Consider the following 66484-nt stretch of genomic DNA (forward strand, 5'->3'; position numbering starts at 1 on the left):
CCCAGCAACAATTCTTGCCAGTTGACAGCGGTGATCCTTAAACTATTGCTCTAAAGCAAGGGCATTAATTTCCATTACTTATAAGCGGTGGAGACTGGCAGTTAAAATTGCAGAAGTGGATTTGTACAAGTTAAAAATACCTTTACGATAATCTTTCCGAATTATTGTGGCAGTTACATAGGTGTTTACATCTGTGCAAAAGTCGACTTCTGAAATTTATCCTGAGAGCAAAGCGCAAATATGGCAAAACCCCTCCAGTGATTGAGGGGGCTATATCCTGATATGGACTATTACGGTTTGTGGGTTTGCGTATATAGTATATTTTCTCGTCTGTCTTAATTAATTCATAATTATCTTAAGTAGACCGTTAATTTTTAAGTAAATACAATTATCATTTATTTCGTAAATATTTCAGGTAGGTAGGTACCTGAAATATTTACGAAATAAAGATAAGATAAAAAATTATCTTAGAAAATTTTGCGAAATCGCCATTGGCTGTGAGATTATAATTTTGTGGTTGTAACGATGAATCTTCACAATCAAAGGTACGTAGCGCTATTTGAAAAGTATTCATGTACAAATTGTTCAAAATGTAAGTATCATCAAAAATGTTCTTCTACCAATTGCTGTCATGTTCAAACTCTGCGAACGAAAACATTGGTATAGGGAGTCGCCTTCCCATAGAAGGCGGTGGTCACAAATATCGTAATGCATTTAATGTTCTTCCTACCGTTTTCAGGAATAACGATGGACGAATTGTGTAGTAGTTAGTGATACTGACTGCTATACCGAAGGTCCCGGGTTAAAACCCCAGCCGGGACAGATATTTGTTTAATGATAGATATTTGTTAATGTGTGTATCTACCTATCTGTGTAGATAATAATATCAGCTGTCCGATACCCATATTACAGGCTCTGCCTAGCTTGGGGTCGGATGGTCGTATGTGAGATGTTCCCACATAATTAGTACCTATAATGATTATTGTAACTTTAATGGCTTCTGAATACGAAGCCAAATGGCACCGCTATGTTAAGTCTATTGCTGTCTTGTCGTGCGGGCTATTATGTCGATAAGTTAGTTTATGTCGGTAGGTATATCTACATAGTGTTTTGTAATTAAGCTATTGTTACTTATTTTAGTGCCAACATACCTTTTTCTATTTTAGAAACTAGTTCGGTAAAATTTCGGTACTAAAGTACTTCTCCAAAAACGATATTTGCCAAAGAAACAGTAAAATGATGTAACTACATATTCTACATCATTAACTTTAATCATATGGAGATGTTTAAAAAATCTGATATTTAATCTGTTTTTATTGCTTTTTTACAATTGATGAACTTCATGTGAAAGTTTTTAATTATTGGTCTATTCTAAAATATTGTACTACCTACATACATTTAATAATGTTATTAATTAGCACTTTGAGCGAAAAGGGCACATTTCACGAAATGTAGTTAAGTATAATGATAGATAAACTTAAACATACTTAAAAATACTTAAGTACTTGCTTACCTATGGTTTTTATACGATCACGAAAGCGAGAAAATAAACATAAACTAGCTCTGCACTCATGCGATAGCTTCTTTCTTTGATTAACTGAACTCCGTGAAAAATTTGAGATATGCCCCTTTCATTCTGAAGGTGTTTGTAGTAAGCAAATTATGGCTGTGTTAGATTAATATCTCCCATGTTTGAAATTTGTATGAGTATTTGATAAATTAATGATAAAATGTAGCTTTGAATGTAATTATGAATTTGTCTTACATTCATGACAGTGTTTGAAATAAATTAACTGAAATATTGTATGAAAATTTTATTCATATCATTAACAAAGAAGCCCTACACAATAATAATATAAAAATATACATACAGGCTGTTGAAAAAGTGGTATAGTATCTGGAACTACAGTGATTCAGGAATCAGGATCTTAAATAAACATCTCAGCGCCCCATACTAAAAGATCATGTCCCCAACAATGTTCATACTATGGAGATGTAAAAAAATGGAACGTAAAAGTAAAATAATCGAAATTAACAAAGTCATAAAACTTTTTTTTTTTGAAAAAGCTGGTAAGTAAGTCAACTTTTTTTGGATTACTCTTTTGGAACACATTGTAAAATTGGATTGAAAAAAAGAGTCAAAAATCAATAGTTTTGTCTTATTAAAACTCAAGTGGGGTGCATGTGTATCTTACTGAAAAAAGGTCGGAAGTAAAAGGGGTTCCGCACTTTACAGTACTTTCAGCGTATTTAAGACAGGAGCCAATTGAATTGCTAACGGTCTACAACGGCTGCTCTGGGGTACTCAAATGGTGGTATATTTTTTTGTGAGTACGTCCTTAAAGTACGGATTTGAATACATAAATAATGAATTTGATTAAAATATTAACTAAACGAAGTCCTTAAAATGAAGGTAATTTTATTTTTATATTATCTTCTGCGCCGCATTAATGAGAAAGACACCTACTCTACCAAAATTTTATGGATGCAGAATGCTAGGTGTTGATTTTTTATTGATTTGGTCTCAATTATTTGGTGAAAAATTAAAGTGGCAGAGTATGGGTATGTATGACTGTATTTATATAACTTGTTATATTTTATTTCAACGACAAGGTTTCTTCTGTAAGAAAAAACAAAATATTAAATAAAGGTTATTTTATTGTCAGAAGGTTGGGAACCGCTGGCCGTGCCGGCGCGGGGAGCGGACAGTTTACAGAGATGGCCGAATGATGAATTATTCAATCTAAATATACATCAGTTTACTGTCCGGCTAAGAGCTCTAAGCGAATACGAATGCGGACTATATTGCGATAAACTACATTAAATACCTAAGTAAATACACTCACCGGCAATGAAAAAGTTTCATTGAAAAATCACCAAATTACTCCTAAACTGCACAAACTAACTTAATGATGACGCCTTCTGCAACATTTAAGTGCATTTATCGGCGCATCAGAATATTACCAACTAAAAACATACATATTTTGTTAAAATTTATTCATTATATATTTTTCGTATTAAACATTTAAAAAAATTGTGGCCATTTGGTGTCTGCATTTCGTAAGTATTCTTCTTCTATCGTGTAAAAGCACTAAGGTAACTTCCTCCAGTGTTTTGCTACTCTTATTGCGAGATCATTGGCCTTCATCAGGTCTCCTTGACTGCACTTTGGGGCATTTCGTAAGTGGAACTGTTTCTTTGCCCGTGAGTGTATTATTATAATATGTTGTAAGAGGAGACCAAATAATATCAGTATGTTGAATGCAGCAAATGGCCTATGTTCAGCAGTGGACGTTCAATGCAGCGAAACAACGCAACTTCGTTTTTTGTAAGCCAAAATATATTTTTTAACTAGGCACTGCCATCCAAAGGTTTTCTGTTAAAATTGATATAAGAAATAATGCCACCTTTTTATACTGCTTTATCTGATACAGCACCTATGTATATTTTCAGAAACAAAAATTGTAAAACAATACTTATAAATAATGGGTGTCTAGTAGATTCGACTAGACACCTATCTAGACTTGTAACTATAAAAAGTACTGTTTAAATTGAATAGTTTTAAATGCTCCATCTCTAACTCTCAAAAGGCTATTTCAATTAAACGACTTTTCAATCACTCTCTCTTATTGAAGTCCCAATGACAGATGTGTTTCAATCTGGAGAATTGGATGGAAGTAATAAAATACTGAGATCCCAGACGATTTTATAAGAATAAATCACTTTCGCACAACGTTTACTTGATTGATTGACTTAAACCTAACATTAAAACATTTTACGGGATGATTTTTATGAATAATAGGCTTTTAATCAATGCGAAACAGACTACTTACCTACCTCTACAGTCTAATACTTAGATCACGCCTCATTTTTACTGTAGACTAAAAGGTATTTTTTACCAAACCTACAATGGCCAATTCTGTAGAACTTTTCCAAACACCATTTATCGTAACGCGAAACTATGGAGCACTCGGCCTTTCAGCCCAGGCCATAAATTACGTGGCTCCGTCACCAACATAGATACAAAAAGCCATTCGCTTTGTTCCCGCCACTGCCCCATACTCTAATGTGTTTCCTTGGTGGCTGTCACCTACATTGGTCACGCACATCTCTGTTGCGCTATGCACTCCTGGTACCTTATCATCATCATCAGTTCGTAATTGTCAACTACTGGAGATAGGTCTCTCCAACGAAACGTCACAACACTTTGTGTTCCAGTTACCTACCTGTGTACCGTTGGTCAAGCTGGCATGAGGGCTTCCCACTTCTAGTGATATCTTTGTAGATAATTTAACTACAAGTTATGTATGCAAATGTTGTAACTATAAAATATGTTTTATTGGTAAAGAAAACATGTGTACAAAATGTTGTTAAATAAATAAAAAAAACTTTACCTTTATCAGGTGTAGCAATTGAATGTAAGCAACCAATATTAAAAGTTTATTTACTACTCCGCACCGCAACAACAGTGCGACGCCATCAACAATAGACTTACAAAATCTGGAGTGCAAAATATTTATCTCAGAACACCATTATTCATTCAATACAAGGTAGAATGTGGAGCCACGCACAGTATTGTGATCCGAGCCCTATTGTATCACACTTGGTCGCAGTCGAACGGTCGTGCAGCCATTTTTTGTCAGCATCGAGTGAGGGCCCTACATCATTGTGTCGACGGCAGAGGGGGTGATTAAAAGACCTCTGACAGAGGTTCTTCTCGTTGCTGACGGTAGCTTGAAGCTTGATAGACAATTTAAATTATATTAACGTGTGGTGTCTACTTCAGCTAAGGCATAGTTAGTCTATAGCTAAGGCAACAATATCAATTAATTGTAATAATAAATATATAATTTGAAAGGATGCTCGAGGTGTTGCTTTTGACATTAACTTATTCATCTTATTTGAAATGATGGTAGACTGATATTTAGACAAACAAGAAATAACTGTAAAATTTTAAATCCTATTATTTAATTATAATTAAATCTAGTTATCAGTTATTAATATAATATTATATTATCAACACTAGGGTATATTTATTTATTTATGCTTTTATTGCACAATTTACAAAAGTAGATGTACAAATTATGTATGAATGGTATAGTGTATTTCTTATGCAAAAGCTTTCACTTTAAAAATTCTATATTCTTCACATTTCAAAAGATCCAGGTAGTTCAAACTGATAAAGTTAGCCTTTGGCTATAAATATGAAATCGGAAAACATGCTTGCTAAGTGAGACTTGCAAACTAAGTACTGAAGCTTTGTAAAAGCTTATTCTTATTAAAAGGAATATAGTATTCAAGTTTAAAGCTTATGGTGCTAACAACACTGACCCCCAAATTCGCGAGAACTGCCTACATGCAACTGGCCGGAGTCCAAATCGTTTCGGCCGGCGACCGGCAACTGTTTTTACTGAAAGATTTTACGAATCGTTTTCAACTTCAAAACAGTGTGGGTTCAAACGATTTGCGTTTAGAAATTTTTTGGTCCTTCGCTTTTATTCGAATCAAGGCGTGGAAAAAGTTTTTTCTAGGCACTGTACGTGTTAAGAAAAATATTCCGCATATTCGGCGGATAACAAAAAGTACGTTTTTGTAGGAGTTGCTTTGATCTTTTCGCAATAAAACCTATGCGATAGCCGTCTGCTAGATACTTCTCTGTATTATTTGGGTCATGTCCAGGATCGTAGGGAACTTTATTTTAAACATGGTGTTACAACAATGATAGCTATTGTAAGCCAAACCTGTCACAAAACTCATTAATTTGTATACTATTGTAGTATCAACAGTTTCTCGTACCTAATATGGCTTTTCCCCCAACATGCAAAATTTTTGTAGAATTTAAAAACATTACATTTCGTTACAATAGATGAAATAATAAATATGATAGGTTTTGCTCACGTGAGTACGTCTAAGGTCCAAGGCTCGGCGTGTGGGGGCCCCCTCGATGCTTGAGAAATCTAAATAAATATTTAGGTATACACACACAAAATTCACTTGTCGGTTTATAAAAGAATAAACAAATATAATGCCTAATGGCAGCTAACGATATTAAACCGAAATTTCCCAAATTCACAATGATTCCGATAATCGCGACCGCGCCGAGTTACAAAAGCATAATGATTCAATCAGACGAAGGCTGATAACGACTGACCTCTTGTCAAAGAAAAATTAACCTACCCACATACAAATATTAAAAGGTCTGGATTAACATTGTTTGAATAATGTACTAACGCATATTGTGTATTGTGCATATATTGTGCATGTAACAAATATTATTATTGAACTTATGTCACTTCTTCTGTATAAATATTTGTTCACCTTTCAGGTAGATTAAGGTCTTGTGCTTATATCAAAGTTTAAAAACTTTAATGTACCCTTAATCATGCAAATTCATTTCATTCATTTCATTTCAAAAGTATTCGAACGGTATGAACCACATTTTATACAATGAACAAAAATTAAAACTCCAAGTGGCCCTAATCAAACACTCTCCAAGATGCACAAAATGGTGACCAAAAAAAAGACTCAGGCGGGTTACTCTATACTGATGAAAAACTAACGAACCAAAGCATAATAGAGAAGCGGCGTGGCCCTCAACGGCCTCAGTGGCAGTGGGCCGGACACATTGCTCGAAGGTCTGATGGTCGGTGGAGCAGAAGAGTCCTGGAGTGGAGACCACGTACCGGCAAGCGCAGCGTTGGGCGGCCCCCCGCGAGATGGACGGACGATATAGTCAAGTCCGCGGGGAAGCACTGGATGCGGGCCGCCTCCGATCGGACAAGGTGGAAATCATTGGGGGAGGCCTATGTTCAGCAGTGGACGTCCTATGGCTGAGATGATGATGATGATGATGTGGCCCTCAAAGCTGCTGTGTTCCGAAACGTAGTTTTTCGTCATATAGAGTGACTGCCCTAAACCTTTTAGAATTTGTAAGCACATTTCCACGGATGCTAATAAATGGGGGCCCGGGGGCTTGTCTTCATGGTTTTCATTACCAAACGTTTACTGACGCCGTCAAAATTCTAAATTAATTGCTCAAGCAATGATTATAACTATAATATGTCAATGCACTCAAGCTATAGATGCCGATGATTGACGAAACATTCAACGTATTTGCTATTAAAGTCGAAAAATCGATACAATCGATCGAATGAGCAGCTCGATACAGCTAAACAGTACCATACAAAAAATATATATTGGGATGGGTAACGATTAAATTTTCTTACAACCAGAAAGCAGTTTCAAGACACTGAACGCAATTTTTATACAGAATAGGGGCCCGGTTTTTTAGGTCCCGGACGAAGAAAACGGGGAATGGGAGCAAACAACCAGAGTGCTTACTCCATTAGTAATATTACTGTACGTGGATTGAATCACAAGTTGGGATCTATGAAAGGGATCTGTAAATCGGAACTGGATGCTCTCCGCACCTTGGATAATGTGATTGTTCGATTCGATTTGATCGTCTGTTTAGAAAAGGGAGTTTAAACTTGTAGTGGCATTTTGGGTGACGGCGATTTCCATTTAAAAGTTTTTTTCGTGGGTATTCTAAGATATAAAAGGACCACTTGAATGGAAAGCGTCTTATGAAGAAAATGGCTGATTTCATTATCCCACAATCACGTAGGTACTTTGTATACTTCACCAAATTATGCATTTATAATAATAGGCATATTAAAGACTATAGGTAATGTTTCCACTATTTTTTTTATTAAAAAATTTTAAATTGCTAAATGTTTTTATTTGATACAAAGTTAAATAAGCTTACGGTTTAAAGGCGTATATTCTATTCAAGAAAGCCGTAAGATTAGTTATTCTCGGTGGTCCCGTGCCTTTTATAACTTTCTCGACCCAATCCGCCCATAAAGATACTCTCGAGAACACAACTGGCGTGTTTGGCTCCCCGCAGCCAAATCCAAAGGAGTTTACTCCAAAAACGTAGTACATTTTTCCTGACATATCCTTTGGGAGGTCCAGCTCCACCTGGAAGGCACCACCGGAGTCACCCTGAGGGAAAAATAGAGGAATGTTGAAGGTAGGTAGCTCAGTCGGATATAAATAAGCGGCTGCTTCTCCTATTCGGCCAATGAGTTCTTTGGAATTTAAGTACAATGTACTATTGGTACCATCGCTCATACTTTGGAAAGAAAACGTTGTGAGGATACCCATCCTGTCTAGGATAGGCACCTCTGCGTGAAATAAATGTATTTACAATTTTACATTTGTCACCTCATTAACCCGCACTGGACCAGTATGGTGGGAAATGGTCCAAGGAAGGGTGTTTAGAACTTGGGGATATGCACAAGGATTCCATGCGAAAGAGACAGGTGCAGCTACTTCTACGCCCACAGATAATGGAATATTACATAATAAACACTTACTGGGCAAGTATTTATTCCGCCGGTGCGGTTTCCCCCGCATATCTGGGTTCCTTTAATTTCACAGAAGTCTGTGGTACAGCTGGATTTCACAAGTTCACCGCAATCATCAACCTCTATAACATCGAGCTCTGATACTTCTATTTTAGGTGTAGTAATTTTTTTCGCTGAAAATATAATTACAATTTCAATTGTAAGTTCATGAATTTAGAAACCAAGAAACTGATTTCATTGATCAATACAGCATCCCATCAAAAACTGTTTCTTTATAAAAATCTAGCCCTGACTCGCATGATATCTAATATAATTCCCCCTGAAGTGAAGTAGAAATTATAATGCTATCAAGAGGTCATCAATAAAGTCAATAATGGTAGGTAATGACTATTTAAGCCGAACCAGGGCCAGGCGTTGGTCTGCTAAATGTATACCTACTTTGTGGATATAATTACGGAATAACAATCATATTATTACCAGATTCCACAGCACCCCACCCTGTCACAGTTTTCGGGTTCGATGGAAGCTCGTTTGTTTCAGAACTAGTCCACAAGCAAGCTGGTCGAATCCGCATCGAAAATTCCACTGGTTGCTCCAGCTCCATAATGGCTACATCATTATACTTCTTTGGCGCTTGGTAGTCATCGGCAACAACGGTACGCATGATTTTAAAGTCACTTTTACCATCACTGTTCTAGAAATCACATTAGGTTTAGTATTCATCAATTACCTTACGGATGCTCCAGATTTATATGTATATTACTCTTGGTATTTTAATAACTTACTTTGTCAATTATATTCTGACTTCCTAGTCTCACAATCTTAGGGTCAGGTTCAGCGATAGTGGAGTCTACAGGGACGTGTGTGCAGTGCGCCGCCGTCAGAACAATTTTGTTACTGATTAATGTGCAGCCGCATTTGAAAACCCACAAACCATCGGTATCAAATTCAAATTCAAATTCAAATTCAAATCATTTATTTGTGACACATAGGTTATAGACAGGCTTTTACAAGGTCAAAACTAGTATCATCTATGGTCTACCATAAAGGTGTACAAATTTAAAATATTATAAAAGTGACTTCAAAAATCATGCAATAATTATAAATAAAATTAATTAAACAATTAGCACAAATTACAATTCATATGTACCTATTCACATTCAACAGTAAACAATAAACAAACAATGTCAGCAATTATAATTAATTATATGGAAGTAAATGCATTAAATTAAATAACATGTGTGAAAATAGAAAAATATAATTAAGTGATTCGTTCGGATGTGCTTTTAATATTTCTGGCTCTGGTCAGTAAAGAACTCATGTAGAGTATAATATGCCTTTCCGACTAGGATCTTCTTCAATTCCGATCTAAACTGGGTAACGCTTTCTAAGTCTCGTATATAGCGAGGTAAACTATTAAATATTTTCGGAGCCATTCCTAATACGCTTTTATTATACAAAGCCGACTTCCGAGATTTTGCCGCTACCTTGTTTTGGCACCTAAGACTTCTGAAGCTATCAAAAAGATGTCTGTTGGATTTTAAAAACGATGCTATCTCATAGATATATAAACATGGTACAGTGAGGATCTTTAAATTTATAAAATGTTGTTTGCAGCTGTCTGTTGATTTTAAATTTTTCATCGCACGGATGCACTTTTTTTGGGATTTAAATACATGGCTTATATCTGTAGAATTGCCCCAAAATATTATGCCGTACCTCAGTGTGGAATATACATATCCAAAGTAGGCAGTAACCAAAGTTTCTTCATTCGCTACCTTTGATAGCACATGTAGCGCATAAGAAAATTTATTTATTTTTTTACAAATGTTGTCAATTTGTGCTTTCCAGTTCAATTTATTGTCTACATAAATTCCAAGAAACTTTGTCACTTGTGTTTCATCTACAATAGTGTCGCGATAATATATGTTAAATTTATCCGGATAAGCCCTTTGTCTAAAATTCATAATATACGTTTTTGTCAAGTTAATAATTAAATTGTTCGATGTCATCCAGTCTATTATCTTTTCTAGAGAGTCATTTATTTGCGTCTCTTGAGAATTTTTATTTTTTTCCATAAATCGCTTTCCAACCTATGGCACCCTGGTAAATTAAAGGCAAAAGGTTAACGCGGCGCATGTGGTGGTAGGGATTTTAAATGTGGAAAATGAAATCGATTTGTTTAAAAAACACCAACTCGATCAAACTCTATTTTTCTAAATTAATTCATTTAAGTTTGGTTTGAAATTATCTAAAATAATTGTTATATCAAACATAAAATAACAAGCCGAGTATACCTTTATATTATTACCTATGTGTATTAGGCATACGGATTCAGCAATTTTATGAAATAATAAAAAAAAAATACCAACCATATGCGGAAAATCGCTTATTTTAGCATCATCTCTTTCAATACCGGAACTGCTAACAATTCCGCCTTTCTTTTTTTTACCTGAAACAATGATCACATCTATAAAAAAATGGCGTTTATAGGCAAGAGTCCACCTATCGATATTGTACAGTATCGCACAAAAAGGATTGTCATTTAAATGTATGCCGATTAAGTTTACAAATAATTCTGAATACCTACGATGTGTACGATGTGTACGATGCCGGAAGGTGGACACTTATCTTAACATGTTGCACAAGTGGATCAAATTACATTGGGTTAATTTTATTGATTAGCATTTTAAGCAGCCACAGCAGATCATCATTATGTAAAGGAGTGAAACTTACAGGCTGCTGCCCTAGATACTTGTAATTCATTTCTTCGAGCCATCCAAATGTGGTTCCTGCAAGCTGAAATCATAAAGCAAAGATTCATAAGTAAACACCGACAACAAGAAGGCATAACATAACGGTATTTTGTTTCACGTGAGTATTATTTCGTTATAAAAACAGATACAAACAATTTAAGTTCCATGGCCAAAAATCAATATAGGAAGGTTGCACTGTGACTTTTTTTTTTTAACAATTAGGTGCCAATTTCGCCATAGTGGGTTAGAGCTAGAAGAGCATAACCAGGGATTATTGCTTGACTGTTGACACATCTGTCAATAATTTAATATGGAGATGACGTATAGTTGATCACCTTTCCCTGGTTACGATTTAACTGACCATGGAGAAATTGGAGCTAAATGGCCAACGTCGACTCTATTACACTTTAGGGAATACATAAAACATAAAACTAAACTACAAATAATACAAGGTTGACTTACTTCTCTCAAAAAAGGCTATTCCTGGAGCATAGAAGTCTGGCCACTTGGGGTCGAACTCTTCACACGGGTCTTCAGATGGAAGCTCTGTGTTCAAATATACATCTTCCAATCTTATAAATTTGTCCCTAATATTTTCTTCAGGTTCTTTCACAATAACTTTTTCAGTAATAGAAGAATTTCCCATGTCTGTTATTAGAGTTGTAGTTTGGTTTATGTTGTCATCATCGGGATTTTTTGTTGTCTGTAACAGAAAAATAAGAAATGTTAAAAAAATTATAATAATACATCTCTCGTTTTATCATTCATATAATATTTTATGCATTCGTAAATTGAATAATCACTTGCCATCATAGTTACACTTGCCTCAGTTTGTTCAGTAACGTTTGGCAAAATATGACTCATATAATTTTCAGTCGTTGTTTCCAGTTTTTTGTTTCCTTCCAACTGAAATATAATCAGAATCATTTGAATATAATATTATATGTTAAAAGAAGCTCTATTAGTGAGCTTTATTAAAATTTAAATCGTAGCCGAATGTAAATTTGCAACTCACTCGAATTTGGTTCAGTAGATTCTTCCGGATGTTGGCGGCTATGTTGTCTAAGGCATCCTTAATACTAATTTCTCGCGGCTCAATAACTTCTACGATCCAATCCGCCCATAAAAACACTCTTGAGAACACAACTGGCGTGTTTGGCTCCCCACAGCGAAATCCAAAGGAGTTTACTCCAAAAACGTGGTACATTTTTCCTGACATATGCTTCGGGAGGTCCAGCTCCACCTGGAAGGCTCCACCGGAGTCACCCTGATGGAAACAATGGAGGATTAAGGTTACGTTGAAAGTAGCTAGGTCAGCCAGGTGAGCAACTGAGCACCCGCTTCTCACGACAGAGATTCGGGCTCAAATCCTAGTCATGACGTGGGGATCTGGGGATACGAGGGTACAATGTTCCTTGCAACTATTTCGAAATTCAGATTAAATTTATTTTTAGCTTTATAGGCAAAGAATATATGCTTATATTTGTTTTATGTGTTATTTTCGAGAAATTATGCAAATTTTAAAAATGACCCGATAACGTCACTCACCCCATGATTTTTTTAAATAATTCTATTGTGAGCTTATTTTCATCGTTAGCATGAGATAAGAGTCAAATATTACGTCTGAATTAATTTTATTATAATATACACTTACTGGACAAGTATTTATACCGCCGCTGGTTAGGTTTCTCCCGCATATCTGGGTTCCTCGAAGTTTGCAAAAGTCTCTGGTACAGCTGGATTTTACAAGTTTATCGCAATCATCAAGGTCTATGACATCGAGCTCTGTCACTTTTATTTTAGGTGTAGTAATTTTCTTTGCTGAAATTGTAATTATAATTTCAATTATAACATAAAGACACTGTAGATAACTGCTTCAACAACAATTTATAAAACAAACTTATTCAATAAAAAGCAGATACTAAACTATTAAATTTTCATTGATCAAAACAGCATCCCATAAAAAACAGGATACGTAATTATATGGAATAAATCATTAATAAACAACCATATTATTACCAGATTCGACAGCTCCCCATCCAGTCACAGTTTTCGGCTTATGTGGCAGCTCGTTCGCTAAAAATGTAGTAGTCCACAAACAGGCTGGTCGAATACGAGTCGAAAATTCCACCTCTTTCTCCAGTTCCATAACAGCTACATCATCATACTTCTTTGGAGCTCGGTAGTGATTGGCAACGACGATATTGATGATTTTAAAGTCACTTTTACCATCACTATTCTAGAAATTAGAATTAGGTATAATCAAATCAATTACTTTAAAGATACTCTTTGTTAAATTTTTATGACTCTTCCTACTTTGATAACTTACTTTTTCTATTATATTCTGACTTCCTAGTCTTACAATCTTGGGGTCAGGTTCAGCGATGGTGGAGTCTACAGGAATGTGCGTGCAGTGAGCGGTCGTCAGGACAAACTTGTAACTGATTAAAGTGCAGCCACACTTGAACACCCACAATCCGTCGGTATCGTCAATCGCCTTCCAACCTATGGCACCCTGGTAAATTAACGATAAATCTTGGTTTAGGGTCTCTAGTGAACGAATTACGATTAGATTTTTTAAGGGAGTTCGTGATGATTCATAAATGAAATCAAAAGTTATACCAAAATGTAGGGTATGTTATATCAAAACCAAAAAATTACAAAACACCAACCATATGCGGGAACTCGCTTATGTCATCATCATCTCCTCTAAACTCAGATGTGTAAAGTCCCTCTGCAATTTCTTTATTTTTTTTACCTTAAAAAGAAAAACATTGAAATAAAAAAAAATTGAAATGATATATCATTATTTTATCATCTGACGTTGTGAATGTTAAAAAAGTGGATCAACTTGCATAAATTAGTATTAGTAGCAGAAGGGATTGTTATAGCAGAAGGGATTGTTAAGAACTAAAACTTACACGCTGCCGCCCGATATTCTCTTAATTCATTTCTTCGAGCCTCCCAAATAAAGTCCTTGCAAACTAAAATCATAGAGCAAAGCTTTATTAATAAACACCAACGAAAAGAAACAACGAAGACAAACTAGCATTGACATATATTGCAAAATAGCAAATCAAATTGATGACACCATAAAATCGCGAAACACTATACTCCAAATATTACGAAATTCACTTACGTGTTTCAAAATAACCCTTTCCTGGAGCATTGAAGTCTGGCCACATGGGGTCATAATCTTCACAGGGGTCTTCAGATGGAAGCTTTGTGTTCAAATATACGTCTTGCAGGCTTAAAACTTGGGTCTTATTATTTTTTTCAGATTCTTTCATAATAACTTTTTCAGTAGTAGAAGGTTTCTTTATGTTTGTTATTGGAGTTAGAGTTTTGTTTATCAAGATCCTATTTATATTATCAACAGGGTTTTTAGTGGTCTGTAACAGAAAAATAAGAAATGTTTAACCATATTACGAGTTTTATCATTATTCGCCCGAAGCTCGAAGTTTAGTACAATACCTCGATGATGTTATAGTGTCATCCGTACCTTAGGTTTAGTTTCTTCTTTTACTTCAGTTTTCTTATTATTTTCTATTTCTGGCGATGTCTTAGGTTTACCATTTAATTTGAGGGGCTCTAACAGAAGTATCAACATAATTCGATTAGATAAGTAACGAATATTCGCAATCCACGATCGCTAATCTTGCTTTATTATAGCTTTATACGTAGTAAGCTAGAATATTGCGCTGTGATCTGGACTCCGTTTTACCAGGTACATATTGACGCAATCGAGAGGGTACAGGCTAGATTTCTCAGGATGCTGACCTATCGCTATGGTCTAAAATATACACAACGATCGTACCTAAGCCGGCGGCTGCATTTTAAAGTTAGCACTTTGGAAAACCGTCGAACAGAAATTATGCTCACTACACTCCATAAGATACTGCACAGTACACTAAGTACAACATTAGCATCAACTTTGAATTTAAATATCCCTAATTCCAGACCTCGAGCTGTTAAAAACAGAAACACATTTCACCTACCCGCTTGTAAAAGCCTAAGAGCTCAGCACGATCCTTTCATTCACATGAGACGCCTGTACAATAATTTGAACAATAGACTTGACATTTTTGTGGGGCTCAACCGTTTTAGATCACAAATAAGAAATATGTTTGAAAACTTACAAAAGGAAAGCTAAATCAGTTAAATATATATTAATACCACTGAATAATAACAGTACCCTACTACTCTATTCTTTTAGTTGTAATTTAGATTTTTTTTTATAATAAGTATTAACTAAGTATCTAGGTATAAATATTTAAGAGAAGACGTTTAACACGCTTTAATTTTAAAAATGTTGTCAACACACAGTTAAGGATATTGTTACTAGAATGTAAGACCTTAAGCATGTTACTTATCATGTAATGTTTCATATCTGTAGTGTGATGCAAATAAATAAATAAATAAATAAATAAATAAATAACGTACCTACTTTATTTAATGATTACTGATTTCGAAACAATAGGTAGTAAAAAACTAATAGGTTTCAGTAACACTTACCTCATTTTTTTTACTATTTGGTAAAATATGACTCCAGTATTTTTCTGTCGTTGTCTTTAGTTTTTCATTGAGGTTCAACTGGAATATAATCGGAAACAGATTAATATGTAAGATCTCCTTAAGTGAATTTAATTAAAATAGTTAGATCTAACATAACCCTTTGCCTATTCGTTTAGTTATAAAACTCACAGGAATAGGGTTCATGTTTCCACCGCCGCCGGGTCGGTAGCCATCATCTCGCTCATTCATCACGAAAACTGGATTGTGATGATTATGTCCATCAATTGTTGCCTGTGGTAACATTTTAAGGTACGACTGTAAAAATATTAAAATGTATCATTACTTTCATAACAAATAATACATACCTATATACATACCAACGAATCAAATAATTTAATGTATGTAGAGGAGAACTGAGCATGAGAAGGTACTATGGTTTATCAATATTGGTATAATTGATGTGTGATATTGTTATTTGTATTATTTCGAATCACTCACTAATCCATGAGAAAATCCATGATGGAAGCCACGCTCATAATCTTCTTGATTATTATATTGTTGACTTGGTGGTTGGTAGAACTGGAATTAAAAAATATGGTATGTAGTAGTTCAGTTAGGACATTAGATAATGTGGTTCACGTGTGGCAATTCTCTCCTTTGCCTTTAAAATCTAAAATCCCTATTAGTAGCGTGTCACACACATCGCAGTAATATAACTGACCGTTACGCAATAGTCGAGTGGACGAGAATCGGCTACGATTGAAAAAGATAATGAAATATTATATAGCGATTTATTCCACCCAAAGGTTGTCTGTCTGTCGCTTTAAGCGATAAGACCGCCATTTGTACATTTTATGTGTTAGTGTTCGGTACCGACGAACACTTTAATAATTGTATGTGGGTAGGTTCTTATATTTGGACGTAGTTACGCAGAAAGGACTCAACCCACACAAACCTAGTTCTGAGATATAGACGTTTTAAGTTCTAATCGGTATTCTTCAGCAATGAAAAGCATCTTATATGTGGAAATTATCTTAAATTATGCATATTTATTGTTATTTTACTATTGCAAATCATGGTGTAGCTATAACGAATATTTATTGAGTTATTAATGAAAATATGCACTTGGATCCTTTCTCCTAAATTGCTTTTTCTATGCAAGCAGGGAAATTCAACGTTTCGCAGAAAGGATCCAACCAAATATTTATTTTTATAAAATATTTTTTTAATTAACAATATGGTTTTTAAAGTAAAATATTTATATTGTAGACACAAGACATTACTTTTTTACACAAAATAAAAATTATATATCAAAAGTAAACCTATTATTAAATAATTTATATTGAAATGTAATCGGAAACAACATTTCACATCTATATAAAAATCTAACCGGAACTGTATTCCCAAGCGAAAAACTCTGGATCAACTTAACCGATTTTGATATTTTTTTTACAAAATAGAAGCCTACCTTTTTCGTGAGTATCTACGACCCGTTTGTATCCCATAATTTTCAGCATAAAGCATTTTGACGGAAAGCAAACCTCATAGAAAAAAGTTGGGCATGAATAAAATTCTAACCGGAAATGTGTTCCCAAGCGCAAAACTCTGGATCAACTTAACCGATTTTGATATTTTTTTTACAAAATAGAAGCCTACCTTTTTCGTGAGTATCTACGACCCGTTTGTATCCCATAATTTTCAGCATAAAGCATTTTGACGGAAAGCAAACCTCATAGAAAAAAGTTGGGCATGAATAAAATTCTAACCGGAAATGTGTTCCCAAGCGCAAAACTCTGGATCAACTTAACCGATTTTGATATTTTTTTTACAAAATAGAAGCCTACGTTTTTAGTGAGTATCTACGACACGTTTGTATCCCATAATTTTCAGGATAAGGCATTTTGACGGAAAGCAAACCTCATAGAAAAAAGTTGGGCATGAATAAAATTCTAACCGGAAATGTGTTCCCAAGAGCAAAACTCTGGATCAACTTAACCGATTTTGATATATTTTTTTACGAAATAGAAGCCCACTTTTTTAGTAAGTGTCCCATCCCATATTATCCCATAATTTTCAGGATAAAGCAATATGAACATAAGCAAACCTCAAAGGATAAAGTTGGACATAAATAAAATTCTCTTTTACTCTAACTTCACTTCATCATCCTCGGTATATTGCAACTATCCTCCTTTTTATGCCTCCGTAGGATATCCGCCGTTCCCTGTGCTTACCATACGATCGCTGAAAAGTGGGATTTCAGCGATCGTATGGTCCGTATCACTTCGACTTTACTTTGCGGTTGGATATTAAAATTTATGTCAAGATGCAGAATAATTATAAATCTCATAATCATTAACCATCATCACGACCCGTCACATCTCCACTGCCGGGGCATGGGTCTCCTTCCAATGAAGGAAGGGATTAGGCCTAGTCCACTACTCTGTCCCAGTGTGGGTTAGTGGACCCCAACACAAGCAAGCTTGTGCTTACAGAGTTGACGGGTAATTGGGCAACCCGACTGTCAGATGTTTTCAAGCCGCCCGAAGGTCTCTGAGTAGGCTTAACGACTGCTATCGATTTTATTATAATCATAATGATTACGATTATGCTTCTTGACATATATCAAGATCTGGATATACAAGATGCTCCTGGTTTATTGAATCTGCATCCAACTCCTCAGATGCAGACTGGTTTAGATCTTTAAAAACTTCGGCAATGTGGTCATACCATCTTACAAGTCGGTCTTCCATAGTAACAAGGAGATATCCTGGGGTTTGTTGCAAAGTTTATTTGATTCTTTCTATAGATCCTTCATGGCAGCCGCTGTTTGTTTTCTCCAAGATATAGAATCAGACTAACAGCGTTGGTCCTTTTTTAAATTACGTTTGATATTTTGTTCACAAAGAAAATACTCGTACGCAACTCGTGCTTCTTTAGAATGGTAGTCTAGTTCGATGTTAAGTCTTCCTTGGAGAGTTGATCATATGCCATGTTCCTTTAGACATCCATTCTTTCTTTAAGTGTTCCTTGAGCCTTATTATTTCTTCGCTTTTTTAAAACATATCTTTAATGCCAGTGCAGTTATCTTTGATTGAGGCGCGTCGCCCACACTTAGTAGGTTGATGGTATTTGTTGTGGATCTGGATACTAAGTTATCTTCTGACTTCTGGGTCCTGCAGCTTATTTACAGCGACATCTTTGGCAGATCTGGTGGCCTGCTTCTGAGCTCCCGCTATCGTCAAGCAGATTTTTCCAACCACTAAGTGGTGATCACTCTTGACTTTAGCAACCCTTCTTAAGTATTTATAACATCTAGAAGTGAATGTCTTCATTTTCGAATAATCAATATGTGGTCGATTTGGTTCCCGGTACGACAGTCGTGTGAGAACCAAGTCACCTTGTGACATTCCTTGGAGTTACCACCACCGAAAATTAGCCATTAACAATCCTTAGGCATCGTCGCTCGCAAATCAAATCGGACGTAACTTGTATGAATCTGATAGATGTTTGAGAGTCGAGCGACGCTGCTTATGGATTGTTAATTGCTAATGTGACTTGCCCACACGGTGCCGATACATGGACGATGACCAACGAAACTGTGCACCGAATCAGAGTTCCACAAAGAGCTATAGAGCGAGCCATTTTAAGTATTTCGCTTAGACGTATTCCCAACGTGGTGATCCGTCAAAAGAGGAAAGTGTTCAACGTCGGTATACGGGTCGCCGAACTGAAATGGGAGTGGCAGGATACTTGGCTCGTGGGGGGACGGAAGGTGGAAAAATGCGGTGACAGAATAGTGGCCAAGAGACGGAACAAAAACAGTTTGAATCCTTTCTGCCAAATAAAATTTGAACTGTTTTATTAAAAACTTATACTATATGAAACAACTCAGACAGTTTGAGTCCTTTCTGCTAAATACAAATTGACTTATTTCAATCAATAAGTATTTCGCTAAAACGACTCAAGACGGTTTGAGTCCTTTCTGCTAAATACAAATTGTCTTTTTTCAATGAATAAGTATTCCTCTAAAACGACTCAGACGGGTTGAGTCCTTTCTGCTAAATACAAATTGTCTTTTTTTAATGAATACGTATTTCTCTAAAACGACTCAGAGCGCTTGAGTCTTTTATGTAAAACTAAATTTTTCATGGTTTCATAGGAAATGCGTTTCTGTAAAAGGACTCAAACAGTTTGAGTCCTTTATGTGAAACTAAAAAATGTGTGTTTCATACAATGTGGGTTGGTCCCCCACATCAAAAAAGTATGTTGTAGTTGGTTTTTTACTGTGTTTGTTTTCTTGACAGGTAGACCCTACATTAAATAGCATGTTCTAGTATATAACTCAATTTTGACAAAGTTGTGGATTGAGGCCTTTCTGCGTAACTACGTCCATTTGTATGTGGGTAGGTTCTTTTATTTTTGACAGTCTACTCAGTCGTTGGCAGCCTCTCGTCGGGTTATCTGCTCTTGTATTTCGGCGCGGTCTCGATATTCGCAATATTTGTATTTTCGGTTAAATATTACCAGCTACTATTAGGCATTATATTTGTGTATACGATTATAAGTGGACATGTGATTTTGTGTGTGAGAACCACAAGATTAAAACGGATTACTCAAGCATCCGGAGGGCCCTCCACGCCGAGCTTTGGACCTTGAACCTTCACGTGAGCAAAAACCTATATAATATTTATTTTATTAAATATATTTATCCAACATTTTGGTAGCAGAGCGTGGTTTTAATACGGCTATATTATTAGGTTTTCGTGTTACGTAAGTTTTTGAGGTTAGCTCAGGGCGGCGTTATCAATTCGGTTAGCTTCATTGCATATTGTTTACGTAATAATTTTACTTTCGGAATACAGTTTCTATTGTACTAAGTATAGGTATATTTATTTCGGTTCGGTCAATACTTATATTTGTGTTGGTTTTCGTACGGTAGGTACTACGATAGCTACGGTAGCTAACTACTTAACTTTACGGCTATAATTTGATTATTATTGTAACTCAGATATTCGGTAGGTACAATTACGTCTCACGTTAGTAATTACCATATTGTCTCAGCTCGCTATGGGCGTTGAATCATTTATCTTTTAAGTTAAACATACTTACCTATTTATTAACTAATCGTGCAGTATTGCTGTGGTGAGATTTGGTCGGTGATTTGGTGATTCGACCTGAGAAAGTACCTAGTTACTTTATGTTGAATAATTTACGGCTGTAATATTGAAGTGTAGTTAATATTATTGTGAATTTAAATGGCGGTTGGTTTAGTCACTTTGTAACTTCGATTTCTTAGTAACTATAGCTTTTTGATTAAAGATAACTGGTTAATTTCATAGTAAATATTATACTTATAATACGGGATAAAGTTTTATTTGAATAAATTTCAGGAGTTAGTAAATATTGACGTTATAAAGTGAGGTGATATTCATAACCGACCATCGAGTTCGGTATTGTTGCGTTGTTTATTGTTTAAGATTGTAATATGGCTTTGAGATCATCGTTTTCGGTATTTAAAGTAAAACTTCAATGGCTTATTGACAGTGCTGACTTGCTGGATCGACCTGAACATGTCAACCGTGTCTCTGTTCGACTGTTAACGGTTAATACGGAATTTACGAGTTTAGAAGCTTCATATCAACGAATAATTGAACTCGCGGACCCGGAAAATAATTCGGAAAATCAAATTTTAGACGCGGCACGTAAAGAGTATGTGAGGGCATTAGAAGCTTTTGACAAATAAATGTATGAAAAATTAAAACAACGCCGGAGCACGAGCGGTTCCACGGACGAGTCGGAGCCGCGGTCAGACGGACACAGGTTCGACTCAGAGGCTTTGGTGTCGAGATTACCTACCCTGCAGTTACCTATTTTTACGGGTGATTTGGATCAATGGGTCGGATTTAATAATTTATTTGACAGCTTGGTAGATAATCGTACGGATTTGTCACCTTCACAGAAACTAGCTTATTTGATGTCATGCATTTCTGGTGAGGCTCGCGGGCTAATTCAAATTATTAAAATATCGGATGCTGGTTATAAAACAGCTCGTGATCTTTTGATGCGGAGATACCAAAATTCCCGCCATCTAGCGGACGTTCATGTCGGTCAAATTATGAACTTGCCAACTATTTCGTCAAATTTAATCGGATTGCGATCGCAATTTTTAAATCCATTAATTATGGCAACAAACTCGCTGGAACGTTTGGGATTCCCTGTAGCTGAATGGTCCTTTTTGCTACTGTATATTGCTAGTACTAAATTGCCGCCATCAATTAAAACTCGGTTCGAACAAAAATACGGTACGGAAACAGATGTTATACCAACATTCTCGGAGTTGGTAGAATTTTTAGAAACAGAATGTCGGTTATTGGAGAGTACCAAGAGAGAATTTGTTTCTCATAATAATCGCGAGGACCAGCGCCCTCCACGGCGCCACCAAAATTATGCGGTTGCGGCAGCGCAAGTCCCGTGCTGCGCTTACTGTGGTGAGTCGTCGCACTCGGTGTTGAATAGATGTTCACGGTTCAGGGAACTTACACCCGTAGCTCGGAAGGAATTTGTTACTCGGAAGCGGCTATGTTATTTCTGTTTGGCTAGTCATCACTACCGTGACTGCCGCCAGGTGCCGCAATGCGATGGATGTGGTAGCCAGAAGCACCATCCATTGCTGTGCTTCAATCGGGTAGGCACTGCACAGCGTCGTGTGAATAATGGTACATCGGACAGACGCTCGCCGCCGCGTGCGGGCGGGTGCGCGGAGTTTAACGTCGCGGCGGCGGCGGGAATCGAACCCGTTCACCTCGGATGTCACCGGCTCGCGCCGCGTCCCCGGAGCGTCGGAGGAACGACCAGTGGAGCCCGCGTCGTGTGGCTCAAGTGGGCGGCAACGGTTATTCTCATCACCCTCAGCGTGACGGTGATGGTCGAAGGGATCAGCGGTACGAACGTGAGGCGCCGCAGCGATCTTGTAATGATCGACAATAGGATACGGCTCCTACCTACCCATTGCAATCACCTGTTCAACATAAAACTATTTTACTTCCTACGGCTATTGTAAGAGTGCATGGTGATAACTTGGATGATTTTGTTGAAATTCGGGCTTTATTAGATGCAGGATCCCAAGGCTCTCTTATAACCTTAAATTTAGCTAGGAAGTTGGGATTAATGTTAGAACCTACGGATGAGCTGGTGAGAGGGGTAGGAGGATTAGAACTCGGTAATATTTTCGGTCGGTCTTGTGTTTCATTTTCACCTTCGGGAAAGCGGTTTCCGGTTATTTCCACTCCGGTTACTTGTTTACGGAATCTTGTCGGTAATCAGCCAACGTTTAATTTAAATGAATCGGTATTAAATTTATGTGAAGGACTGTTCTTAGCTGATCCAGAGTTTCATAAGTCCAAACCAGTTGAGTTATTACTCGGTTCGGATGTTTACGGTTCACTAGTCGGTGGTGATAAAATTACTTTAGGTACAAACGGTTTAACGGCGTATAATTCGGTATTTGGTTACATTTTATTGGGACCTATTGATCATTCGTTTGACGTAACTTCGGAGCCAGCAGGTGATGTTTTTGCTTTATCACTTTCGGATGCTTTACAAAAGTTTTGGGAGGTTGAGGAGCCTCCATCGGTTTCACAGATCACCCCAGCTGATGAGGAGTGTGAACAGCTTTATAAGCAAAATACACATCGGCTATCAGACGGTCGGTTCTCTACTCGACTTTTATTTGTTTCCTCGCGTCCAGTGTTAGGTGAGTCTCGTTACATAGCCGAGAAACAATTTCATGCGGTAGAAAGACGGCTTATGAAAAATTCGGTCTTAAGAAAGGAGTACATCAGTTTTATGCGGGAGTATGAAGAACTGGGACATATGTCGGTTTCAAAATTTAATTATAAATCGGGCGAGGAACACTTTTTTATCCCACATCATGCGGTTTTTAAATATTCGGGTGACGTGCCCAAAATTCGGGTGGTTTTTAATGGCAGTTGCGTCACATCTACGGGCGTATCATTGAATCAGTGTCTTCACACTGGTCCCAAATTACAAAGGGACATAACGGACATTTTATTAAATTTTCGGAGACATAAAATTATTTTCATTTGTGACGTCAAACAAATGTTTCGGCAAACGGTAATAGACGAATCGGATCGGAAGTACCAACTTATATTATGGCGGGAGTCTCCTGATCAGCCTCTCCTCACATATGAGTTGTGTACTAACACTTACGGGTTGCGGTGTAGCCCGTACATTGCTAATCGAACAATCTTGGAGCTCGCCGAGCAAGAGCGTGAAAGCCTTCCTCGTGCGGCAGCGGTTTTAAGAACAGATGTGTACGTGGATGACATAATCACTGGTACGGATTCGGAATCTGATGCGTTGAGCCTTCAGCAAGAACTCATTACTTAAATGAAATCGGGTGGTTATGAGCTCCGTAAATGGATTTCAAATAGCTCAGCAATTCTACAAGGTTTACCTGATGATCATAAACAATTACCTCTCTTATTTGAAAATTCGGAAAATCCCCATACGGTTGCGGTTCTCGGCGTTTTGTATGATCCGGTTCGAGATGTCTTTTCTTATAAACTAAATCTTGGTGCATCGAGTTCGGACACTAAACGATCTATTTTATCTGTAGTTGCCCGGATATTTGACCCTAAGGGTTGGATTTGCCCAGTAGTGTATTGGGTTAAATGTTTACTGCAGCGTTTTTGGCTAAACAAGCTCGATTGGAATGATCCTTTACCTTCGGATTTGTTGCGTGAGTGGCAAGCGTTTCGGGAAGACTTGGTTAACCTTAAAAGGTTGGCTATTCCTCGATGTACTATGACTAAGCCTGCAAGCAGCTACTCATTACATGGGTTCTGTGATGCTTCGGAGTTAGGTTTTGCGGCAGTGGTTTATTTGCGATCAAGTAACCAAGACGGCTCGGTGTCGGTACACTTGCTCATGGCTAAGAGCAAGGTCGCCCATCTCAGGACACGTCCCACCATTCCTAAATTGGAGTTGTGTGGAGCCGTGCTACTGGTTAAGCTTCTCAATCATGTGAGTCTTTGTCTTCAAAGATCCGTTGAATTTGAGGAGATAGTTGGATGGACCGACAGTATGATTTCATTGGCATGGATTAATACATCACCTCATACTCTTCAAGTATACGAGGCTAACAGAGTTTCACAAATTCAAAATTCTGCGGTTACTATCGCAGACGTCGCTTCACGCGGGTCAACGGCTTCAACGTTACTTTCTCATCCATTGTGGTGGGAACCTGCCTGGCTTACTCAACATGAGTCCGCCTGGCCCTCTCGCGAGGTGGAGAGGCCTTCGGAACTGCCTGGTATTAGATGTTGTGCAGTTACTAAAACGGAATCGGATTCGGAATTTGAGTGGATTTTAGATAGATATAGTTCACTTGATAAATTAATATCGGCTACAGGTTGGATTCGGAGATTTATTCATAATTGTAAAAATAAAAATAATCGGATTTCAAAGCAATATTTAACGGTGACAGAAAGGAAAGAATCCTTACTTTGTTGGGTCAGTTTGATTGATTCAAAAGAAACATTTCGGTTCGGAAATTGAAGCTCTAGGTAACGGCGAGCAGATCAGAGGCAATTTAAGGAGTCTTACTCCATTCGTAGACTCTCGTGGACTGTTGCGCGTTGGCGGTCGGCTCCAAAATGCGGATATCGGATTAGAAGCAAGTTGCGTCACATCTACGGGCGTATCATTGAATCAGTGTCTTCACACTGGTCCCAAATTACAAAGGGACATAACGGACATTTTATTAAATTTTCGGAGACATAAAATTATTTTCATTTGTGACGTCAAACAAATGTTTCGGCAAACGGTAATAGACGAATCGGATCGGAAGTACCAACTTATATTATGGCGGGAGTCTCCTGATCAGCCTCTCCTCACATATGAGTTGTGTACTAACACTTACGGGTTGCGGTGTAGCCCGTACATTGCTAATCGAACAATCTTGGAGCTCGCCGAGCAAGAGCGTGAAAGCCTTCCTCGTGCGGCAGCGGTTTTAAGAACAGATGTGTACGTGGATGACATAATCACTGGTACGGATTCGGAATCTGATGCGTTGAGCCTTCAGCAAGAACTCATTACTTAAATGAAATCGGGTGGTTATGAGCTCCGTAAATGGATTTCAAATAGCTCAGCAATTCTACAAGGTTTACCTGATGATCATAAACAATTACCTCTCTTATTTGAAAATTCGGAAAATCCCCATACGGTTGCGGTTCTCGGCGTTTTGTATGATCCGGTTCGAGATGTCTTTTCTTATAAACTAAATCTTGGTGCATCGAGTTCGGACACTAAACGATCTATTTTATCTGTAGTTGCCCGGATATTTGACCCTAAGGGTTGGATTTGCCCAGTAGTGTATTGGGTTAAATGTTTACTGCAGCGTTTTTGGCTAAACAAGCTCGATTGGAATGATCCTTTACCTTCGGATTTGTTGCGTGAGTGGCAAGCGTTTCGGGAAGACTTGGTTAACCTTAAAAGGTTGGCTATTCCTCGATGTACTATGACTAAGCCTGCAAGCAGCTACTCATTACATGGGTTCTGTGATGCTTCGGAGTTAGGTTTTGCGGCAGTGGTTTATTTGCGATCAAGTAACCAAGACGGCTCGGTGTCGGTACACTTGCTCATGGCTAAGAGCAAGGTCGCCCATCTCAGGACACGTCCCACCATTCCTAAATTGGAGTTGTGTGGAGCCGTGCTACTGGTTAAGCTTCTCAATCATGTGAGTCTTTGTCTTCAAAGATCCGTTGAATTTGAGGAGATAGTTGGATGGACCGACAGTATGATTTCATTGGCATGGATTAATACATCACCTCATACTCTTCAAGTATACGAGGCTAACAGAGTTTCACAAATTCAAAATTCTGCGGTTACTATCGCAGACGTCGCTTCACGCGGGTCAACGGCTTCAACGTTACTTTCTCATCCATTGTGGTGGGAACCTGCCTGGCTTACTCAACATGAGTCCGCCTGGCCCTCTCGCGAGGTGGAGAGGCCTTCGGAACTGCCTGGTATTAGATGTTGTGCAGTTACTAAAACGGAATCGGATTCGGAATTTGAGTGGATTTTAGATAGATATAGTTCACTTGATAAATTAATATCGGCTACAGGTTGGATTCGGAGATTTATTCATAATTGTAAAAATAAAAATAATCGGATTTCAAAGCAATATTTAACGGTGACAGAAAGGAAAGAATCCTTACTTTGTTGGGTCAGTTTGATTGATTCAAAAGAAACATTTCGGTTCGGAAATTGAAGCTCTAGGTAACGGCGAGCAGATCAGAGGCAATTTAAGGAGTCTTACTCCATTCGTAGACTCTCGTGGACTGTTGCGCGTTGGCGGTCGGCTCCAAAATGCGGATATCGGATTAGAAGCAAAACATCCCTTGCTTCTGCCAAAATCGGGACATTTCGTAAAACTTTTAATTTTGGATTTGCATTTGAAAAATTGTCATGCGGGACCAAATGCTCTTACGGCTATATTACAACGGAATTTTTGGGTACTTTCAGCTAGGAGAGCTGTCAGGAATGTCACTTTTAAGTGCATTCAATGTTACAAATTGAAAGGCCTGACGACTCAGCCATTGATGGGTAATTTGCCTCGTGATCGCGTTACTTCGGCTAGACCTTTTCAAGGTATCGGTACGGATTTTGCTGGACCTTTCCAGGTCAAAACACATAAGTTACGGAATCCGAAAATCACCAAAGCATACTTATGCGTGTTCGTGTGTCTGGCCACAAAATCGGTTCACCTGGAGTTGGTTTCGGAACTATCTACTGAGGCTTTTATTGCCGCCTTGTCTCGGCTTGTGTCAAGGCGCGGCTTGCCCTCCCTTATTCGGTCGGACTGTGGCACTAATTATAAGGGTGCTGATAATTATTTAAGGGAAGTTTATCGTTTTTTGGAACAAAATCAAAATTATATCGGTCATAATATGTCCAAGCGCGGTATTACTTGGATTTTTGATCCTCCAGCTTGTCCATCATGGGGTGGTTTGTTTGAGGCTGCGGTTAAATCGGCGAAAACTCATTTAAAACGGTGCATTAAGTTTTTTGTAATTTTGTCCGTGTTTTTTGTGTACAAATAAAGAATATCTATTCTATCTATTGCAGGTATTCTATTCTATAAGAAAGATAAAGATACATTTGTTGGAATACTTTACCTCCTGATCTGGTGCATGGTGTATGTGCACATGAACATTGTAGTTTGGTCTCGGTGGGGGGTTTTGAGCCCCATTGTATCCCCAGTTGCTCGGTGGCGTACCACGATTCCAGTTTTCTATGTTCTGAAAAAAGAAAAGTAATTTCCAATATTTTACATATTGTAAGCGTTTGTGAAGCTTCTTCATGTAACCAAACCGAGGTATTTTTAACCTAACCGAATGGTGTGAAATTAGGCCTTAGAGTTTCAAAACAAAATTGTCTCCCATTGATTGACACAAAACCGTTAATTTCTTATAAATAATTATGGAACCTCTATAAATACACAAAGATTTAGAAGACGCTTTAATTGTTGTATTTACCTCTAAATGCGCAAATTGACACTCTAATAGTTATGTTTATCCTGTCTTATTTTGTATGTTTCTTGTCTATTTATGTTACTTTATTCGTACAGCAGTTTCGTGAATGTGCAAGAATAAAGTTTCGGCTTTCCTCATCTAAGCCATATCAGATACCTGTTTAAGGTCATCATTTCCGGACCATCCCGATCGATCGGTACCATAAAAACTTCAGGTAAAAAACAACTTAAATCTAAAGTCCAAGTTCAAATTTTAATACCTTTTTCTTCAATATCGGTTAGTACCTCAAGTTATTTAACAACAATAAAAAATCCAATACCGGTTTAATGATTGACGATAAACATGACGTCAAAAAAACTCTGGCTTTCCATTTTAAATTGTCTCATTTCCTTGAGGATAAAAAATTCAATGTAGAAAAGAAGTTTCAAAGTTATTCAAAATAAGACCCTAAGTTTACTACACCCCCATTACAATTTTGTAATGTGTATAGTATATGCAGCTTGTATAGGTTACTTAGTCCTGCCAGTATGGACTAACAAATTATATAGGTAAGTCGGGATTTAAATAAAACCTAAAATTCAAATTTAAACAATATTTTAAACTTCTTATTACTATGGTTTACATATAAAAAATGTTAACTATCGGTTTACTGACAAAAAGTTAAAATTTATATTTCAGTGGCAGTTAGGAATTTGATATATATTTTTTCGAAAGAAGTGGGCACATAGTAGAGTTACAATAATTTATTATTAGAGTCACACAATAATTAGAAGGGAAATTTAGGAAAAAATCCATAACTAACTTACCCATCTTTTTATCCGTTTTGAAGCCAGCTTTAATTTGTCAGCTGCACATAATTCTAAAACAGAACAACAAATTGACACAACTACAACCAATAATACAGTTCTTGCAGTGCAACTTCTAGCAAAAGTTCAAGTTTTTGATTAAATAAACATAACTTTTAAGTACAACAACTGATACAAAAATTTACTACCTATAAAAATAAGTACGAAAAATATCGAGAGTAAAAATACGCGTTGTGCCATTCCGAACCGAACCTTTTGTGTACTAATATTTATTTGATGTGACGAGATGATGCACAGAACAGTTTTGAATGGGAAAACAAGTTTTTAATATTATGAATAAAATTCTCAAGGATTTGCCAAATGACGTAAAGTTTATTGTCATATTACTTAAATTGGTTCGATAGAGTTAACAAATGGCTCTGAATCTATAACGTATTTGAAACACATTAACTTTTTAAATAAAAAATATACTTGACCAACACACCATAAATGAAGGTTATGCTATATGATCATTCTTCATTTATTATAAACATACGTAACATATTTATACTTTTTTAGGTTCTGTACCCAAATGGTTAAACTGACTCTATTGCCAAAACTCCGCTGTACATTCGGTTCGTCACAGGGCTGATCTCAATAACATTCTGTCATTAACCTCCTCACGTCCTCACGTTTTGGTATTAGATCATTAATTTTATAGAAGATATGCAGAATCATTTTGTTCGTTAGCTCTATTGATTGTTATTAATGAGCATATCATTTTACATACTTCTCCTACACTATCTTGGATGAACAATATAGACAATGATTTTGAAGTAGTTTTATCATACAGGTACCTAAGGCGTAGGGTATGTATTTACATTACACATTTCCATAACTCGCCTTAATTTCAATTACTTATCTATAATCGGGAAGGGCATACATAAAAACCTTTTTCTTAAAAAACTTTTTTATTGCTAAGCAAGTATTTTTTATATTACTAATTATTTGCGATTTTGTTTATTTCAAACCCGCCTAGAATCGGGTAAGTATTCCTCAAGGATGGGTACTTCTTTTGGCCAAACATTTTCGTCGATCCAATCTGTGAAGTATGACACTCTGGTATAGACCGCTGGAGTGTTTGCCCTCCCGCAGCCGATCCCAAACGAGGTGATGCCAAAAACGTAGTGCATGCTTCCTGACATGTCTTCAGGAAGGTCCAGCTGTACTTGGAATGGACCACCGGAGTCACCCTGAGGGATAGAATAAATAGAGCTAAGAGGATAAAGTTGAGAAGTTCTGTAAAATCTGGATGGTTTTGCGTTTACAATTTAAATCTTCTTTGCGTGAAGTCGTGGAAGGATTAGCTCCAATTTCTCCATAGTCGGTTTGATCGAACCAGGGAAAGGTTGATCAATTATACGTCATCTCCATATTAAATTTTTGCCAGATGTGGCAAAGTCAAGCAATTCCTGGTTATGCTTTAACCGACTGTGGATAAATTGGGACTTAACCAGTCAGAATAGCGTCAGTCATTGTCGGCTCACGCTAACCACAGCTCTATCATTGCGTGACAGTTCTTGTTCGTTCGTTGGTTGATTTTGAGAGTAGCTACCATTGATACTTCTTCATTGATCGTATAGACACTTACTTGACAAGTGTCGACACCACCGGTGAGGTTCCCTCCGCACAACTGGTGATCTTCAGTTCCGCAGAAGTTCCTGTTACAGGTCTTTTTCAGAAGTTTATCGCAAGCTTCCCGCTCTATAACGCTGAGTTTGGCCACTTGTAACGTCGGTGAAACGGTTTTTGTTGCTGGAATTAGTGTATTTATTATTAACATAAAAAAATATATTTTAGATACATAACAATTTTGGAAAAAGGTATTATAAGGCATGGTTATATGTGTATTTCAAACGTGCAATCGAAATAAATAGTACTTGTAACACTCATATTTATGAAATTGGTTAGTTTGATTCACTTGAAAGTGATTGATTTAAGGACTACATCTTTATTAATTATAATGCATACTAATACGAGTATTACCAGAGTCGACCACTCCCCACCCAGTCACTGTCGGCTGGTGCGGTAAATTGTTCGTGTCTTCATCATTCCATAAACACGCTGGCCGGATCACAGTTGAAAATTCCACTTCTTTCTCTAGCTCCATAAGAGCTATGTCAAAATACTTCTTCGGCGCTGCGTAATTTGGGTGAACGATGATTCTGATTATTTTTACATCAATCGCAGTTTCTTCATCATCACTTGTCTGAAAGATTAATAAACCTTTCTGATAAGTACATATAAAGACTCCCATAACTACCATAAATTTCAGGAAAAATTGCCACTTACTTTTTCATAGATATTATTATCTCCTAGTCTCACAATCTTGGGGTCAGACTCAGCGATGGTAGAGTCTACAGGTACGTGCGTGCAGTGCGCTGCCGTCAGCACAAAGTTGTGGCTGATTAATGTGCATCCACACTTGAACACCCACAAACCATTGGTATCATCAATCGCCTTCCAACCTATGGCACCCTGGTAAATAAGTAAGAGAGACATTAAGTTTACTTCCGTAATTATTAATTTGTGATATAGGTATGACGCTACAAAAAACTATTTTCATGTTTGTCGTATAATATGTGATGAAATAAATTTTAAAAAATACCAACCATATGAGGATAATCTGCTATTTCGGCTTCCTCTCCCCCAACAACCGATATGCCAAATACTCCTGCTTCCCAATCTTTCTTTTTTTGACCTGAAATAATGACGATACAGGCATAAAGTTTAACTACAAATATGGTCTGGCCATTATTATTATGCCATTATGCTTAAACTTACAAGCAGCTCCACGAGGTTGTCTTAATTCATTTCTTCGGGCTTCCCAAACAAACTCCCTGCATGCTGAAATCATAAACAATTTTAATACTATTTTAACAAAAAGATCATCTTTTTTTCCTGTGCTTTACGCAAATAATCTTTGCATGTTACTTTAAAATAAATTAGATTATTTATTTATAAACACTTTATTGTACATTATAAAGTTACAATAATAAGAGGTGAAGAACATTAAATTCTAAATTATTACTCACTAAATCTTGACTGTGTAAACTATTTAAATCTTGTTTAAATTTGTATTTTTTAATACTTTATTTGTATCAAAACATTACCATAGAATTATCACTTACCAATCGCATTAATTTTGCTTCCTTCAACATAAAAATTTGGCATCATAGGATCATAATCATCACAAGGGTTTTCAGATGGAGGATCTGTGTTCAAATAAACATCTTTCAAGTCCACGAGTTTGCGTTTCTTTTTCATTTCAGATTCTTTCGTAACTACTTTTTCAGAATTTTCAATTCCTGTTATTGGAGTTAGCGGATAGTTAAGCCAGTAGTTGACAATATCATCGTCAGCATCTTTGTTGGCCTGTAATAGAAAAAAAAATGTATTTTATATTTTATTACATAAGTAATACATGTCAATCTACAAAACCTTATAAAAATCATGATGGAATTACGAATTTTCAAATAATGCGCAATGTGTTAATGTTAGAACAGCATAAATTTCAGTTAGTACATAATATATAGTTTTTTATTTAATGAATTTAATGGCAACGACGTTTATACAATTCATAGCCGTACTCATTTATGAAAAATATACTCAATCTATATTTTCCGTACCTTTGTTTTATTTTTATTTTTGATATTAAGTTCCTTTTCTATTTCAGTCGATGTCTCAGGTTTATTAATAAATTTGAGGGGCTGTAATTAAAATTGAGATTAGATTAGGTAACTAATTAAAATATTATTTAATATCCATATAAAAATACCAATTTCGTGTACATAAAAAAATATAATAAAGTAAATCAGTAACCTACTTTCTCAGTAACATTCCGAGCATCAAGTTTTATATTTGATAAAAAACCTTTGATTTCATCTTCTACTGGCCTGCCGTAGAAGTCTTTTGTAGAAATTAGCTGGAATAAGATTATATAATAATGAATTCAAATTTAATAATGTAATCAAATACCATGGTAGAAAGATGATTTTTATGTGTGTATGTAATCTGTATTTTATTTAAATTATTATTATTATTTGACTCACAGGGATTGGATTCATATTCCCACTAGGCCGGTTAGCATGATCTCGCTCGGTCGTCTCGCGGACATTGTGATGATCTTGGCTACTTGGATGATGTGCTACTAGTCGCTGGTACGTCTGCAATAAAATTATCATAACCTTTAATATTTCAATAATTTACCGCCCACACGTTTGCCGATGGGAAATCCGGTTTTATTATGTAAAATTTATCATTATGGACATTAATAATATTAGTGTATTGTCTGTAGTAACTTAACCTAAGAGGTACAGACTACAATCTTAGACAAGTGTACGATTTATTACTTAACAATGTCATTGTTTAAATTTATACCTAGATCAATTGTTTTTTTAAAAATGACCCAAAAAATAAACAAAATTATACTTACAGGACTTTTGGATACTTCAGTCCCCGCTGCACGAATCCGTTATCGACATATCGTGATTTGCTATAAATACGGCGAGTTTATCGACACGTTCACGTCGGAACCGTGCCGCGGTTTCGGAAAATGTATTTACTTACCAGTCCCTGATAAAAGCCATGATGGAAGCCACGCTCATAATCTTCATTATTATATTGTTGACTTGGTGGTTGGTACAACTGGAATGTGACAATTCATATAGATAAGTCAAATATACCTAACAAATCGGTAAACTACATGCTCCCTAGAAATCAAACTAAATTATCTATCTTCCAAACTAAACAAAATTCCTGCAGCCGCTACACGGGTTAGTTATCGACGTCGATAAACTCGTTTAAAAAGCGTTCCACCAAACACAGCCCCGTATTTATGGTGAATCGCGATATGATGTCGTTTATCTACGTCGATAACGAACCCGTGCAGCGGCAGCAGAGATACGCTTTATCTACGCTTACCGTTTGCTCCGGTTCATGGTGAATGTGGACATGCACGTTGTAGTCTGGTCGTGTCGGGGGATTCGGAGCACTTCGGTATCCGAAGTTGCTCGGCGTATTTGGATATCCATTCCAATTTTCAATGTTCTGAAAAATTATCAAAAGTCGTTCACCCTGATGACCCTCAAGTAACCCCTTCGGCTTTGTATACCAATATTGCAACAACATATAAAAAATAAAACCAAAACTATAACATGAATAAAAAATCAAAAAACTCCGTCTTGACGTCATGCATGACACACCTTTTTTAGTATACCTTGGTTTAAGTTTTATTAATCTACCGGTAGAACTGGATTCTCCGGAGAAACCTAATGCCTCATTCAGACGCTAGCCGAGGCTAGGGGCTACTCTACCTTTACAAAATACGAAATTTCTCCTTCCTTCTCTCTTCCATCCAAAGGTTGTCTGGTAGAGATTGCTATGAGCAATAAGGCCGCCTTTTTGTACTGTTTTTATTTGTAAGCTTTATTTTGTAATTTTTTTTCTGTTTTTGGTGCAAATAAAGGGGATTGTATTGTATTGTATTGTAAATTTTGGAGAGCAGTCATGCAATCCGCACGTTTAATGCAATGAGAATAATCGTGGTACTATCATTGGAAATATTTTCGATTTTAGAGTTCTAGAGCTTCAGCCCAAGTTTATAATTTAAAGATTTCGCCAGAGTGTTATGTTAGTCCCAATGTAATAGGGGGCGGGCTATTGCCATTTTACGGGCACATCCAAGACCCGAGAACAAATATCTGTGTTTACATAAAATACCTATCCAGCATACTTGCGGCACAAGAGGGGCTGAGCAAGGAAGGTACCAAATACCATATACAAATAATTATTTTGGTGGAAGAATGCTTTGTAAACAAATACCGGTAAGTATTAAAAATAAGAAAAAATATCTTTATTTAAAACATTATTAAAAAAACATTTACTTAAAACGTATTATGATACTTAAAACTTATTATGATTGAGAGTGGTGCCTTCCTTGCACTGCTCACTTTACACTTTATATTGTTTATTTTTAAATAATAGCTTAATTAAAATGTCACCGTTTACCCACAGTCAAACCAAAAATATTGGTTTTGTGGGAATTCTTATGTACCCTATGTATCACTGCAATGATTATAAATAAATAAATAAAATAAATAAATAAACAAATATCTGCACCAGCCGGGAATCGAACCCGAGACCTTCGGCTCAGTAGTCAGGGTCACTATCATTAACCACTACGCCATTCGGTCGTGTTTACATAATATCTAGGTACTAATAGGTATTAAAATGAAACGTTTTACTTACCCATCTTTTGATCCGTTTAGATATCGCATCTAATTTTTCAGTGGGACACAAGTCTAAAACATAAGTAAAAGTGGTATAGATAATAATATCTATAACTCTAAAAAAATTGATGCACTTTTTAAACCTTATAGTCGTTATATAAAATACTGACCAATAAAAAAGAGTAAGGAAAAGATTGAGAGCCAAACTATATGTTGTGCCATTCTTACAAAAAACCTTTGTATACTAACATTTTTAATGTGATGATGCTCAGTTTTTCTTTACAAGAGAACAAGTTTTAGCAGGTTAATAATCTCAAGGATTTGCTAAATGACGTAGAGTTTATCGGCATATTTTATCGATATTGGGTTGATCACTTGTTCCAGTCTTGTTGTATTTGACTTTGATTGTTATATATATGATTAATGAATACTGCATTTTTTCACAAAAATTGTTTACCTTTTGTGCCAAGTATGAAAAAATGCAGTAAAAGCCCCCTTATAACAACAATAGTCACATAGTCTTCGATGGGTATAATCTTGACGAGGTAAAGGTCAAAGCGTCGCTTTTAAATATAAACGTTATAATGGTAACCTTTAAAATAAACCATTATCGACGTTACTAGCAACAACTAGCTCCGTCAATTGAAAAAAAACATGTAAATTTTTTTATAATTATATAAGTAATTTTTAATAGCATTTTTCCCAAAACTGATATGTAAATATATGAAAATACAAAAATGATGTAAATTTCTTTGTCATGCTCTTGACTTTTTTAGTACTTTGAAGTACAGTCTCGACTATCAAGCATGTTAAATTTCACGTCCTTATGGTGCAATGCTTGATCGTCAGACTCGAATACTTGTGAAAATGAAAATGATTTCTAGGTAAAAAAAAACTCCATTAAGTATATTATAAGTCATGTATTGTATATTGTAACGATCTGTCTCCATAAAATAATACAAAATGAACCTTTACTTCTACGGTTGCTGTTATAACGTGGTCGAGCAATTTTTTATTAAAATTACCATAATAAATACTTTCTGATTATTGGATGAATATAGACTTGCTACTTTTCACGCAAAACGACTCAGAAATTTTGATGAAAATTTGGTATCTAATTAACATATCCCGGTATTATAACGAGCAAACATTATAAGCTGACACTTTTTATCCCTCTATTCTAACGAGAACACATTATTGGACCAAACAAAATGAGTAGAAACAGCTGCTAGTGGCTTATATATATTCATCGGGCCAAACATTCTCTTCAATCCACCTTGTGAAGAATGACACAGCGGTGTAGACGGCTGGCGTATCGGGTCTTCCGCAGCCGACTCCAAACGAGGTGATGCCTAACACATAGTGCATGCGACCCGACATGTCTTCAGGAAGGTCCAGCTCTACTTGGAATGGACCACCGGAGTCACCCTGAGGGGGCAAACGAAATGGGGTTAAGAAGAAAGCAGGAGAGGAAAGTAAGAGGTTCACACGTTCTTGGACCAACAGAGCGCCTATGTGAGCTATTGCAACACCCAGGCTTGCTGGTCCTGTTCACTCAAGAGCTAGGCTGGCTGAGCTAAAATTAAGTAGATAAGTTGGAAAGGTTCCACTTGAACAAACCTCATACAGGAATTGCACCCCCTCTCAGAATAGAACAGCCGTGCTTCTACCTATAAGATTCTATAAAGCTAATTGTCAAAACTCGATTCTGAATCCGGAGTGAGTTTTCAAATTGGCATTCTGTAATTTCCGTAGACACATCGAATTTCGAGATTTTGACAAATAATGTATGAGATGACATATAATGTGATAACTGTTCGAACGTAAAGTGAAAGGTGAAGGGAGAATGAAGATCGAAGTGAGATGTCGATTTTACAGAATCGCAAGGCAGAATAGAAAAGCCCAGTTTAGCTCTACTGTGTGCTGAGAAGATTTGGAAAGGGGATTTTTCTTATATTCTGCATTGATCATAATAAGTATATGACTTACTTGACAAGTGTCTACACCCCCGGTGAGGTTGCCTCCGCAGACCTGGCTGTGGAAGACACTACAGAAGTTCCTATTACAGCTTGGGCGCAGAAGTTCCTCACAGGTATCCTTTGGTATAATATCCAGCTCTGCTACTTGTAGTTCAGGTGAAATTATCTTGCTTGCTGGAATTTAATATTGTTTGTCATTGACAGTGGGAACGAAAACATAATTATATAGGTAAGGTACTTAATGCCACTTCGGCACGTTATTAGGTAGCGTGGGTAGAGTGGGTAGGTAGGGAGTCGTCCGAAAACATTTAAAGGCGAAGCGAAGCTTGCGGGAAACAGCTAGTAAATAATAAATCTTTTTGAAACTTTCCCAAATTGACCTAGTAAAAATGAATACTTATGCAATATGGATACTAAGTTTGTATGATGCAATAATTACCAGATTCAACCGCTCCCCACCCCGTCACAGTCGGCCGGTGCGGTAAGTCTTTGTTGTCAAAAATGAGACCATTCCACAAACACGCAGGTCGAATCAGAGTAGAAAATTCTACCTTTTTTTCCAGCTCCATGAGAGCTATATCATAATACTTCCTTGGCGATGCGTATCGTGGGTGAACGATGGTGCGAATGATTTTGAAATCATTTTTTCCATCTCTTGCCTGAAAAATACCATAAGTTTTGTTAAGTCAATGATTTATATACGTTTCCTATACTCCTGTTACTTTCAATGAAATTACAACTCACATTTTTAATGATGTTCTTGTCTCCTAGTCTCACAATCTTGGGGTCAGGTTCAGCGATGGTGGAGTCTACAGGCACGTGAGTGCAGTGCGCTGCCGTCAGCACGAAGTTGTGACTAATTAACGTGCAGCCGCACTTGAACACCCACAAACCATCGGTGTCGTCAATCGCCTTCCAACCTATGGCACCCTGGTAAATTATGAAAAACTTTTACTGACAAAATGAATGATATAAAATGTAGTGAATAGGTTTGTCTGGGGTGTTACCATCTTCTTATCCTCCTGATGCCCACGGTCCTTCTGTGAGTACTTAACGAGTATAGTTGTTACTGCCCAAGCTATAACATATTTTTTCTGGACTAAATGCCCACGGTCCTTCTCCGAGGACGAATACTTTGTGTTTGAACCATATTTGAATTTACCGCCATTATTTTTTGGGATTGCATCAATGGATTTAACATTCCATCACTGACAGCTGTCTTAAGTGTCATCTGAGGATAATCAATCGTTCATTGTAAAAACGTCAAAAAACGGAACCATGGCGGGGCCACCGTCGTCTAAGTAAGTTGTAATCTCATTTTACTTATGTGATCTAATCATTTAATACAATGACTTTAATAAAACCTTATTGTTAAGTATATTAGCAAGGGACGAATAGCAATATTTTATCAATTAAGGTTCTAAATAATATTCTATGATCATCCATTTACATTAGTACTCGTCTGAGTACCGTGGTCCTCAATGACATAAACGTTTAGTCCTCACTTGAGGACTCTGGACCGCTATACTATAATTTTAGATATACTTATTTATGTATTTTTTTACAGAATATAATGCGAAATCAAAGAAATTGAAGCAGATTTAGCTATGTCGGACATAGATCTCTCGGAGGACGATGACATGACAACATAAATGACTCACCATGAACCCGTAGAATTTGAATTTTGTGATGATGATATCCAGGAGCTGCTAGCTTAGCCTTTCATTTTATCTTATTTTGTTCCTATATTGATCCCAATAATTATAATAGTTGATAATAAAGAGTTTATCTAGAATAAATATAAGTTCTAAACTTATGTGAGACTGATATAGTGTTAAATGTGTTCCTAAGTGGTTCTTATTTCATAAGTTTTGTTATTTCTAACAAATTACCTTATAAATATATTTCCTACCAATAAATTAAACTTTTTTTAACTGCCCACGGTCCTCACATGAGGACTAATGATTTTCGAATTTAAACCTATTGAAACTGGTTCCTTTTTTAATGCATTAACCGTACATACTACTAGGAACACTATATAATAATTTTTGCGACATTTATTCACGTTTAAGTTTCTGGGCAGTAAGCTAGGTAAACGCAATAGTCCTTGTGTGAGGACCGTGGGCAGATAGTCCTAAAAAATAAAATAACGGCTGGGCGTCAGGAGGACTTATTTGATTACAATAGTGGTAACAATATTATAAAACCTTATGAAAATTACATAAGATTTTGTACCTAAGCAGAATAAGTTAAGCGTATTTTGTTTTCTTAAAATTATACTTTGAAAAATACCAACCATGTGAGGAAAATCCCCCTGCTCTACATCATGTCCTCCAAATACCTGAATGCTGAAAATTCCCGCTTCTTTATCTTTCTTTTTTTTACCTGAAAAATTGTGAAAAGTGTGAATTACAAAAACATGAAAAATTTACCTAAAGGTGAAATATTCAGAAAAACTTGTTAATATTTTATTATTGCAGAGTAATGTGATTCTTATTTTTACATCTAAGTAAAGGGTGAACCGTTGGAATGCTGGAATATGTATAATGAAGATATTGTGATGAGCCAAAATGAATCAGTAGGTACAGGTACAGTAGGCTGCAGAGATCAGACTACCAAAAGTCAAAGACAAAAACTTGTGCCATTCTTGGAACATTTTATCTAAAACCAAGAAGATAAGGGATTTCATAAAAAAAACTTAATGTTATAAAACTTACAAGCAGCTTCACGTGGCTGTCTTAATTCATTTCTTCGAGCCTCCCAAATAAACTCTCTGCACACTGAAATTAATAAAATAATTATTATACGTAGGTGTTTTAACTTAGCATGATTTTCTAGCGAAGGGTTATGAGAAACATTGCATATTGGTTTTTAAACTATTCAGTGTATATATAATAGTAACACCTAACTTTATTCATGGGCATTTTAAATAGCTTATTATGTTTTGTTAAAGTTCCATGACACATTATTTTCACCAAAACCAAAAATTACAAAAACTGAAAAAAGGCAGCCTTATAAGCAATCTCTATCAAAGAAGCTATGGATGGAAGATACCTAGCTAAAAAAATATTTGAGGTAAAGTAAGTAAGTAATAAAAAATACATAAGTACTATTCGTCAGAAAAGTACCAATTACAGTACCAACTGCAGTTACTTACATATCTGATTAACGTTCAGTTCTGGAGAAAAAAAAACTGGCTTTTTGGGGTCATAATCGTCACAAGGGTTTTCAGACGGAAGCTCTGTCTTTAAATATACATCTTGAAATTTTATAGTTCTGCCTGCGTCGTTATCTTCAGATTCTATGGCAACTGGTTCATCAGAACCAAGCTTGTTTGTTGGAGTTGGAGATTTGTTAATCATGAGGCTGATATCGTCACTAGGATCTTTGGTGGCCTGGAACAAAATAAAGAATTCATTTTAAGCATAGCTAATTATTATAAGTTAATAAATATACATATTTTACAAAACCCCGTACCTTATTTTTTTCAGTAATTTCAGGCTTCTTTCCTATTTCTGACGACATCTTGGGTCTGTCGTAAAATTCTAGGGGCTGCAACAATGATTAACAGAACATTTTATTCTTCGGCCATGAAATTAGTATCCAGATATTCCACTTTTTATTCAGTTAATCAATCTAAATAAGATACAAAACAGTAAAAAACAATACCTGAATGTTTTCTAGTTTTATGTTAGTAAATTGTTTGTTGTCACTTTTTTCTGTCGTTGTCTCCAGCCTATCGAAGACTTTTATCTGGAAATAAATAATTAGCTGTATTTTATGAATTTATAAGCTATAAACAAAACAAAGTTAATACACTCATAAGCATTGAAAAAGTTCCATTGACTTACGCAACGGCAAACGACAATAACAGGTGGAACATTTTCATTGCTCATTGCTCATTTCATTTGAGTGTACTAAGCCGGCTATTATTTTTTGTATTGTATGCCAAAGTATTTGACCTACACTTAATGCGTCACCCTGTATAACTATGTTGTACTCACAGGAACAGGCTTCATATTTCCGGGCCGGCTGCCGTCGCCTCGCCCGCCGGTCCCGGCGACTGGGCTATTGTGGTGACCAGGACTCGGTGGGTGATGAGCTCTCTGGTGGTACAACTGGAAATAAATATGTATACTTATAGTGACTATTGAAACTGCATATCACAGTAATCAAAAGTACTGTGATTTTGTAATCATATTTTAATCGGTTTTTCTAAATTAGTAAATTCAAAATTAGAAACCGAAATACTGTTATCATTAATCCTGCCGTATTTAGTTCTTAATAAGCCGTGGGAAGGCATTTATAAGGTACAATGCCCAATTTCTATGAACATTATATTATTATAGTGACTTTTTAACCTTATAATTTTGCTAATATTGCTACTATTCCACCCACAACTTCACCCACGTCAAATCTTTTACGTTTTTTGCTTTCATTTACAATATACGAACAACATTGCGCATTGACGCATTTTTTAACTTTTTAGTTCAACCTACTGCCAGTTTTAATACTCTATCTATATCTATCGATAGCTGACAGTTACTATTATACGACTTTGACACAAAAAAGTTGCATTCTGTCAAAATCCTATGAAAGTAACCTGAGAAAGTAACTGTTAGCTACTGTTTTTCGTATATTGTTAATTTAAGTGCCACTTAAAAAAATTGTTGAGTCCGCTAATACCTGCTTCTAAAGTACTCTGTCTATAGGCATAGCATTGATACAATATAACAAAACTTACCAGTGCCTGGTAAAAGCCATGATTGTAGCCGCGCTCATAATCTTGATTATATTGGGGACTTGGCTGTTGGTAGTACTGGAATCAGTTATAAAAGAAATTATAGTTGGTAAATAAATATAAGATTGTAGTTCAAATATTTAAAAAAAATATGAACGTCAATATTTCATTATATTTACTCTCAGTTCGCAATGGAATATTGGATGAAATCCACATTATGAAGATAGTTTTAACTTACTGGTTGTTTGTAGTAAAATCTATTATAATGTGTAGGATCAAAATCATAGTGGGGGTTGGCCGGTAATGGTTTTGGTTGTTCTTGATGGACCTAGAAACATAAGACTATTATAATAATTAATGTAGGTACTATATTTAGTTTTAAATGCAAACTACCATTACTATTTTCCTTATCGTTTCGGTGACCAAAGATAGCTTGACTACGGTCTTTCACCGTGGTGAAAGGATTAGCCAGTCAGTTAATCGCAAGTCGTTAAATGTCCAGGATGTGTTGTATGTAGTAAGTAAGGGTGCGCTTACATAGAGAATCGGGTTCCCTGTATCTACCTGTACCGGTTACCTGATTATGCGAAAGCGCTCACTCATGGAGCATTTCCCGGATTTTTAAATGTCATGAGCGCTTTCGCGTAATCAAGTTACCGGTACAGGTAGATACAGGCACCCCTCTCTATATAAGCACCCTTAGCACATAACACAATAAACGACGTACAGTACACAACGTCGTCATTGTCGTCGTCCTCTCCAAGTCCGTTTATACAACACCGGTAATTCATTAAGATGCCAATTTACAGCAAACGACAGGAGGATGCAGTAGAAGACGCAACGTCAATTGTATTTCTATTCTTTGACGACACGCCGTCAGCTACAACCACAATGTCTTCGGCCGCCAATTGCCACCCTTATTTATAATTACCGCTTGATGTGGCTGGTGGTTGCAAGGTACGCGCACGTTGTAGTCTTTTCTTGCTATGGGACTTTGGCCACTATGGTATCCCCAGTGGCTTGGCGGGTTTGCATAGGCATACATATTTTCAGAATTCTGAAAAAATAAAGTAGTTTAGAATGAGTGTACAGGATCTTTTGATTAACTTGTTCATTAAAAACTTATTAGCTAATTTCCCATCAAATTCATTAGTTCTGAGTACAGATACATCTTAATACAAATTTATAGAGGCACCGTAATCAAAATCAAAAAGTAAAAAAGGTCACGTCCGTCTATTGACACACCCTTTCCTGAAACCTGTTCAATGTAAAAAAAACAAACCGGTTGAACATGTCCAAAGAAACATACAAAAGGGGCCGGTTCTCCATTGCAATAATTGGCTTCATATCCTTGAGATATTCCAATGTAATGAGAAATACTACTCTGCAGTTCTTATGTTAAGTATACCACTTTTTTTTAAATATACGGATTATAAAACTTAGGCTGCGACGGTAACTTAGTTATTTACATACAATTAAACCAAATATTAATTTCTTTGGTAGGTATTTACTATAATGCTTAACTTACCCATCTTTTTATCCTTTTCGAAAACAACCCTAATTCTTCAGTAGCACAAAAATCTAAAACAGAACATCAAATTCACAACCATGGGAAAAAAGATACATTAACATTTTATCTTGGTGTTAACATAAACATTACAATACCTATAAAAATTAATAATATAGTAAATATAGTGAGTGTAACGATTTGTAGTGCCATTCTGCCAAGACTTCTTTGTATACTAATATTACAATTTTGTTGTGATGATGTAGAGAACGAGGAAACACGTTTTGAGTAGAGTTCTCCGGTTTTCCCAAATGACATGCAATTTGTAGTCGTAAATTGATATTGGTTCCATTGACTTTAAGGAATGCCAAGGTAGCTGTCGTTAAATGCAAGTATGAAAATTTGTTTAAAAAACATATTTTTTCTTAGTAAGGTAACGGGTCCATATATCGCGGTATTCAAAATGGCGTCCTTATTTCGAGTTATATTTATTTTCATGATTATTACTCATTTTAATAGGTTTGGATACTCTAAAATTACATTTAATCGTTCATTATCTTTAACTGAAACTACTTGATGTAGTAAATATGTTTAAAATTGCCTAAAATTACTAAAAACTCATGTAATGTGCCGTGAGGGCGACGCCGCCATGTTTTTCATACAAACGCGACCCGGCTTACGTAAGGCCAGCCATATTTAATAATTGTGTTTTTTAATATTTATACGACGTTCAACTTTGTAAATAGTTTATATTTAGTTTATTATATTCTTATACTTACATTAAATTTAAATTTTAACTCTTTTTAAACTAATTTAACCCCTTTAAACTCAAAAACAAAATACCTCGGTATAAGGGCCTGATTTTTATACGTTGTTCCTAACTCCGAGTTACCCTCGGTATAAGGAAAAATACTATGTCATGATTATTAGCTTATAACTTTACAAATAATAACATTTGAAGTATATGCTTGATTACATAATAATAATGATGAACGTGACAAGCTTATAACCTAATTCGGCGGTACAAAATATCCTCTAGGAATCTTAATATGACACGATAATTGTTGACCCAAAAATCATGGTTACATAGAAAACCTTAACTTAGTATGTATATTTGAAATGATAAAAAACAGTGTTATTTCATCGCTATTAACGTAAGTGATACATAATTTTACCAATATTTTATGTATGATTTGAGTAACAAATCTATGTTGTTTCTAAATCGATAATTTGATAACTCGGAATATGGATTATTAAAATACTTGCTGAACCCCTAACATGGAGTATGACATTTTACATAGGTAGGTACCTCGGAAATCGGAATATGACTACATCACACCTTCGCAGTGTCATCCGATGCCGTCATCAAACCATAAAATCAAGATGAATTAGCGACTTTCTTCCTAAATATAAAAGGGGTGTGGATAGATATGCCTGACTTTACGAAACTACTACTAGATACTACCTACTTATTACTCTTTATAAAAGAAGAAAGAAAGAAATTTGTAGACGTAAAACTTTATTTGGGTGAATAAAATAACACACACGACCGTGGAGTTTTTATAACACTTATATACACAATTGCCTAATTTCATTTTTGTATTTTATTTCCATTATCCTTCTACTTCGAGGTCTGATGGCCGTTGTAATATTGTTATCCCAGAATTCCCAGATAAATGAATGTCCTGTATACTGCATTTCATGTTTGGTTTAGGGGTCTGGTTGATTTTTTCATTTTCTTGTTGTTGTCACTGAAAAATAAAGTAAGTAGGTAAATTGTATGGATAGTTGACAGAATTAAGCTTATCCTTATAAGTTGGTACCCATTTTCACAAAACTTAGTGAGTTTAGAAACGAAAACGCTAGAACAAAAACCTAGGTTAGTAACTAAACTGATGCCAAATTACTGATAAAAACATAAAAATATTTCCATTTTACGTAATTTCCTAAAATAATTCGCACACAAGCTTACCTTATCGATTTTCCAATTGCATATTGCAAATACAAACATAATAATTTAATAAAAGATGTTTGTTTTCTAATGTAAAGACTTAACAAAAATACTTTCAAAGAATAGCGGCAAACTTTTCGGCGGAAAATTGAACATGGCGCCGGCGCGCCTCCAGTCCAGCGCGCATGCGCCATAGAGATGTACAGTATTGTGCAAATTAATGTGAACACGAGTGAAAATTTGAAAAAAATACATTTATAAGTTCTAAAATAAAAAAACAGAGATATATTAATACAATTTAAGTTATTTTAATAGAAAATGTGTCCTCCCTGCATTTTATAACTTCTTCAACACGTTTTGGAATAGAATAGACATGACTTTAACAGTTTTCTGATATTTACTGGTCTAAAAAACTTGTATGGATTACAGCCTCAATCATTTTAGTTTTTCTTTTGCAATCCGTTTTACGAAGTCTAACTTTCACGATGGCCCACTTATTTTCAATGGGATGAAGTGCCTGTGAGTTCTCGGGCCATCCAAAGCCATGATATCTGGTTGTCCTTAAAATATTTAAGCATAATCTTGGACACGTGGCATGGAGCCGAATTTTGTTGAAAAACTTATTGACCGTTAGCATCAACTTTTCTTAGTTTGGGGCTGTTTTTCTTATATAGGTACCGGATGACTTGTGCCCATCGAAGGGATGATGGACTCGCTAAAATACAGTGACTTGCTAGAACGGAGATTAGAAGTTGAACTAAGAAAATTTGATGATAACGGTCTATAAGTTTTTCATAAAGTTTGGCTCCATGCCACGTGTCTAAGATACTTAAATATTTCAAGGACAACAAGATATCATGCCTTTGGATGGCCAGAGAACTCACCGGCACTTAATCCCATTGAAAATAAGTGGGCCATCGTGTAAGTTAGACTTCGTAAAACGGATTGCACAAGAAAAACTTAAATGATTGAGGCTGTAATCCATACAAGTTTTTTAGACCAGTAAATATCAGAAAACTGTTAAAGTCATGTCGATTCTATTCCAAAACGTGTTGAAGAAGTTATAAAATTCAGGGAGGACACATTTTCTATTAAAATAACTTAAATTGTATTAATATATCTCTGTTTTTTTTATTTTAGAACTATTAAATGTATTTTTTTCAAATTTTTACTCGTGTTCACATTAATTTGCACAATACTGTACCTAGTGCAATGTTCCTTGCTTCCGACCTATGCTTGAATGAAAAAATAATCGATGCTGGATCGATTCCTGGGTAGATACTTTTATTATAATCATATTCGTTTATAGTAAATACATTAGGTACTCATTGGAAATTAGTACTGATAAGGTATTTGGCTTTTGTAAGTATTCGATACTTTTCCTCATCCCTTACACATCTACTTTTATTACGTATCATCAACTTTTAAACATTTAAGTAAGAACATAAAATATCGTGGAAAAATTTTAGACCTTACTTAGATAAAAACTATAGTAAAAAATGTTTAAATCATTCGAGTTCAATAATCGATTATATTCGATTACTGTCACTATTTCATAAATTTACCCCATCTCTACTCTATTTTTTTTTAATCGCTTGGAAAAGTCCATAGAACATCATAGAAGCATTATGAATATTTTTTCTAGCCAATGTTACCAGTTGCAATAATGAATTATGAAAATGTTACATAAATAATAGAAATTATCACGAAAACCAATATAAATGGAGAGTATTTAATTCTTTTCATTATTTTCAACTACTATTTAGAATAATTAAATTTATTTGGAGTACTTTAGGGTTAAAAAAGTATATCGATATTTTAGATTGTAATTTCCTTATGTTCATGGCCACACTCATGGAGCCACTGACAGGACTAACTCGGAATATGGAACAGGCTACCTCGGTATATGGAAGAAACCATAATCCTACCTCGGTATAAGGGCAAATCGACATGTGTAATAAATTATATTTTTTTAAGTATAATTAATGTGTTATCAATGAATCTGTGTTAAGAAATATAAAATTTAACGTATATTCTTACAGAAGACAATATTTCACATCAATATTGATGGTTACAAATGCTTATTTTTCTTACTTACTTTCAAATGTTGTTATTTACCTCGGAATATGGACCCGTTACCTTATACTTCTCAATAAGTAAAAAAAAACTCAAGTCAAGTAGAAGTAAGAAAACAAATACAAAATTAAACCGATTATTGAAAACAAATTTAAGAAAAAATAAGTTCAACCAATCGATACCCTTTCCGAGATTAAAAAGTTATTGACATTTTATACGAACTTCGTCAAATTTGTGTAAAAATGACGTCATAGTGACGTCGATAGGAGTTGCTATTGCTACAGTCAGTAACAGGTTTGTTTGAATGTCACGAGAAATTAATCACTATTTGTTTATCATTATACGATCTGAAGACCATAGAAAGATGATCTGATGGTGGATATCTTAGGAATCGATCTTGAATTCAGTACACAGTAAAATGTAACAACTACTACGAGTATTTAAAATGTGAGTACACACATAAAAGTCGCCATATTTTTAATCGACTTCAAAAAAAGGAGGAAAACGAGCGAGGGTTCCGGTTAGCAGTTGGCGAGAAAGATACTGGTTATTTCATGCTTTTCTGTTATTTTCAAGCTTGGAGAATATGTCTTTAACCCATCTTGGAGAAGACACATGTATTACAGTTAATTGTTTACGGGAGATTTGTTTAAGAGTGAAGGAAGCATTCTTCAGTCTACAACATGAAATCAAGATTTTACCTTCAGAAAAGATGCCCCATCCAGTAGCCCTGGCCTTCTTACTTAGTTTCAGGACATCAGGTATGTGGTACAGGCATGCGGGTTGAATGAACTTTGAGAATTTCACTTCTGCCCCTAGCTCCAACAGTGCAATGTCATTGTATTTTTTTCCGGCTATGAATTTAGGGCTTCTCATAATCCGATGTATTTTTATGTCAAGAGTGTTTTCAGGCATGGCTTTCTGAAAGTTAAGAAGTTTTATAGTATTTTCGTGGACGTTGGATACTAAAGTATTTATTTAAGATTCATATATCATTTTCATATTCAAAGGTCAATGGTACTATAATGTAATATATAAAGGACGATGATTAGATTCTGATATCTATGTTCTCGTTAGTATAGGCAAAAAAATAGTCTTAAGAATTTTAGTCTGGTGCCGCCATTGTCTGACTCTCCTTGCCTACGAATTTACCTTTAACCAGCTGGTGCTTATATTTTAATCAACATTTCCTAATTCATCATCAATACTTACAGTATCCAAAGCAGTGGTATGTCCAAGTCGGACCGAGTGCGGCTCTCTGTCGGGCAGTGTTGTGTCAATCCTCACAGCAGTGCATTGTGCCGCAGTCAGGACGAACTTGGAGCTTATCAGAGATCCACCGCATCTGAAGTCCAAGCTGCCGTTCACCCTTCTCCAACCTATGGCAGCCTGGTACATGTTATTATTAATGTAGTGTTCATATTATATATGAAATATATAAAACAATAATCATTATAGTTCAGTCTTAAAGATTATTCAAGAGTCAGTACTGCCAATCAAATTATTGCTGTCCCTATAGATTAGGTACAGGGTGAAATGTTTGGTATCAATCAACTATCTGCTGCCATACTTACTTACACTTACCCGACATACTTACACAGACAAATTTTATCACAGATTAAACAGATTACAAAAAAACAAACAATGGCTGTCTGGATGGTGTGTGTGTGTGTAGCTGTATAAGTACACACTATGTACTCTGTCTTTCTCGTTTATTATTTATCAAAGAACCATCTTTTGTTTTTTGAGATCATAGAAAAAACGTGAAATAAAGATAAATCTGTATACCATGTGTGGATATTCTCCTTGGTACACGTATCTGGCACCTGAATCGATATTTGATCCTTCGGGACGCAATTGTGGTTCTGAAAAACCTAAAAAATACAGAATACAGGAACTGTTCTTTTTTGAAGTTGGTGCCATATTTCTTCAGATTACTTTGTCACCGCACCAACATCAAAAAAGAACAGTTCCTGCTTAGGTATATTTGTACTGTCTCATACGAGTAGAATTTGTGTAAACCTTAAATTATTTCTTACATTTTAGTGGTTTTTTGAAGTCGGTTTTTTAATTTTACTATTAGCAGTTGAAAATACTAATACGATGATCCTTTTCTACATAAGGTAACGGGTCCATATATCGCGGTATTCAAAATGGCGTCCTTATTTCGAGTTATATTTATTTTCATGATTATTACTTATTTTAATAGGTTTGGATACTCTAAAATTACATTTAATCGTTCATTATCTTTAACCGAAACTACTTGATGTAGTAAATATGTTTAAAATTGCCTAAAATTACTAAAAACTCATGTAATGTGCCGTGAGGGCGACGCCGCCATGTTTTTCATACAAACGCGACCCGGCTTACGTAAGGCCAGCCATATTTAATAATTGTGTTTTTTAATATTTATACGACGTTCAACTTTGTAAATAGTTTATATTTAGTTTATTATATTCTTATACTTACATTAAATTTAAATTTTAACTCTTTTTAAACTAATTTAACCCCTTTAAACTCAAAAACAAAATACCTCGGTATAAGGGCCTGATTTTTATACGTTGTTCCTTACTCCGAGGTACCCTCGGTATAAGGAAAAATACTATGTCATGATTTTTAGCTTATAACTTTACAAATAATAACATTTGAAGTATATGCTTGATTACATAATAATAATGATGAACGTGACAATCTTATAACCTAATTCGGCGGTACAAAATATCCTCTAGGAATCTTAATATGACACGATAATTGTTGACGCAAAAAACATGGTTACCTAGAAAACCTTAACTTAGTATGTATATTTGAAATGTTAAAAAACAGTGTTATTTTATCCCTATTAACGTAAGTGATACATATTTTTACCAATATTTTATGTATGATTTGAGTAACATATGAGTAACTATGTTGTTTCTAAATCGATAATTTGATAACTCGAAATATGGATTATTAAAATACTTGCTGAACCCCTAATATGGAGTATGACATTTTACATAGGTAGGTACCTCGGAAATCGGAATATGACTACATCACACCTTCGCAGTGTCATCCGATGCCGTCATCAAACCATAAAATCAAGATGAATTAGCGACTTTCTTCCTAAATATAAAAGGGGTGTGGATAGATATGCCTGACTTTACGAAACTACTACTAGATACTACCTACTTATTACTCTTTATAAAAGAAGAAAGAAAGAAATTTGTAGACGTAAAACTTTATTTGGGTGAATAAAATAACACACACGACGGTTGAGTTTTTATAACACTTATATACACAATTGCCTAATTTCATTTCTGTATTTTATTTCCATTATCCTTCTACTTCGAGGTCTGATGGCCGTTGTAATATTGTTATCCCAGAATTCCCAGATAAATGAATGTCCTGTATACTGCATTCCATGTTTGGTTTAGGGGTCTGGTTGATTTTTTCATTTTCTTGTTGTTGTCACTGAAAAATAAAGTAAGTAGGTAAATTGTATGGATAGTTGACAGAATTAAGCTTATCCTTATAAGTTGGTACCCATTTTCACAAAACTTAGTGAGTTTAGAAACGAAAACGCTAGAACAAAAACCTAGGTTAGTAACTAAACTGATGCCAAATTACTGATAAAAACATAAAAATATTTCCATTTTACGTAATTTCCTAAAATAATTCGCACACAAGCTTACCTTATCGATTTTCCAATTGCATATTGCAAATACAAACATAATAATTTAATAAAAGATGTTTGTTTTCTAATGTAAAGACTTAACAAAAATACTTTCAAAGAATAGCGGCAAACTTTTCGGCGGAAAATTGAACATGGCGCCGGCGCGCCTCCAGTCCAGCGCGCATGCGCCATAGAGATGTACCTAGTGCAATGTTCCTTGCTTCCGACCTATGCTTGAATGAAAAAATAATCGATGCTGGATCGATTCCTGGGTAGATACTTTTATTATAATCATATTCGTTTATGGTAAATACATTAGGTACTCATCGGAAATTAGTACTGATAAGGTATTTGGCTTTTGTAAGTATTCGATACTTTTCCTCATCCCTTACACATCTACTTTTATTACGTATCATCAACTTTTAAACATTTAAGTAAGAACATAAAATATCGTGGAAAAATTTTAGACCTTACTTAGATAAAAACTATAGTAAAAAATGTTTAAATCATTCGAGTTCAATAATCGATTATATTCGATTACTGTCACTATTTTATCAATTTACCCCATCTCTACTCTATTTTTTTTTTAATCGCTTGGAAAAGTCCATAGAACATCATAGAAGCATTATGAATATTTTTTCTAGCCAATGTTACCAGTTGCAATAATTAATTATGAAAATGTTACATAAATAATAGAAATTATCACGAAAACCAATATAAATGGAGAGTATTTAATTCTTTTCATTATTTTCAACTACTATTTAGAATAATTAAATTTATTTGGAGTACTTTAAGGTTAAAAAAGTATATCGATATTTTCGATTGTAATTTCCTTATGTTCATGGCCACACTCATGGAGCCACTGACAGGACTAACTCGGAATATGGAACAGGCTACCTCGGTATATGGAAGAAACCATAATCCTACCTCGGCATTAGGGCAAATCGACATGTGTAATAAATTATATTTTTTTAAGTATAATTAATGTGTTATCAATGAATCTGTGTTAAGAAATATAAAATTTAACGTATATTCTTACAGAAGACAATATTTCACATCAATATTGATGGTTACAAATGCTTATTTTTCTTACTTACTTTCAAATGTTGTTATTTACCTCGGAATATGGACCCGTTACCTTATTTAAAATTACACTAAGCATAACTTTTACAATAATCATATTTAATAATATGCCTTTAACATTTAATAGGTAGATCTTCATCGTTATCATTACGATTATGAATGAACTATGTATTTATGAAACATTGGTCTTGACCTCTAATGATAAACCGACCAAAGTAAAATGCTATGAAGGAAATTTGATTTGCATACGCGTTGCCAACTATTTACTGGTGTCGGGTTTTATAAAACCAGTCTGACAACGTTTTTGAGTGCGTCGTATTGTATATTGTATCTCATTCAGATTTTTATAAAAAATATGGTGTATTTGATTCTTATAGGTAAGTAAATTAATGATCATTTTGAAAATGAGTGTAATTTTTAGTTTACCTACTAGTAATTATGGTTAACTTCTGTTTTTTTTCAGTCTTTACTTGTTTCACATTTATAAACAGTGCGCCACAATTGGTAAGTTACTCTTGAATTTGTTATAATCTGCTGCACTTTAATTAGGCATGTAGGCTAATATTTATGTTGCAGTAGCACTATAATGACAATAAAAACTGACAGTTCTGCACACTGTTTGGTATTTGCTAATACAGATTACCTACCTAATTACTTTCTGTTTTTATCAGAAATCACAAAAACAATGTCCGTGGAGACTCGCCCAGAGATGAATATGAATATGAATATATTTTTATTTCAAAATTTAACACAACTTACAATGCTATTGTACAATTGAGTGGATATCTCATATGGATGGTTTGAGATACACTTGACTTTATCAAGATTATGTTCGCCTAGTGTGGAATTTGCAGCAACATTACAAAATCTACTTAAACAATTTGTTAATAAACGTTTTTATTTTACTTACTTACCTACTATGTGAATGACTTGCTAAATATTGTTTTTCTGTTTGTGCACTGTTATCACAATCATTAAAATGTAATTGAATTTGTAAACCTCATCTATTTTAAACAATTCTATACTTATGCATGTACCTAATTTTATTTTACTCTATATTGAATCAAAATTACCTATCTGTGACTTTGTCGTATTATTTTTTCAGGAAGACAGATGGTCTTGGGGTTTTATTGAAGATGATGTAAATACTACAAAAGCACCTGAATTTCCTATTCAGGTATGCATATACGCAAATTAATTACACATAATAGCTAAGTTTCTAAATAATAACAGAAAAAAATGTTTACTATTTTATCTTTCAGGAGGATGATAAATCGTGGGGATATCTTGATGAAACTGAAGTCACAGTAAGTATTTTTAGCCTAATAATTTATATCCATTTTCATGTTACGAAAGTAGTTTAATAAAACTGATAACATTATTTTACGATATTGCAATTTAGTGCTAATTTTATTTTATTTATGTATTTAATCAAACTTAACTTTTCTCCTCTCACAAAACTACTTTCTCTACTTATTTTTTTATTTTTTTTTATTTATTGAATTATAGGTATGAATTACTAAATTAAATGTTAGCACAAAAAGTTCATAGTTCATTCATCTATTTATCTGTGTGTAATTTCAGACACGTTTAAGGGATTTAGATGAAGACAAAAAATGTGCCCCGTTCAACCCCAAAGTACCCGACTTCAAGGCTGCACATCGAAGGATCATACAAACGAGTCAGTGTTCATATAAATTTTACATGATTTTCACATATTTAAGTTATCTTGAGTCTCTCCTAACTAACTTCACACTACTTTGTATTCGGACATGCGCAATATACGCCACCAACCACTACTTCTTCATCTCTTGTGACGAAAACATGACCTAAGGTTTGTGTTGGCCGCTACTCCACCCCCTCAGAATAAATAAATTGCATTGCGATGTGACGCATCACAAACACCTGCGACACTAATCAAGCATTTGCCCTGAAAACAGTCGCAATTTTTTGCGATGCGACGTCACAACAAGCCCTAAAGTCGTAAGATAAACTCTTATTATATATATATATATACCAATAAGAGGTAATCTATATATATATATATATATATATACCAATATCTGTGTTTAAATTCATTCATACTTATCTAAATAATTATAATTTTTTTTCCTCTCTTCCAGAATGCTACGAATACATTTGGCTGATTAAATACAGGGAAAAAGCAAAAAAAAAGAATGAAGCATGTAAGTTACTTAAACATATATTTAAATCAACTTCAAAACACCGCTACGAAATATAAAGTCTGAAATAGTAAGTAAGCACACAAAGTCGGGCGTCTGGACACAAAGCAATTTCTTCAAGCCAACCCATGATTAAAATACTGTTCTTTTTGCAGGTTTTTCAGAACCAGAATTGCGTCCCGAAGGATCAAATATCGACTCAGGTGCCAGATACGTGTACCAAGGAGAATATCCACACATGGTAAGTATACAGATTTATCTTTATTTCACGTTTCTTCTATAATGTCCAAAAACAAACGATTGTTCTTTTATAAATAATAAACGAGCATGTAATGTACTCTACATAGTACCTATGTACTTATACAGCTATAATAATGGACTGTGTAAGTAAGTATGTCGGGTATGCACATCTAACTGACAGCAGATAGTTCATTGATACCAAACATTTCATCCCGTACCTAATCTAGAGAGACAGCAATAATTTGATTGGCAGTACCTGTTGAATACTCTTTAAGACTGAACTATATTATTGTTTTATATATTTTATATATTTATAATATTAAAAGTACATTAATCATAACATGTACCAGGCTGCCATAGGTTGGAGAAGGGTCAACGGCAGCTTGGACTTCAGATGCGGTGGATCTCTGATAAGCTCCAAGTTCGTCCTGACTGCGGCACAATGCACTGCTGTGAGGATTGATACGACACTGCCCGACAGAGAGCCGCACTCGGTCCGACTTGGACATACCACTGCTTTGGATACTGTAAGTATTGATGAATTAGGAAATATTGTTAATGATAAATTTGCAGGCAAGGAGAGCCAGACAATGGCGGCTTCAGACTAAAATTCTTAAGCCTATACTAATGAGAACATATATATGAGAATCTAAACTACGTTTTTTTATATTACAGTATAGTAGGTACCATTGAACTTTGAATATGATGATGATATATGAAACTTAAATAAATACTTATCCAAGTTAGCGTCCACGTATAAATACTATGAAATTTCTTAACTTACAGAAAGCCATGCCTGAAAACTCTCTTGACATAAAAATACATCGGATTATAAGAAGCCCTAAATTCATAGCTGGAAAAAAATACAACGACATTGCACTGTTGGAACTAGAGGCAGATGTGAAATTCTCAAAGTTCATTCAACCCGCATGCCTGTACCACATACCTGATGTCCTGAAACTGAGTAAGAAGGCCAGGGCTACTGGATGGGGCATCTTTTCTGAAGGTAAAATCTTGATTTCATGTTGGAGACTCAAGAATGCTTCCTTCACTCTTAAACAAATCTCCCGTAAACAATAAACTGTAATACTTCTCCAAAATGGGTTAAAGACATACCCCCTTATTTATAGAGATCTTACAGAACGTTTTAACTAATAAACTGTTTTGTCCCTCTCCGACAAAGAACAATTTGTTCTTTGGCAGAGAGGGACAAAACAGTTTATTAGTTAAACGTCTTGTAACTTTTCTATGAATAAGGGGGTTATTCTCCAAGCTTGGAAATAACAAAAAAGCATGAAATAACCAATATCTTTCTCGCCAACTGCAACTGCTAACCGGAACCCACGACACAACAAGACACATCAAGTTACCTCTCACTCTTACTTGAAAAATAATAATCAACTTCCTACTTATTTCACAGCTGCACTAGAAACACCGAAACTTAAAGTAGCACATCTCAACATAGTGGACGATGCGACCTGCAACGCACAGTTGGGCAGGCTGTGCGGGCGAGCCTGGTGCAGGGTGAGAGACCAGGTCTGCAGCGGAGACCCCACCGGAGCCGTGGATACGTGCTGGGTAAATAAGGCTTAAAAATTACAGCAACTAGAACCTAAACTAAAAAAAACTGCGTCAATTTATAACCTGGCCTATCTGTCATCATGCATTTTAAAAGACTATTTTCGTTGTTCGGCAATTCGCTTCACAATAATTATAGTCTGTAGGTCCTGAAACAGTAAGGTCGAGAACAGAGTGAAGCTCTCTTTGAGTGAACCTTTGGCAGCAGTAGATTATTGTTTCACCATGGTGGTATATAGGAAACTAACCCTTCTCACCCCATTTCAGGGTGATTCCGGTGGTCCACTTCAAGTGGAGATCCCGCTACCGACTACGGAGGGGAAGATCCACTATGTCATTGGCATCACGTCGTTTGGAGTGGGGTGCGGACAGCCAGATACCCCGGGAGTATACACGAAGGTCTCCAGTTATCTCGACTGGATTGAGAGCGTGGTTTGGCCGCAAGGGTAGCTGAACTTTGATGCTGCATTGATGAACCGCCAATGCAGAAAGTGGTCTGGGGATTTTAACGGACAGAATAAGTAATCCTCTGACTGATTTGACTGAACCCAAGTATGTGTTTTTATGAGCCATTTATTATTTAAACATTTACCTTGATGTTAAAAATATATTATATTATATGAAAACCAATGTTTGTAATTACTGGCCGACACAAATTAAAACAAAAAATATTTTTGTCATTTTGCATGACAAGGTATTGTAGGTGAATAAGTAGGTACCTATAGATAGTAGATATCTTTTTATCAAACCGCGAAGAGGAAAAAACACAGTGGTGAAGATATGCCCGAATAGAACTGCCTTTTTTCTTTTTCTATTATTACTCGATTTCGCTTTGCTGATCTCATGAGAGGGTTTCCCTCGCGGCAGTTTGAATGCGTAGTACAGACACGCAAGCATGAACTACATAGCGGCGTCACTAGGGCATAGATACAATACAGGTGTTGCAGAAATTGTGGGTATATTAAGCAAAAAGTATGCTATATATGTTCGCGACAATCGATAATTAGCGTAGATCACTCGCGAAGGTTCTGGAACATTCCATCACTTTCCAGTAGTTTCGATAATGTTCTAGAAAGATTAGTATGGATGCAATAGTCTACAAGAGTCTGGAAGCTTCTAGAACAATAGTTAGGGAATGTTCCACAACGTCCGCGAACTTTCTAGATGCTAAGTTAGGTACTTATAGTTACTAGATAAGAATGGAATGTTTATACCTACTTAGTAATAATAATAATAAATAGTGTGACCTCGGGTATCTCTGGAACTTTCGGGAAGATCGCTCGCCGGCCTATATAAAGCGAGGTGTCCGGCGCACATTAAGTTCAGTTTAATAGCAACAGTCGAACAGTTCAGTTTAATAGTAACAGTCGAACAGTTCAGTTTAATAGTAACAGTCGAACAGTTCAGTTCAATAGTAAGACTCAAACAGTAAACATCAAGCGAATAGTGAACTTCTCCAGAGATCCTCGAAGTAAATAGTGATAGTAATACTGGTGTTTTCTTTTAAGATAGTACCATCCGGCGTTCGTAATAGTTGTGAGTCGTGTCGAAGGGGCTCACATTTATGGTCCTTCGAGCCGGATAGTTATAGTCGAACCGGCATTCGTTCGTGAAGTGACCTTACATTTATGGTCATTCGTGCATCCGGATTGGAAGAAAAGAAGATGCCTGTAACGAGGTCTCAGAAGTCGTACGCAGTGAAGAGGACTACGGACGAGAAATCTGCCGTCTCCACGACGAGGTCTGCAGATGCAACGGAGTACGCATCGGCATTGGGTGCAACCACAGGAGGTACATCAGGTCCACAACCGCCGTCAGAGCCGACGACGGAGACGCTGCACCCTCCATTGTTGCCACCCTCCCCTATAGTCGTTGCCGGTGTCACAACTGCCGTTGCCCCCGCCGCCGCAGTCAGCGCTGCAATAGATAGTGTCGAGTCAACATTGACAAATCAGGGAAGATCATGTCTTCCATGTTCGTCGCGCTCCACTGCTACTCGTGCACGGCGAAGAGAATTGGCCCAGGCTCGATTGGAACATCTCGAGCGAGGAAAAGAGTCGGCCATAGCTAAAGTGGAGGCAGCTATGTTTAATGTTGAATTGGCTGCAGCCAAGGTCGCCGCGCTAGAGGAGGACTCGGAAGAGGAGCAAATAGAAGGAAGTGTCTACGAGTCTAGATCGTCGAAGAACGGAACTTCACATCCACCAAGTTTATCGCGCCACATTGATTCTCGTCCATGGCGCAGAGAATTACAGGCCCGCTTGGAACTTCTTGAGCGACAAAAGAAGATGGCTAAAGCTAACGCTCTGGTGGCCATAGCTGCAGCTAAAGCTAAAGCTGATGAAGAAGAATTAAAAGCTGAATTGGCTGAAGCCAAGGTCGCTGCACTAGAAGAAGAGATAAAACAAGCACGGGTTCAGAGAAGTACACTCGCACGCGCATCGCAAGACGTCACCACGTGCCAAGTTCTGCCTGAACCTGCGGGAAATGTTGTCGCCAGCGGAGTTACGTCTGAACCTGCGGAAGTAATCGTCGCCAGTGAAAACCGGCGGGAGCCACAGCGGAACGAACCGCTGCAGGAAAATAGAGTGGCTCCTGAATGCAGTGTAACATCGCAAGTAAACGCAGTTAGAGTAGAGGCGACGAGAGAAAAAGTGAACTATGTGTCAGGAGACTTATCCTTTGACCCTGAATAAAAAGAAGTCGTCGACAGCCAACCTGTGGTGGAAGTCTTGCCCTGCCTTCACCCGCCTGAACCTGTGGAAAACGTCATCGCAAGCGGAGTTACGCCTGAACTTGCGGAAGAAGTCGCAGTTAGCCAAGTGCATGTCTCGCCTGAACCTGCGGAATACATCAATGCCAGTGAAAACCGGCGGGAGCCACAGCGGAACAAACCGCAACAGATTTATACAGTGGCTCCAGATAGTGTCACATCGACAAGTGAGCCAGTCAATGCTGACAGTGAGGGGCCAACACTGCCGCCCCCAGCTGAAGTCGTCGGAGCACTCACACCATCAATAGACACGAACATAGATCGTTGTCTAGAGAATCGTGAGATGAGTGTGACTGCCATGGAAATGGTTCGTCTCTCCAAAAGATTAGACAGTCCGACAGATACGAGTAGTGAGCAGTGGCGGCTGCACCTTAAGTGCGCCCGTGCAACGCACTACCATTTAAAAACCTTCTAAATATGTACCTTCCTTCTTCCTATACCATACTAGACTAGGTAGGTACTAGGTACGTCTAAAGAAAACTTCACAAAAATACCAATATAACAACCGTAATACCTACCCTAAACAGAAATTACATAAATCATTCGAACGTTACGAGTTAAATTAAATCGAGCTGGCCTATTTTGATTTCTACTGCGAAAGAATTAGATCTTATTTTTGCTTGAACAAAAACGGCCTCGTGCGCTCGGATTGTCGCACGGAGCGAGCTCCTACACATAGTATGAAACAGGATGGAAATCGCCCGGCGCGTGAGACGGAAGATGCTCAGTACAAACTGTATGCAGTTCTAGGATAAATTCGTGCGCCGCACGCGACCGGAAATTGCCGAAATCATACGAATGACGCCACGGGACTCGGGAGTCGGGAGGCGCGGGCGGCGACCTTGACCGGTGGCGTGACCTACGAACGATGCACTTGTCATGTCATTGTCGCAGTTTCACCTTTCGCGCGCGAATACGTAATTAATTTGTTACTCTAATTACTTATTAACTAAGAAAGTAGTAAATATTTCGTGAGTGTGTATGTGTGTATGTGTGTGTGTGAGTGAAAATTAGTGCAAAATACAATATGGACTTCATAAAAAGCAATAGGACATTTCAAAATAGACTGGACATTAAATCTGCTGGGCCGTCTCGGCCTTTTCTCATCTTAAAACAGGAGTGCAAAACAAAAATTAACTTATACCTGAATTTTCAAAAGTGAAATGTACAATAAAAATAAATGGTTATGTGGATGTGAGAAACTAAATGCTTTATTTTGCTTTCCGTGTGTTGTTTTCGTTTCGGCGGAGAAGGAATTTCGCGTCAAAAAAGGAACGCAGAATGGATTTAAAATATAAATAAGGTAAAATATACTTATAATTTTTTTACTTCCAATTGTAATAGGTAGGTACCTAATCTATTTTTCTTCCAAAATTTACTAAACCCATAAAGTGCACCACCGGGTATCTGAGGCACCAGCCGCCACTGGTAGTGAGTTAGATCGGCATGCGTTGACGTTTCTGGCGGACAAACCAAAGGGTTTACCGGCGGGAGAGACCGAACTGCTGTGTAAAAATAGTGTATACAGCAAGTGTGACTCGGAATCTAGAAGACTGGATCTCATAGACAAGAGATTAACGGACAAATATTGGTCACGATGGATGGAGAAGTATGTGCGAGATTCTCAGCAGCAAGGAGACGTCATGAATCCTGCGGGCGCCAGTCATGGAGGTGATCGAGGAGCTGCCCATTGACGAAGATGTCGCGACCGCGAATAGTTCAGCTACAAGAGCTGCGGCGGGAGTAATGTTCGCGACAATCGATAATTAGCGTAGATCACTCGCGAAGGTTCTGGAACATTCCATCACTTTCCAGTAGTTTCGATAATGTTCTAGAAAGATTAGTATGGATGCAATAGTCTACAAGAGTCTGGAAGCTTCTAGAACAATAGTTAGGGAATGTTCCACAACGTCCGCGAACTTTCTAGATGCTAAGTTAGGTACTTATAGTTACTAGATAAGAATGGAATGTTTATACCTACTTAGTAATAATAATAATAAATAGTGTGACCTCGGGTATCTCTGGAACTTTCGGGAAGATCGCTCGCCGGCCTATATAAAGCGAGGTGTCCGGCGCACATTAAGTTCAGTTTAATAGCAACAGTCGAACAGTTCAGTTTAATAGTAACAGTCGAACAGTTCAGTTTAATAGTAACAGTCGAACAGTTCAGTTCAATAGTAAGACTCAAACAGTAAACATCAAGCGAATAGTGAACTTCTCCAGAGATCCTCGAAGTAAATAGTGATAGTAATACTGGTGTTTTCTTTTAAGATAGTACCATCCGGCGTTCGTAATAGTTGTGAGTCGTGTCGAAGGGGCTCACAATATACATATAGATACCAAATTCAGCAAATCGTGACAAAAGTTTTCCATCGCACTCACTCTCCGAGCCGTGCCATGTGAGTAATTGTGACAAGACTTATCTCACGCCTCGTATTGCGCCCCGCGCTATCTTTCTGACTCTACTAAACTGCTCTCATAGTAAAACGTCACAAAGCTAATCAAGTTACTATGAAGAGAATTTTTTTTATAACTGAAAAAAATATTGTTGTACACACACAAGTTGTTTAGGATGAATATATAGCCTTAGGGGTGACGCTACTAGCGGTGCAGTATCAGTGGCCCAGTTCTGGGCATGTATTATTTAGCGACTTTGTTGGTTTGTCGTCGACACGATAAGAAGAAGAAGGGGTGACGCTTTCGTCTTACTATACTACTATAGCAGCAATCTGTATTTTCTGGCATCGCTGTGTTACTCTCGTAACCAATATAGAGTTACATACCGGTCTCCGCTGAATTATCATGGTTCGTTTACTATTTTTCGCTTTTTTACCTTTTATTTGTGCTCTATACGTAGGTTGTCATGGTAAGAAAAGACGAAAAAATATGAGACCCAAGGTTTGTTATTTCATGAATCATTTACGTTGTAGACAATCATGATTCATGATGAATAATTGCATTAAGTAATTATTTTGATCCAAAAGTAGCACACACTTGTCAGTCATACATGAAAACGGAAATAAGAGCAAGATAATATTTCCTATAAAATATACAAAAAACTATATAAGTATCTAAGTACTTACTTAAGTATTTTTTCGGCCAAATCATAATAAAATCTGATATGGAAAACTTACATACATTTATTTCTTATGCTTAGCCAACCAAAAATATTTTAAAATGATAACTGTAACCCGAGCTAAGCCCAAACACAGCAGAAATAAAGTATGATAAATCCTATGAACCGAAATAGCATACTTGCACAGGATTCCAAAGCTTATTACCACAATTTGTCGTCGACCCTCCGCCGGCCGCTGCCAGTCAATGCAAGTCAAGATCACCCGAGCTTTGGTCAAAACATCTGAAGTATTCTTCAGTTTCTTTCGGGTCTTCGGACTCACTCGCTTCTTCGTGAACTGCTCGCTATTGTGGACTTTCCTCCTTCATTTGACAAGCCTTGACTGTTTATGTAAGAATATTAGTTTGGATCTTATGGTAATAAATGTGTGTGGACTCTGCACTGGATTTATTGTTGGATATGTTTAGGACGACGCGTTTTGTCTTCCTAGTGTTGGGTCATTTGGTGGCTGTATAAATCTAATACAATAAAAACTGAAAATATCTAAATTCTAAATTTGAAAATAAAATATGTTCATTTGTTCACGTGTTTATATATAGGTAGGTATAACAAATTATCCCACTTTCTGTAACAGTTCAATCTGATATTTAATTTAATCATCCTTATCTTATGGCATAAGCCGCATAGGTAATGGTATAGCATTGTTTTCGAAATTTTTAAGTTTAAGTAGTAGTAATTACTACAGGTGCCCAATTTTTTCAGTAACTTTCGCCGCCGCTTACTAAACTACGTTTTACTCAGCTGAACCACTGAACTATCCACCGCAACTTGCAAGCCATTACAAAAGTCATTAACCAACAGTAGTTTGTAACTTTATCACTCACTAGTAATAACAATCGAAGCAGTCCTAATTGACTTCATAGTCTTTGTGTGACCACAAACCCTTGTCTGATATCTGGAACTTAAGAAATTAATCTAACTATTGGGTCCTGAAACCCTGCTTTAGTGCCAATGATTTATGGAGTTGCAAAGCAGGGAGAGTATAATGTATGTATGTTGGTTATATTTGTCACTTCTCAATTTAACGAAGGTAATATTTTTTTTAAGTATATCTAATATTATGGCCTCGAAGATAGCTATGTTCAGCAGTGGTGAGTTTTTATCTAACAATTCAGCTTATGACCTCACAAAAGGTTTTACAAATCAACATTTTTTGTGCATAATTAATTATTAAGTTACTGAGAAGCAGCCAAAAAGCCAGACTACTATGTATTTACTTTGTAATGTGGACATAGATAAAATAGATAGAAGTAAACCTTATCACCTTTCAGTCTATAGCAAAAAGTCGCGACATTAAAAAGTTTATACTATTAAGAAGATTTTATTTACAACTAAAGTTGTTCTAAACCTTTTTACCTTTAATTCTCCACCTAAGTAGATGCATTATTTATATACTTATACTTAGTTAAAATATAATTATCTAAACGTTTCGATACCCACCATAGCGGTATGGCTCAAGCTACCAGATAATCCTACATTTTGATACTCCAGCAGTTTATAATGCAAAGCAGGCCAGTACCTACACAATTTATGAATATATAAATCAAATACTTACAGTAAGTTAATATTACTACAGGCTAATACGACAAGTAAATACAGGCAGTTCCCATTCATTCAAATTGTTTATACTTACAAGAGTTAATCGGATTTTAAAATTTAAGGCACCAATTAGTTACCTACTTTGAAGATTTAGAATTCTCATTCTAGATACCCTATCAATAGTTTTAAAACTTTAATATCTGTAAATGAAAAGCAATTTCTCAACATACATTATTTTTTCAGATATTAAATAAGTGTTGAGCATGTCTGTAATTGGTAAATGTTATAGATAAGTACCTACCTCTCTAACCTTTCTTTTGTAAGTGTATTGTAACATGTACTGTTGATGTGCCTTATATAAATAAATAAATATTCAATTACCTAATCATGCATCACGCGTAACTGCTTCTTACCTGTTCGACAAGTATACTGATTTTATCCCACCCTGTATAATACAAATTTGCAGTTTACGGCATCTGGCACATAATTCAGCGTTCTGGAGACAGAGTGAATATAGCAATTTAAGTTAGGTCAGAACTGGGAACCGAATTGAATTGTAGATTTCGGCGACATTTGTGTGATTTGTTGTGGCGTACCGAAGGGCTATATTGCTTTGTTTACCTCTAGATAATGCTAGAGGGTCACTGTTTTCGAAAAAATAAGTTTTGGAGGTCTGCAGCGAGCGCTAACACGACTTTTTGAGATATACGATTTTTAAGTCGCGCTATTCATTTAATTTCCTATCGATTTATTTATTACAATGCATGCACCGACATGTACATATTATTATACAAAAAAGTTAAGTGGTACGGTCATGTGCAGAGAAACCTGACCCCCCTCTCATAGTAACAATGTTTCTGAGAGGGGTCAGATTTATCTGCCTTATACTGTACCTACTTACTGAAAGATAATAAAATTAGTTTCAAAAAATGTCTTTAAACGAAATTGTTACTTTATCTCATTAAACCAACTCGACTCCAATGGTGTACCACTTATTTGGTTTTATTCGAATTTAATTCGAAAGCTCCTGCTATTTACTTTCCACCGTTTTAATTAAACTTAAATTCAGTTTTTCAAAAACGGCACGGATTCGGTAAACTTCGATTCCATTGACACTTTAACATTAATTAAGGGCCACTTGTACCAACATAGTAAATCTAGATTTAGTGTTAAATCTCGATTTATTGTTAAATTTTATATGGACTGACGTTTCTTAAATCGAGATTTGACACTAAATCTAGATTTAATACTTATGTTTCTGCAAGTGGCCCTTAGTAGTAGATCTTGTAGTTCAAATTTCAGTCTTATGGCACATGAAGCTAATGTTTCACAATCCAAAGCGGTAAGTTGGCTCCCACAATACCAAAGCGTATTTAAGACCCGTAGAATACATTATTAAGTTTAACTTGTTAAGTTTAAGTTTCTTAAGTTTAATACCACTGTATCAACTTTTCCGAGTAGATACAGTGGTATTAAACTTAAGAAACTTACTACATACACTCACGGGCAATGAAAAAGTTCCAGTCAGAAAATCATCAAGTTATTCCTTAACGGAAAAGGCTAGTTTAATGACGCCGTCTGCAATATTGAAGTACATTTAAAAAAAAGCTCACCAGAATATTACCAATTCACAAAAGGTACTGTTTCTTTGCACGTGAGTGTATTATTATACATCAATCATTACACCTACGTTTTTTTACCACTTTTATTATCAATGTAACGATAAATTCTCACAAAATCACGTAAAAGGAATTCAGAATGTGAAAATAAAGTATATTATTCCACACCGATAACATAAAAAATCAATCGGCTCCCTCTAAGTACAGGGGAAGAGACATGTCAATGACAATAAAAAGTTAACTTTAGCCACTTCCGGCGGGTGAGGAAGGTAAAAAAACTTTTGCGTTTATTCCGGTCAAGCGTGAACCTAAAGGTTTTCCCTGCAGTTCCTATATCAGAGTTTGCAAAAAGTGCAATTTTTTGTCAGCTAGACTTTTCCGTGTAGGATTAATTTGGGATGTTTGTAATCTCATAATTTGTACAGTGCGACAAACTTATCTGTTCCGGTGAGAGCGAACGAAATTGATCTCATTACTTACTAATGAATTGTATGTACGTGTACGCTTCTCTCCACTCCATGCTTCGCCTTAAAAACTTTCTTCCTCAACACACGAAATTAGCATTAGTCAACTCACTGCTCCTACCGATCCTAGACTACGCGGATGTGTGTTATTTGGATTTGACCGAGGCACCTTTTGTACACTTATATTTCATATTTGTGCAATAAAGTATCAAATAAATAAATATATTGTAAAAGATTAGATGGGTTTATTAACACCGCAACAATACGAGCAAACTTAAAATCTTATAGAAATAAGAAATATTAGACATTTATGTGAGCTGTCACCGGAACAGATAAGTTTGTGGTACTGTATAATATTTAAAATGTTAATGGCAGTTACCTTCATGTAACGTCATCAACGACATGTCCGTTATCTCAAATCTGCAACGGAACCCCAAAATCTGATGGCAAGTTTTTTACAGCAGTTTTTTTCTTGTTGTTTTCTTAGTCATCTTAACAATCTTAAGCAGTTTAGTCGTCGTTAGGTATTTTATGAGGGTAACATTCGCAGTAGTTGGCCTTTTATGACGCCATCTATGAAAATGTGCGTACTTTATTACGTGTAGTACAAATTATTGTGATTATCGATCACGTGGTCAAGAGGTAATAAGTTTGTTAATACATGATGCGTAATGACTTATAACTGTGGTCA

General features: G+C 36.1%; 7 protein-coding genes across 12 annotated transcripts in view; 2 read left to right on the top strand and 5 right to left on the bottom strand.

Annotated features, from left to right (window-relative positions):
- LOC105385421 (acetylcholine receptor subunit alpha-like 2) overlaps positions 1–1804 on the top strand; it is a 24347-nt gene extending 22543 nt beyond the window's left edge. Inside the window, exon 8 of the mRNA XM_048628631.1 lies at positions 1–1804. This exon is cut by the window's left edge and continues 157 nt beyond it. Coding sequence (XP_048484588.1) covers positions 1–41 — 41 coding nt within the window. The 3' untranslated portion in view covers positions 42–1804.
- Positions 1805–7688: 5884 nt separating this feature from the next.
- Positions 7689–29479, bottom strand: LOC119693151. 6 transcript variants are annotated; one of them, XM_048628455.1, is made up of 23 exons: positions 29195–29479; positions 29007–29059; positions 27844–27966; positions 16142–16222; positions 15833–15934; positions 15644–15721; positions 14631–14717; positions 14268–14520; positions 14050–14112; positions 13801–13886; positions 13458–13643; positions 13148–13367; positions 12783–12949; positions 12144–12395; positions 11936–12034; positions 11591–11831; positions 11109–11171; positions 10745–10824; positions 10450–10475; positions 9158–9317; positions 8850–9066; positions 8382–8545; positions 7689–8007 (listed from the first exon to the last, which is right to left on the bottom strand). In XM_048628455.1, exons 1-23 carry the CDS (start codon positions 29244–29246, stop codon positions 7765–7767), a joined length of 3096 nt encoding a protein of 1031 aa, XP_048484412.1. In that variant the 5' UTR covers positions 29247–29479; the 3' UTR covers positions 7689–7764. The 6 variants fall into 6 exon arrangements, with proteins under 6 accessions (XP_048484412.1, XP_048484410.1, XP_048484411.1 ...); XM_048628453.1 differs by having other exon boundaries at positions 15833–15958; positions 29195–29478; XM_048628454.1 differs by having other exon boundaries at positions 11954–12034; positions 15833–15958; positions 29195–29477.
- A 487-nt stretch (positions 29480–29966) lies between these two features.
- Positions 29967–33223, bottom strand: LOC105385424 (serine protease Hayan). Its single transcript, XM_038115726.2, has 10 exons — positions 33098–33223; positions 32872–32970; positions 32675–32755; positions 32177–32420; positions 31830–31892; positions 31658–31746; positions 31338–31523; positions 31032–31254; positions 30637–30800; positions 29967–30238 (listed from the first exon to the last, which is right to left on the bottom strand). Exons 1-10 carry the CDS (start codon positions 33110–33112, stop codon positions 30011–30013), a joined length of 1392 nt encoding a protein of 463 aa, XP_037971654.2. The 5' UTR covers positions 33113–33223; the 3' UTR covers positions 29967–30010.
- A 331-nt stretch (positions 33224–33554) lies between these two features.
- Positions 33555–35682, bottom strand: LOC125490151. Its single transcript, XM_048628461.1, has 4 exons — positions 35446–35682; positions 35295–35347; positions 33969–34094; positions 33555–33692 (listed from the first exon to the last, which is right to left on the bottom strand). Exons 1-4 carry the CDS (start codon positions 35495–35497, stop codon positions 33570–33572), a joined length of 354 nt encoding a protein of 117 aa, XP_048484418.1. The 5' UTR covers positions 35498–35682; the 3' UTR covers positions 33555–33569.
- A 498-nt stretch (positions 35683–36180) lies between these two features.
- On the bottom strand, positions 36181–43884 carry LOC105397808 (serine protease Hayan). Its single transcript, XM_048628459.1, has 15 exons — positions 43661–43884; positions 43524–43576; positions 42927–43052; positions 42234–42323; positions 41999–42073; positions 41259–41372; positions 40924–41007; positions 40732–40806; positions 40412–40649; positions 39972–40034; positions 39551–39639; positions 37999–38184; positions 37694–37913; positions 37265–37428; positions 36181–36703 (listed from the first exon to the last, which is right to left on the bottom strand). The coding sequence occupies exons 1-15, from the start codon at positions 43818–43820 to the stop codon at positions 36512–36514; spliced, it is 1929 nt and encodes a 642-aa protein (XP_048484416.1). The 5' UTR covers positions 43821–43884; the 3' UTR covers positions 36181–36511.
- Positions 43885–48066: 4182 nt separating this feature from the next.
- Positions 48067–49397, bottom strand: LOC125490150 (serine protease snake-like). Its single transcript, XM_048628460.1, has 3 exons — positions 49318–49397; positions 48742–48918; positions 48067–48450 (listed from the first exon to the last, which is right to left on the bottom strand). The coding sequence occupies exons 1-3, from the start codon at positions 49318–49320 to the stop codon at positions 48082–48084; spliced, it is 549 nt and encodes a 182-aa protein (XP_048484417.1). The 5' UTR covers positions 49321–49397; the 3' UTR covers positions 48067–48081.
- Positions 49398–52511: 3114 nt separating this feature from the next.
- Positions 52512–56888, top strand: LOC125488449 (trypsin-1-like). The gene is made up of 11 exons (XM_048628794.1): positions 52512–52638; positions 52725–52765; positions 53367–53438; positions 53524–53568; positions 53846–53942; positions 54385–54447; positions 54600–54685; positions 55035–55211; positions 55471–55690; positions 56105–56262; positions 56530–56888. Exons 1-11 carry the CDS (start codon positions 52617–52619, stop codon positions 56710–56712), a joined length of 1164 nt encoding a protein of 387 aa, XP_048484751.1. The 5' UTR covers positions 52512–52616; the 3' UTR covers positions 56713–56888.
- Positions 56889–66484: the final 9596 nt, after the last annotated feature.

The sequence above is a fragment of the Plutella xylostella genome, chromosome 21 (genome assembly GCF_932276165.1).
Source record: "Plutella xylostella chromosome 21, ilPluXylo3.1, whole genome shotgun sequence".
Lineage (NCBI taxonomy): Eukaryota > Metazoa > Arthropoda > Insecta > Lepidoptera > Plutellidae > Plutella > Plutella xylostella.

What these genes read in the sequence shown, in the direction of transcription:
- LOC125488449 (XM_048628794.1), top strand. Translation starts at nt 52,617, where the DNA reads ATGGTGTATTTGATTCTTATAG. An exon ending in TTGATGAAACTGAAGTCACA is followed by an intron (nt 53,569 to 53,845) that starts GTAAGTATTTTT and finishes GTGTAATTTCAG; the next exon opens with ACACGTTTAAGGGATTTAGA. An exon ending in ATGGGGCATCTTTTCTGAAG is followed by an intron (nt 55,691 to 56,104) that starts GTAAAATCTTGA and finishes CTTATTTCACAG; the next exon opens with CTGCACTAGAAACACCGAAA.
- LOC105397808 (XM_048628459.1), bottom strand. Translation starts at nt 43,820, where the DNA reads ATGTCATTTGGGAAAACCGGAGAACTCTACTCAAAACGTGTTTCCTCG. An exon ending in CGAAAAGGATAAAAAGATGG is followed by an intron (nt 43,053 to 43,523) that starts GTAAGTTAAGCA and finishes TTATTTTTTCAG; the next exon opens with AATTCTGAAAATATGTATGC. An exon ending in ACAGCCACGTGAAGCTGCTT is followed by an intron (nt 39,640 to 39,971) that starts GTAAGTTTTATA and finishes ACAATTTTTCAG; the next exon opens with GTAAAAAAAAGAAAGATAAA.
- LOC125490150 (XM_048628460.1), bottom strand. An exon ending in ATACCACTGCTTTGGATACT is followed by an intron (nt 48,451 to 48,741) that starts GTAAGTATTGAT and finishes CTTAACTTTCAG; the next exon opens with AAAGCCATGCCTGAAAACAC.
- LOC105385424 (XM_038115726.2), bottom strand. An exon ending in ATAATAATATCTATGAAAAA is followed by an intron (nt 31,255 to 31,337) that starts GTAAGTGGCAAT and finishes TTAATCTTTCAG; the next exon opens with ACAAGTGATGATGAAGAAAC. An exon ending in GTGGTGTCGACACTTGTCAA is followed by an intron (nt 30,239 to 30,636) that starts GTAAGTGTCTAT and finishes TCTATCCCTCAG; the next exon opens with GGTGACTCCGGTGGTCCATT.
- LOC119693151 (XM_048628453.1), bottom strand. Translation starts at nt 29,246, where the DNA reads ATGGCACAACGCGTATTTTTACTCTCGATATTTTTCGTACTTATTTTT. An exon ending in CAAAACGGATAAAAAGATGG is followed by an intron (nt 27,967 to 29,006) that starts GTAAGTTAGTTA and finishes TTCTTTTTTCAG; the next exon opens with AACATAGAAAACTGGAATCG. An exon ending in ATGGGGAGCTGTCGAATCTG is followed by an intron (nt 12,950 to 13,147) that starts GTAATAATATGG and finishes TTACAATTTCAG; the next exon opens with CAAAGAAAATTACTACACCT.
- LOC125490151 (XM_048628461.1), bottom strand. Translation starts at nt 35,497, where the DNA reads ATGGCACAACATATAGTTTGGCTCTCAATCTTTTCCTTACTCTTTTTT. An exon ending in CTAAACGGATCAAAAGATGG is followed by an intron (nt 34,095 to 35,294) that starts GTAAGTAAAACG and finishes ATAATTTTTCAG; the next exon opens with AACATTGAAAATTGGAATGG. An exon ending in ACCATGAACCGGAGCAAACG is followed by an intron (nt 33,693 to 33,968) that starts GTAAGCGTAGAT and finishes GTCACATTCCAG; the next exon opens with TTGTACCAACCACCAAGTCA.